Source organism: Hibiscus syriacus, unplaced genomic scaffold (genome assembly GCF_006381635.1).
Source record: "Hibiscus syriacus cultivar Baekdansim isolate YM2019G1 unplaced genomic scaffold, ASM638163v2 tig00113726_pilon, whole genome shotgun sequence".
Taxonomy (NCBI): domain Eukaryota; kingdom Viridiplantae; phylum Streptophyta; class Magnoliopsida; order Malvales; family Malvaceae; genus Hibiscus; species Hibiscus syriacus.
This window is the reverse complement of record NW_024063472.1, coordinates 1,568,642-1,640,730: the sequence shown is the minus strand read 5'-3', so window position 1 is coordinate 1,640,730 and position 72,089 is coordinate 1,568,642. Positions and strand designations below refer to the sequence as shown.

Sequence of the window (72,089 nt, the reverse complement as noted above, 5' to 3'; positions counted from 1 at the left end):
CTATGTAACGGTCAAAATATTTGAATTTTACACTTAGGAACCAATTCCACCTAAGGGGTACCGATTCCCCCCACGCTCCAAACTGTTGTATTAATTGATTTCAAACTAAAACTGCTATATTATCTTCATTAATGATCCCCGACGTTCAGAAGTGATTCAAGGTGTATTTAAGCAAGCTTAGAAGCCATTGATCAACAACAAGAAACATCAAGCAACTAGAATCAAGAGAGAATCAAAGAGAGAGCATCAAACCTCAAGTTTGTGCATTTCAAGCCTATTTTTCATTCAATATTCATTTTTCTTTAAAAACACTTATTGTGCTCAATTGTATTCATTCTTGAGTGTTCTTTTCTTTGTTCTAGAAATGTGCAAACAATCTACCTTGTGAGGATTTCCTAGTAAGTTTGCAAATTTGTATTGTTCTCTTTGGGAAAGAGTGTTCTCAAGAATTTGGGGTATAATTATTGAGGGTTTGTAAGGTTACTCTTTGTCCTCAAAAGAAAGACAAATTAGTGAATTTGTGGAAAATCCTTAGTGTGGATAGCTAAGATAGTGGACGTAGACTTTGGTTGAGAAAGTCGAACCACTCTAAATCGCTGTGCAATTTCTTTCAATTTTCAGCAAAAGCTTCCACCAAAATTTTTATTGCCAATTCACCCCCTCTTGGCCAATTCTGTCAATCGATTAACTCAACAACATTTCTTCAATGTCTTGATCTTATCTCTAGTGGCTTTTAATTCAATATCGATCTCATGCTGATGGATCTGATATGATGCTTCTATGTTGGTCATAGAACAATTCAACATTTGATTTTTGGCTTGAAATTTTCCCAATTCAATGACAATTGTATTGCGCCTTTCTTTTGCAATTCGTAAATCATGAGAAAACTTCTTGGCTTGGCCTTCATGTATGTTGTAGTTCTTTTTCAATTTGGTGACCCCTGTTATCCATTCTTCTGGAGTATTTCCTATTCCAACATTTTGAAAGGCTTGACTGACCTTATAGAAATCTTCATGCATGGTTTCTATTTTGATGCTCAATTTATCGTTTTCAATCTTTAAATGACGTATTTGAGCTTCAAACCTCAGCAAATCTTCTTCCTTTTTGGACGCCTCTACTGATGCTCTTACCTTTGAATACTTTTGGTATTAATCTAGCAGGACCTTCAGTTACCAAACTAGGTCGATCATTTATCATAAACTCTAAGATTCCATGATCCAGAAAACTTTGGACTCGACGTTTGAAGGCAAGACATTTCTCAATGGTATGTCCTTGAGCTCCGACATGATATTCACAATAAACGTTGATGTCATACAAATTTGGATACGGAGGTTGGAACGATTTTATGTAGTACGGAAACACTTCTCGTGCTTCTAGTAGCTTATCATATAACTCTTTTTATGATATAGGGATAACATCAAAATGAAAACTATCTTTTGTCTTGGATTGAACCTGAGTTTTAGACGTCGGGAGCAGACTAGACTTCGACGATTTTAGATTACATGATTTCTTCTCATCTCTGAGAGCTTTTTCATTTGTCACCATTTCTTTGGTATCTCCAGACAATTTGTGAATACGAATGATGACTGTTTGTAATTTCTCAAATTGGTTAAGATATGAAGTTCCTTGTATATCTGAGATTGTAGGGTTATGTTCATTGACCTCTCTCTCTTTTTGTGCAGGAATCTCTTTTCCTTTGGCCAAAACAGATATTCTACCCATCATCTTGGACGTTTGCTCTCTTATTTCTCGTATCTCTTTTTTCTCCTCAACAAGCATACAATCTTTGGGTGCATAGTTCTTCTCTATCTTCAGATTTACCTTAGGATGCCATTCCTTGGCTGCGTCATAGTTTGCTTGATCATAAAACTTTTTGTCCATTTATGAAAACTTTTTCTATTTGATGAACACTCTCTCGAATCAACATGTTCTGGTTATGACATGATCATGCAATGTAAATGCACAAGAAATCCATATAAACAAGTTAAATTAAAATAAAATGTACCTACAAAATAGATAAAAATAAGAAAAACTAAAATAGTTAATACCAATTAATGGAAAGAAAAGATTCTATTTATCATGGTATCTAAATCCTAACCTCATGCTTTCTAGTTCCATGCTTTGATTGAAAAATTAACCTAACTGAATGATTTATAGTTCGTATGCATTTATTTAGGAAAAAGGAGAAAAAATCAAATAAATTAAAAGCTAGAGCTTATTTTTCCTTTTTGTTCGCCTGTAGACAGAGTTTCAGCATTGTCTTTGATCGGGTGAATTTATAGGGTTTATTATATGCAAGGTTTCAGTTCTACGAGTAAAGGTACTCGAATTGTCCTTGTTGATGCCCCCTTGGGCTATCAAACCCTTAACCCTAGTCCATTATAGACATAAGCGGATCGAGTTCAATTCGAGGGGACACATTTCTCTATGCTTGACCGGAGAATAAATTCTCACGAAGATATAGAGCATATGAACCCCAAAAGTTACTTGCAAGGTCTGACACGGAGAATAAATTCTCACGAAGATGTCGCTTTCACTCTCACTTAAAAGGGACAAGCTTGATTATAAAGCTTATCTTATGCAATGCACGTGTTGTGTGTGAGGAGAAAATTTTACACAAAAATTAATATCTAAAATCAATTAAATATAAATATAAACATACAAGCGTATAAAATAAATTGAAAGAAATATAAAAAGGCATAAATTAAATAAAATTGGATTCTCAATTTCTAATTATAGAGACAATATATAATCGACTTAGGTTTGACCAGGGTCCCCAGCGGAGTCGCCAAGTTGTCGTAACCGGTTTTTGCCCGGGCACGAATTTTTACTTGGAGGAAAAGTATGTGACAAGTTGTCGTAACCGGTTTTTGCCCGGGCACGAATTTTTACTTGGAGGAAAAGTATGTGAATAAATAAATGGTTTTTATTGAAATGTTTTGGGAGTCGTCATCGGCCTGGGTAAGGTAGGTCGAATACCTAAAAATCATCTTTTAAAAGTGCTTTTTTTAGAAAAAAATATTTAAAAGATAAACTGGTCTGCGCGTATAACCAAAAATTTGTTCTTTTTAGTAATAAAAAGGAATTCGTGGTCGGTTACGTTTGGGGAAGGATTAGCACACCCACAATGCCCAAAATTGGTCCCTGTCGATAATAAATTGTCTCTAATAATAAAATTTAAGAATTCAAATATAAATTTAATTTATGATCATCTTATTTCAATCACGTAATTTTAAAGAAAAATATATTAAAATAATTTTAATACAACTAAAGTAAAAATATATATTTTTAGGGTTTTTATAAATATAGTATTTATTTATTTAAAAATAACAGAAATGGACATCTAGTTACTTTAAGACAGCCCATTTCTTCGATATGAAAAATAAATAAATATTAATAAAAATAAGATAATATTTTCTAAAAAATAATGTAAATAAAACTAAAGTAATATACATACATATATATATATATATATATATATATATATATATATAAACATGATATATATTTATTTAAAATATCAGAATATGACCTCTATATATTTAAGACAACCCCTTTCTTAATATTAAAAAATAAATAAATATTATTATTTGTGAAATTAATGAATTTTTCATATATATGTATATATATATATAATAAAGATAAAATAAAGGACTATAATTAAAGTATTGAAATATAAAGTGTAATAATAAAAATAAATAAAATTGTAATAGAAGTGACCAAAACAGAAGGAATTAAAAGCTTATAGGATTAAAATATAAAATATTGAAACTTAGTGCTCTAATTCAAAATATCACAAAAATATAAGTATTAACAGTTGCGATTTAACCTATATTAATTAATTCGGGATATAAATACAATTTATTTAAATTAATAGGGGTTAAATATGGTATTTTACACTAAATATATATACATATATAAGCATTGATTAAATTATAATAAAACAAAATTAGAAAACAGAATTAAAAGGCTCATAAATTGATATTAGAGACCATAATGCAAATTTATAAAACTTGAATTACTATGGAAAGGGTTTTACCCTTATCAAATTACACACATACCCCTCACCAAAACGTACCCTTTAAATGGCCTTAAAGGCCAATTTTTTTTTTCATTTTGTAATTTACTCTCTCTCTAGAAGAGAGAGATAAAAAATTCTCTCTCCCTTTCTCTAAAAGCTCCTGCCCGAAGGGAGATGGTCATTGACCGACCACCTTGTTCCGGCCCGGTCACCACCGCCGACCACTACCCACGGTGGTCGGTTTTTACAAAAATACCCCAATTTAAAGCCCTTTAGATCGATATAGATCTAAAATTTTTTACCTTTAAAGTTTCAGTTTTCTGGCGACCTTTGAAGAACTCCGATGACAGAGTAAGTTTCTCTCATCCTTCTCTTTTCCTTCGGTTTATATTTGTCTGGGATCGTTGGTGGTTGTTCTTCCTCTCTTTTCTTTGTAGGATTCGGTGGCTTTTATAGCCACCAACGAGGCTCTCATCGGACCAGATAATGGGGTGGTCTTCAGTGACTCACCAAATTATGGTGGTGAGACGGCGCTTCTAGAGGCTTCGGCGGTGGCAGCAGAGGCGGCGCCGAGTGGTCCTAGGGTTATGACACCCTAGGGTTTGCTGCTGGGACCATCGTTGGCTGTTGGATCTCTCCAGATCCAACAGTGGTGAGTAACTGGCGGCTAGGGCATGAGATACAAACTATAATTGGGTTTTAGGGTTATTATTGGGCTTGGGCTCCAGGATTTGTAAATCGGACCTCCGGGTCTTAGTCTTGTAATTCTTTATTTAATAATAATAACGATAATATTATTATATTAATAATAATAATAATAATAATAATAATAATAATAATAATAAAATTAAAATGAAAAATTAGTGTCTACAATCTTATTTGTAAAATACTGTGTAATATGGATTTCTAATATTGTCTCAGCACCGTGAACCGTAAATGTTTCTAGAACCTTATCTCGAATCATAAAATCATTGCATGTAGCTTCAAAGAGTCTACTATTTGAGTAAGTCTCTGCAAACATATGTAACTTTATGACACCCCACTTATCCTTGAACAATCGTGTAGGGCTATTGCAACCCACCCTCCAAAAATAGCCGGTGCTTGCTTCTGTATTACCTTATGAAGGCCATTCCATGCATACGAGCTGTTATTTCCAATTTTTACATTCAAGATATCATCATGCGCGTAGTACTAGGTGGATAAAACATGAGAAAATAAAGAGTGTGGTTCTTCAATCAACCTCCATACCTGCTTACTCAGCATAGCAATATTGAAAGAACGGAGATCACATCCAAGACCACGTACACGCTTAGGCTTACATATAATTTTCCAATCGAGCAAGGACCATCCATGTATCATCATTTTTCCTATCTACCAACATCGATTCATAATCCCTGTAATCTCATTCAGTAAATGTAACACCCCAATTTAGGGGTTAAATTATAATTTTTTTTAAATTGATAGTTAGTTTTATAAATTGTAGGAAATTCGGGGACCCAACCTGAATTAAACTATTTTTTGGTTAATGAAAATAAATTACACCCATTAGATTCAAACCCAGCTGCCAAATACCCATTTCCATAAATTTTTCTCCCACTGACCCTCTTTGTCACCCGATTTCGCCTCCATCCGGCCACCTTCGTCATTCCGATGCCACCAATAGACTCACTGTCGAACGGTGATCAAAACCGACAAAACCGTGACCGGCACACCTCACAGCCCACACCATTCTGTTCCTTAGGTGATTCCAATCAGAACCCGACCCATCTCGTTGCCCCAGGTTACGTCGTCATCGTCTGTCGCCTTGGGTAAATCGAGATCGTTCGGTGATTTAATGTTATCCAGTTTTGGGTTGGTTCTTGTCGATATTATTAGTCTGAATTGGTCTGAATTGATGCTAGGATGCTTCGGGAGTGAACGGCTGGTCGGAATGACCCTTGTCGCCATCGCCAGGTACGCGTAGGCCTTGTTTTGAGTCCAAGGAAAATTCCAGAACTGAGTCAACCCGCCTGACCGGTCTAGTTACCGAGTCAACTTATCCGAGTCAAGTCAACCTATCTGAATCAACTCGTCTGAGTCAACCCATTGACTTTGACTCGTTGGCTTTGACCGTTGACTTTGACCAAAAAATCAAATTTTCCGAAAGTCCTATTTTATGTTTTTCGACGTCCTGAGTCTGAACTCGAAATTCGTTTTACCAAATTCGCACCCGTTTTTCAAAGATTTACCTTCAGATTCAATATAGTTTTTAAATTAAGTTCAATTTCTGACGTAAATTTGGTTTCTTGGCATCCGAGGGATTATTGGACGTTGAATTCAAGTACGAGAGTGTTCGAATGGAGTTTAAAGGGTCATTCGATATGGCATGAAAATCGAGGTAACACTCTACTACCATTTGTATGCTTTTCAAAACCCATTGATAATTGGTATGTGTATGAATGGAAATGATTAGTCAATTAGATGTAATTAATTATCATTGGACTCAGACGTAAATTGGATTAAGAACATAACACTGTAAAAGCGTCAGACGACCTGAAAAAGAAATAGGTAGACTGATCGAGAATAAACCTTAGTTCAATGATTTAATAGTAAATCAATAAATCTCAAAAACGTAAATTCTGATTAATCTCGTTAAAGGTTAAATGGTGGAAATATTTGGATATGAAATTACCGAAAATAGCGCCATGGATAAATTATGAAAATGCCCTTGTACTGAAAAAGGACCAAGACTTTCCCTAGTGGTGAAATTAGCCTCCAGTGCGAAAATGAGCAAAGTAATCTGAACTTTAATGGAAATGGAATACTTTCAAGCCTAATTTACTCGAAGTAATGCCACATACAGAATTGAATAAAATTACGATAATACCCTTAAAGAGTAAAACGAAATATGGACGACTAGGATAATGGAGACGACCTGAGAACTCATACCTTGATTCACTGGAACCTTGGAATCATCGAATTATATTCCGGATCTATATTGGAATTATAGAATTACCCATAAAGTGTAAAATGACCTAAAGTACCTCTAAACCCCAGAATAACTAATACCCTCAGCTCTGAAATGAACAAATCAACCTCAAATAACAATATGTCTTTATTTTTATGACCAAATTGAATTGAACGGAAGTACCATATGTACCCAAATTTCATAAATGTCCGAATTACTCTGGAAAACTCCGAAGTGACCGGGATAGACTTGATTAATAAATGAAATAAGTAGCCTCAATGACTAAGGATTAAGCAAGTGATTTGGATAAGTCTGGAAACTCTGATGAACTTGCATAATGTACCATCCTTATGGGTTTTGAACCGCAAATCAAGTACGTCGGTATTTCTTGATATCGTTGAAACGTAGAAATGAAATAAAGACCATTGGAATATATGTTTGTCTCCTTAAGATATATTCAGCTATGATTCTGAAAGTGATCAATGGACAACAATTGTTGGTATTAAAGAGTTAATACCCTGGAAGGGAAACAAATTGACAGATCGACATGCATTAGTTCTTGGAGTTGTTCAGCTCGAGTTACTTGATATTCTGATATATCGACACAAATCATAAATTCTATTCTGAATCTTTGTTTCTCTCATATCAGCTCAAATTACTTGAATCCTCCAAGAATCTAATGCCCAAAATGCTTCTGATTTTCCTGAATAATGGAATCACTCTGGTCATACCTAAAACCACAAGTAACTCAGATGCAAAGGATTCTGAATACCTTTCTGATTATTTAGTGCCTCCGAAAAATGTCCCAAAACAATATGAGTTTGATAAATCACATTCCGAATAACTGATGATCCTGTCAGCTAATGAACTCTTTCAATAGTGATTTTAATTTCTGCCATTCTATCAGTATACTAAAGATCCGTGTTTCTCTGTCCGATAAGATTATCCAGTATCTTCAAAATAATATCTGGAACGTCTAGTGTGTTCCCTGATCACATGGATGTTTTCTCTGATTTCTGTTATGATCTATGCTCTGATTTTTTATATCTCTGTTTACTGACTGAAAATGTTTTATTTGGGGTACTCTAGGATCTGGTATGAAGACTCTGGTAGGTTCAGTCACTGCGGGTAATTTCTTGTATAGGTTCTGCACCGAATGGTAATCCCTATCTCTGGCAGGTTCAGTCGCTGTTGGTAATTCCTTTTATAGGTTCAACACCGAGTGATAATTCCTTATTGACCTAAGGCGACCTTTGGGTAACCTCTGAGGCCCCGAGAATCTTTCTTGGGTAGGCTCTCAGGCCCCAAGGTAGTCCCTTAGGTTATGCAGTTTCGGGGAGCTACATATGGCGTTCGGTTGGAGGGACTACTATGGTTTTGAAAACATGTTTTAAATGGTTACTGTTTTAAAAAGATCTGTATATTTTCATTGGTTTTGTGGGAACACAATAGACATCCTATTCTGATCTCCTGAAACCAAACATCCGAAATATTTCCCTCTGAACTGAAAGCTTATTATTTGTTACTACCTGAGATATCACTGGACTTTAGCTCAACATAAAAATATGTATATGTTCGAATCAATAAGGAAACATATGCTTATTTGTTATATGCATGTTTTGTAGCATCAATTGGTAGTACTGTATTACTGAACTTTCCAAAGCTCACTCTGTTACTCACCATTTCAGGTTAAAAGGGTTGAACCAGTGCAACTATCGACATCAGTAAGGGAGTTCCACCGGCGTTGCTTGCAGAGTACGGTGTATGTGTTTAGGGGGCATGCAGGTTGTAATTTGATTTACATATGAGTCTGAAATTGTTTTAGTTATCAATACTGGCAAATTTTACTTTTGTATTTATAAATGATTTTACATGTTTTTATAAAAAAAATTAATTTTTCCAAGATTTTTATGGTGGGTCGCTCCGGTGGCCCTAATACACCAGATTGGATCGGGTCACCTGCATCGATCTGAGGGGTTACAGTAAATGTATCGGTAATAAATATCATGATATAGCATATTGATGAAGAGTTTGTGCCACTATTTTTAGAAATACTTCTTTGCCCCCACATTACAGTAATCTGTTGGTCCAGCCAGTGACTCTATCCACCACTTTATCTCGTAAGTACCCAAATGTTTTAGTGTTGTTCTTATCAGTGTGTAGCGGAAGCCCTAGATAGTCTCCCAATGTGTCTACTGCCTGTATACCAAAAATAACCGTCATGCGATCCCTATGTTCAGGTATTATAGACAGACTCAAATAAATAACAGACTTATTTAGATTAATCCTTTATCCCGAAGAAGCCATATACAACCTCAAAATATCCTTGATATGATTAGCTTCCACAGTCGATGTTTTAAGGAAAATCAAACTATCATTGGAAAACAAAAGATGGGATACCCTTGCAGCATATCGAGAGGCTCTAACTCTTTTGATAGCTCTAGTAGATTGAATTTTGAGAAATAGAGCCGATAAACCTCGTGTTACGAAAAAAAAAGTCAAGCAACTAGAATTAAGAAGGATCAACTAGTAATTAAGAAGAATTTAACGTATTATTAAAATATTTTTAAGCTAACTACTAAGGGTATCAATACTCTGTTTTAAGTATCTCAATTGTATATATCGATACTTATAGTAAAGTACTAATATTAAAATAATGCACTAAAATTTATAAATATACCTAACGTATCGATAACATATAAGTGGGTTTTGATATTTATGAATAATATTGGTACTACAAAAAAAGGATTATATTACCCTTTGAAAAACATAAATTTTAAAGGGTATCTGTAGACACTACTTTTCGCCCAGTAACTTATCCCCGGAGATCACGACACCAACATCACCAAGTCAACAAAAAATAATCGGTGTCCACCATTACAAGCCTACCCACCGATTTCTCCACTATCACCACTTCATCCACAAGCCACAAGTCAACAAAGGCACCCAACAATTTCAAACATGTTGAAAAAAAACTAGAAAAAATGTATAATTCAGGCTATATAAACCCAACAAAAAAGTAAAGAGGGGGACTCTCATTTTTCAAATGGAAATAGCAACAAAATACATAATTTTTCAGCAATCCTAAGGTATTTCAATTTCTTTAATTTATTTGTTCAATTCGAATGCAACTAATAATAAAAATTTAGTTTGTAATTTTGTTCGTAGTTAACGTAAATTCCATGAGTTCAAAAAAATAATTAAAATAGAAATAGGGAGTTAAGTTTCCTTGCTGCGGGTCGTTGGAGTTGAAGTAGGGGTGTCACCGTCGTCGAATCTAGAGTCGAGTGGTCGGTGTGGCTCTCGAGTTCACTGGAGATTTGGTCGCCATGGCTGCTTTGTCGCGTTGGTGAAGGAAAAGAAAGCACAAGGCAAGAAATGAAGAAATTGGGATCTGGTTCACGTGTAAAATGAACAGAGAAGATATTATGTCTCCTTGGAATGTTTGGGCTAATCACATACTAGGTCCCCAGATACTAGGTGCTTTATGTTTTCTTCACATACTTTAATGGTTAAATCACGCATAAGGTCCTCATTTTCAATGTGCTTTGTGTTTTGGTCCTATTATGGTAAAATCACCTTTAAGCTCCCTTATTTTCATGTCTTTTGCACTCTGGTTATATAATTTGTTATGTGTTTTGAATATGCATATTGATTTTAATAATTTTTGAATTTAGTCACTGTTTATTTTATTTAGTTACTGTCTTTTGTTTTATTGCATTTTAATCCATATAATTAGATTTCATTATAACCGACCAACCAAATAAGATTTTATGTTAAACGCAGATCAAGTAAGATGGTATCCGATCAACCAAATTTTTTACGAAAAATAAATGATCGGTGGCGACTCCAATATTTTATTTCAAGTCGAAGCCAAATTCTGGGCCCACCCGAAAGACGGTTATGACAGCTTGGCGACTCCACTGGGGACAGGTAAGTGAGTCAGGCTAAAATTAATTTTCGGTTGTCTTTTTGAGCGAAAATTATAAGTTTAAATTTTAATGTATTTATTCGATTCTAATTATTTGCCTTTGATTATTTTTCAAGTAAATAGTTGTACTAACGTTTTTCTTAATGATTTCAGATTTTCAAAATTTTCATTCTCAAGCTCTAAACCCAAGCTTCGAACCCTTTTTAGTGGGGGCGAAAGTGACGCCTTCGTGAGAATTTATTCTCCGCATAGGCGTAGCAAGTAACCTTCGGGATTCATATATCTTATGTCTTCATGTGAATTTATTCACCACACAAACATAAGGGAATGCGTTCTCTCGAGTTTAACTTAGTCCACACAAGTCTGTGATGGGTTTAGGACTAAGGGTCTAGCAAGCCCAATGGGGCACCGGCAAGGAGAACTCGAGTACCTCTTTTAGAACCTAAACCGAGAGACTATGGAGAATTAGAGCCTATCCCAAAACCTCATTCCAAACCCTAGGCTACTTTATTTCCTGCTTTACTTTATGTTCAAAGCATGCGAACTAGACAAATATGCGGTTAGGATTTGTTTGAAATTAGCATACGGGATAGAGATCATGTCAGGGTATGAATAATAAGCATGTGGGGTAGATATCATGTGGGGTAGGACTTTTATTTTCATGATTGTTTTGATTATTATCTTTACCTCACTAACTCTTTTCATTTTTGTTCTCTTTTATTTTATTTTCATCATTTGCATCATTTAAAAGAGGTGTTGATCCACAAAAACGTGTTTGTTAAACGTAAATAATTTGCATTAATGGACAAAGGAGTTGTAATACAAGAAATGAAAATGCAGAGGACGGTCTACAAGGAGACTATGTGTCACATTCAATCCAGAAGATGTGGTGCCCACAATTGAAGAGTATATCATTCTGCTGCATTATAAAGGACTCAGAATGAACCGGGTCTACATCAAGCACAATGAAAGTCTATCTTTGAAGAACTGACTGATAGAAGTTACAGGGGCAAGATGAAGGTTACTAATCTTGGGAGTCCTTTCAAAGACAACAATGGCAAAATGATAGCTGAAATTAGAGACCATTACTGACGAATTCAAGAAACATACAAATGAACTTCACATAAGTCCTATCAATTGAGGGCTCTAATAACGTATTCGTTGGGAACATGTTCAACAAAAGACAAATGCCAGAGATTTAGTCATTCGAGACTTCTTGGACCAGTACAAAAACAACTCAACATTTGCACGGTTCATCCAGAGAAGCCGGAGCGGTTCAACAAATTATTCAACCGGTGACAGAAGAAGGCAGAAGACTAGTCAACATGTCAAAAGCTGTCAGGATATTTTTGTCTCTTAAAAGATAAAACACTTTTGTCCCCAATAAGGATTATTTATAATAACAAGAATGTTTTCGGATCATTGCCTCGAGCATTTCATGCATTTTTGCATCTACATTTCATTTTTAAGCATTTTCATAAACATGAAATTTCTTCATGGAGGATTCGATGCAGTGTTCTTAATCACGTGACACCACATGGAAGAAATATTTTAACAATTAAAAAAAATTGAAATCAGTACAGTAGGAGCCTAATTAGCTTATTGTAGGGCTAAGCTTGCCAGGATGATTTAAGAAAAGAGTCCCCCCATATTCCGAGGGTTACTATGTTGATATCGTGCACAATTATCACATATGAAGCTCCAGGCACCCCTCTGAGAACGGCAAGGCAATGAAGCGCAAGATCCAAAACCTGATGGATTTAGGGGAATAAAAAATCGAAGAAAGGGACATTGCATCTACCATTTGCACTGAGAGCATTGTTTTGTTTGAACACATTTTTTGATCTTTCATGTTTGCTTAATCTTTTAAACGACTGAATTTATGCTACCTTCTAAGGTGAAATAATTGAGCAAATTTTAATCTTTAGTTCTTCAAGTATTAAATTAATTAAGGATTCTTTTAATTCTTCAAGACTTATAGATTTTTGACATCTGGCAAGATCAGACATTTCTTATCCTGTTCCAAAAACAAAACAAAAAACAATCCCTCAATTATTTACCCAGAGAATAATCCATAGATAGTCAAACAGATACCTTTGAGTCAATAAAGTCACACCATTGTCTTCTTCCACCAAAACCAACATTTTTTACCAATAAAATCTGCAGACGTTGAATGTTCACTTGAACATGAACCTTCATACCAAAATAAACAATGTGGGGCATCTCGAAGCAATCTTCTGAGGACGAGTCTGAGCAATTGAGGCATGCCGAGAGCAAGAAGCAGAAATGAGAATTACTTTGAAATAATTCTATCATGCATTAATTACATTTTTTCATGTGAATAAAATTAATCCTGAAAATCTATCCCCTGGGGATACCTCTTCTACGAAGACTTTTATGTATGAGACGATGAACATCTTTGTTTCATTTAGCCATATATGTATATATATATATATATATATATATATCCTTGTCGTCCCTTTTTGAGCCTATAATATTTTTCTTCTGATTCAACTTTAACCAAAGATCACTCCCCACACTGGGGGGCAAGGTGGAAGAAATCTGCTCACATGAGTGAAGACATCAAATCAAAGGAGAATTCAAAAGGTGAACCAAATGCCAAGTGCGAAGATCCAGTAAAAAAAAGACGAAAAAGAAAAAGCAAAGAAAAAGGGACGAGAATCGACTCAAATGACACATCGAGCATCAAACTATGAGATTGATCAAGCACAATTATTCCAGAATCACTTCACTTAAAAACCATAGAGCATCGAGAGAGACACATACGGGAATATTCAAATTGAGCAAGACGAGATTGAAAGCATCAGAATAAATTGATCCTTGGTTTAATACCTTGAAACACTTGTTTGGGGCCTATTTATCCTTTTCTTTCATAACCATGAACCATGACCTACATTATATGCCATAAAAAGTCCCTTCTAATCATACATGGATTTCTAAACAGAATAGACTATCTTCAGATTTCATTCCGCCCATCAGGATTAATCTTTATTTCCAAAAGGTTTTCTAAAATCTTTAATGCATGATAGGAAAAATAACAAAGGAGGTTCAAGACGTAAATTCTGAATAACATCTTGAAACCAAAGGAGGATTTGAGTTGAAAACCTGAAAAGGCGACTCGAATATAAAAGTCATGAAACTGAGGCGATCGCACAAATTCCTTGATAAGGCACCGCACAATCCGAGCGTGATCATGAAGGTTGGGAGATGGAAAACACTTCCGGTAGAGGAGCATACAAGCTACCCCATCAAACCTTTGAGCATCGATGTCAAACCTTTGACCAAACACAATAAACTGAGACTTTCTTATCCTTTCCTTACTTAACCATTTTCCGAAGATAGCTTTGATCTTGACACTTGTCAAATAGCTATAATTTATTGAAGGATTAACAGTGTAATTAATTCTTTGATGTCCAATGAACTCTAGTTTTATGATTTGTCTCAATTGTGAAACCTAGAAAGGAGCAATATTTTCAAAACTTTTGATTAAACATTTTTCAAAACTCTTCTAATACATTTTCAGAACTTTTGAAAAAAAAAGAAGGAAAACACTTTTCAAACAATACAATCTCTCTAGAGTGGATCTTGGAATTTGACATGTGGCTCTCAGACACAAAGCTCCTGTTTAGAATCAGTGCAGAAGCAAGCAATGAAGAATAATGGGGCATCTTTAAAGATTTAACAACAAATGTTGGGGCATATTTGGAGATTCAACATTGAATATTAGGGCATATTTGGGGATTCAACATACTGATACAAATGATCAGATCTTCTGAAGGCATTTCCTCCACATGTAGGAACAAGCAGACAAAGAACGAGGAGATAAAACTAATTCATGTTGCATGCATCTTAGACATACTTAAGATCATCACATTCATCATTTTTTATATATTTTTTGCAGCTTTTATAGTCAAGTTTCAACTTCAAGAATAAAGATACTCGATTCAAAAGCACATTCAGAAATTGATAGTGGATGCTCAACTTCACAGCGAAGGAGCGTCTGTTAACAAACAACTTTCCAATTTCATTCAGAGTCAATTTTAACTTCACAGTGAAGGATATTGTACTCAACAAACAATTTTCCAGTTTCATTCAGAGTCAATTTCAACTTCACAGCGAAGGATATTGAACTCAAAACGACACAATTTGCTCGAGAGTAGATTTCAACTTCACGATGAAGGATATCTAACTCGAAGCCATACTTCACAACGAAGGGGTCATCCATGATTTCAACTTCACGACGAAGGGAACTGTGTCCACCCACAACATACAATACTTGGATTTCAACTTCACGATGAAGGATATTCAAGTCAAGGCTCAACTTCACGATGAAGGGGTCATCCACGATTTCAACTCCACGACGGAGGATATCGTACCCACGGATCCAATATTTCAACTCCACGACGGAGGATATCGTGCCCACTCAACCACGGTTTCAACTTCACGACGAAGGGAATCGTGTCCACCCACAACTTGGATTTTAACTTCACGATGAAGGATATTTAAGTTAAGGCTCAACTTCACGACAAAGGGTCCATCCACGATTTCAACTCCACGACAGAGGATATCGTACCCACAGATCCACGATTTCAACTTCACGACGGAGGATATCATGTCCACGCATCCACGGTTTCAACTTCACGACAAAGGGAATCGTACAAACAAGCAGCATCCATCTCTGGATTGGATTTCAATTTCACGACGAAGGATATCCAACTCAAAGAATGAGTGTCTGTCAATAAACTTTCAGTATTAGAGTCAATTTCGACTTCACGACGAAGGGAATCGTGCCTACCAACAACATTGGATTTCAACTTCACGACGAAGGATATCCAATTCAAGGATCAACTACACAACGAATGGGCCATCCACGGTTTTAACTTCACGACGAAGTTAATCGTGCTCACTAGCAACATTGGATTTCAACTTCACGACGAAGGACATCCAATTCAAGGATCAACTTCACAACGAATAGGTCATCCACAATTTCAACTTCACGACGAAAGATATCGTGCCCACAAGTAACATCCATCTCTAGATTGGATTTAAACTTCACGATGAAGGATATCCAACTCAAAGAAGGAGTGTATGTAAACAAACTCATTCAGGGTCAATTTCAACTTCACGGCGAAGGATATTGGACTCGAAACAACGCACAAGATTGGATCTCAACTTCACGACGAAGGATATCTAATTCAAAGCTCAAGGCAAGAAGGGCTATTTGCCAAAGACTTTTGAGTTCGATTACACTCAGCTCAAAGGAACATCATTTGCAACATAGCTCAAGGCAAGAAGGGTTATTTGCCAACAAAAGACCTTCGAGTTCGATTACACTCGGCTCAAAGGCACATCATTTACAGTATAACTCAAGGCGAGAAGGGTTGTCTACCAACAAAAAGACCTTCGAGTTCGATTACACTCAGCTCAAAGGCACATCATTTGCAGCATAACTCAAGGCGAGAAGGGTTATATGTCATCAAAGTCCTTCGAGTTCGATTACATTCAGCTCTGAGGCGTATCCAATTTACAGTATAACTCAAGGCGAGAAGGGTTATCTGTCAGCAAATACCTTCAACTCAGAGGTAAATCAAATTTACAACATAGCTCAAGTCGAGGTTTTCAAGTCAAGAAGAAGACCTGGGTTAGCCGTGCATCAGTGACAAGAAACTGTTTTCCGACAGCACAGCTTAAGTCGAGAAAAACTATCTGTTAACGAAGATTTCTGAGTTCAATTCAGATCCAAGGTCTTTAAACCGAGAAGAAGACCGAAATTGACTACAATTTGGCAACGAGAATTCGCATCCTAATTCAAATCCCGAACTACGGCTTCAATTCCATATCATTTCAAGATGGACTCGACTTCGCAACGGATGAGCCATCCTCAACTCAATTCAACAGAGAGTTATTGAAACATCTGAGTCAATTTTCAACTCCACCTAATGAAAAGTGTCTTTTAATCTTTACCCTATCCCCGTTACACGACTATGCTGTAGACACTACTTTTCGCCCAGTAACTTATCCTCGGAGATCACGACACCAACATCACCAAGTCAACAAAAAATAATCAGTGCCCACCATTACAAGCCTACCCACCGATTTCTCCACTATCACCGCTTCATCCACAAGCCACAAGTCAACAAAGGCACCCAACAATTTCAAACATGTTGAAAAAAAACTAGAAAAAATGTATAATTCAGGCTATATAAACCCGAACAAAAAATGTAAAGATGGGGGGACTCTCATTTTTCAAATGGAAATGGCAATAAAATACAGAATTTTTCAGCAATCCTAAGGTATTTCAGTTTATATTTCAGTTTCTTTAATTTATTTGTTCAATTCGAATGCAACTAATAATAAAAAATTTAGTTTGTAATTTTATTCGTAGTTAACGTAAATTCCATGAGTTCAAAAAAATAATTAAAATAGAAATAGGGAGTTTAGTTACCTTGATGCGGTGTTCGTCGAAGTCGGAGTATGGAAGTCGGAGTAGGGGTGTCGCCGTCATCGGATCTAGAGTCGAGTGGTCGGTGTGGCTCTCGAGTTCACTGAAGATTTGGTCGCCATGGCTGCTTTGTCGCACTGGTGAAGGAAAAGAAAGTAGAAGGCAAGAAATGAAGAAATTGGGATCTGGTTCACGTGTAAAATGAACAGAGGAGATATTATGTCTCCTTGAAATGTTTGGGCTAATCATATACTAGGTCCTCAGATACTAGGTGCTTTATGTTTTGTTCACATACTTTAATGGTTAAATCACGCATAAGGTCCTCATTTTCAACGTGTTTTGTGCTTTGGTCCTATTATGGTAAAATCACCTTTAAGCTCCCTTATTTTCATATCTTTTGCACTCTGGTTATATACTTTGTTATGTGTTTCGAATATGCATATTGATTTTAATAATTTTCGAATTTAGTCACTGTTTATTTTATTTAGTTAATGTCTTTTGTTTTATTGCATTTTAATCCATATAATTAGATTTTATTATAATTTAAGCCCATGTATTTATTTTAAATTGTTTGTTTAGGATCTTATTTGTTCATATTTATTAGGTCCTTCTAGTTTCTATTAATACTATTTTAATCCTTTAATTTTTTATTTGTGCATTTTAGTACTTTAATTTGTTTTCTTTTTCTATTTAATCCCTTGTTTTGTTTTTCTCCTGCAGCTCATTCCTATAATTAATTTGATCCAGAAATTTTAATCCTTTCCAATTTAATTTTTTTAATTCGAATTTTCTTTTATTCCTTTTATTTACTCCATTTTATTTCAATTTTAATACTAACTCTTTGTGTTTGTTTGTTTTATTTTTTTACTTTATTTATTATCTTTTTTAGGATAATTTTAATCAATCAAAGGTAAGTAATTTGGATGAATTTTCAAATTTTAATTTAAATTATAATTGTTGCAATTAAGACAACCGATAAATTAAATGGTACCGAAAGGGCAGTTCAAGGGTATTAATCCTTCCTTGACTGTAACCGACGTTCAAATCCGATTTATTTATGTTAAACGCATATCAGGTAAGATGGTATCCGATCAACCAAATTTTTTACGAAAAATAAATGATCGGTGGCGACTCCAATATTTTATTTCAAGTCGAAGCCAAATTTCGGGCTCACTCGAAAGACGGTTACGACAATATTCATATCAATTCTGTTGATTAAATTTGGATACTTAAACCCATAAAAATCATATAACATAGTATTGTTCAAAATTATTAGCATCTTAAAATTTTAAAGCATTTAATAAATAAATAAATTTATTTTTGTAATTGTTTTACAACTTTAGAATTTATTTATTTATTATATTTGTACTGTATTAATATAAATTAATTGTGTAACTTCATATTAAAATTAAAGAATAGTTTATTGGTTGTAAAATATATGTATATGAATATGATAACCCAAATTCCAGATGAATGATAGTTGTTGATGAATATGTTTTCAAACCTTAACTAAGAAATGAATATTGGTGGGTTGTTAATATTAGTTTTGTATATTATCAATAAATACAATAATGATATATCATTAAAAAGAACTTTACATAAATATAACTTTAATTTTTTATATGAATTTATTATTATCTAATTATCTGATAGTATATAGTTTCATACACCATCGCGTCATCAAAAATATGCTCGTAAAAAGAAAGCCAAAAAATAAGAAATAAATATCTGATGCTTTTAGCAATCACGTGCACGAACAGTGAAGAGTAGTCGGCCACATGATTTTATGCACAAAGTGTGGACAGATTTAAGCATTTTCTTTTGCAGAATTAATCCATTCGAATCTTGAAAAGAAAATATATTAAAGGAATAGTGGTTCATTATTGACACAGTAATATATTGGGCAATTTCAACAGTCTAGATTCTATTCGATTTAATGTAGCAACTTGTATAAATAAATATATTTTTTTCCCAGGAAACAATCAACAATGTCAAAGAATTTTCAGAAAACTGAATTGGAAATCTATAAATATATGATATCCGTCTATGAAACTTTCCCAGAATTTGATGTCAGGTTACTGATTCTGGAAAAAAATATAGCAGCATTTTCCAGGAAAATTTTTCAAAATCCTAAAAGAAAATAGTAGACCAATGCCACGGGTAAGGCAATGAGCATACCGAAGATCACCCTGAAACAAACACCAAATCTGACCTCATTATTTTCAATTTTTTTTAAAAAAAAGAACAAGAATTTTTAAGAACTGTTTATTATGATTACCCTGTGCTTAATATATCAGGATGAATATTGTACTCTTTGGCGAAAACAAATGGAACAACTCCTTGAGGGAGAGCAGCCTGCACGATTGCCACTCTAATAATCTGCCTTTAAGTCCGAGGGTGGCAGACGCTGCTGCCATTAGAGCTGGACCGGCCATGAATTTCATCGTCATCGCTACTGCTGCCATTCGAATACCACACGCTATTATGCTTGGCCGTGATGCCATGAACAGACCTATTAAGTGACACCAACAAATAAATATCGATTGCGGATGTAATAGATGTTATAGTAGAGAGTGTAGGAACGACATAACTCATACCTAAGCTGAACATCGCCATGCCAAGTCCTCCACTTGATAATATCGCTATTGATTTTTCGACAATTGCAGGGAATTTAATGTCCCACCTACAACAGATTTCAGCTCCCATTAAAAAAAAAAAACTAAACAAAATTCATCTTCAATGCTTCAAAAAGCCAACCTGAATTGAACGCTTGCCCAAATAAGTCCCAGTACGGTTGCATGTGTATTTGGATTCGTCATTAGCTTCTTCCCCACGGTAATGAAAATCTGCTTTGCTTTTGATTTCTTTGCTCTGGTTTGTGCCTCTTCTCCTATCTCTTTCCCTTGTGCTTCTTCAGGTGTCTCTTCGTCCCCTTCTTTTTTTCATAATATTCAAATATTTAAATCATATGAAACTTGGACCCACTTGATTTATCTTTTGCTACTAAAGTTGACTGAAAGTAGCTTGGAATACAAACAACCACTAATGCTTATGGGAATTAATAAAAACTTTACCTGAAACAGCTGCCACGGTCTCAGAGGCAGCTTTGGTAGCATTTAGCTCAAACAAAAGCAAGAGCAGATTATACCAAATTAAGCTTTGTAGAACAACAATCTGAGCCAAAAGGGTGGCGGATTTATCTCCATACATGGCCCTCAACAGTGGGATCCCAAGGATTAAAGTGTTGGGCATCGTCGATAAGGAGAGGCCGGTTATGATTGTCGGCAGACCGCCACGGGAAGTGAGCTTAGTGACGGCGAACAGAAGGAGGAAAGCGAGTAGCTTCTGCAGGAAATCGGCAAAGATGAGTTTTAGGTTCATCTTGTAAGGGTTGTTTTCGGAGATGACTTGGAAAGAGAGAAGTGGGATGGAGAATTTAGCCACGAACTTGTTGATGCCAGCGCATTGTTCTGGGGTGAACAGCTTCATCCATTTCACGGACACGTAGGCTAAGATCATGGCGAAGTACAATGGGACAGTGGCTGCTACCACATGATATACATCTGCAAGTGAAATCATGGTGGATGAACAACAATGTCTTTTTTCTTTAATAACCACCTTGGAAATCCACTCTTTATGTGTCTCTATTGCTTTTCTTCCTCAGATTTATAAAAACAAAGGAAAGTTCGGTTCTTGAAGAAGAAGCTTCATGAAAAAGTTTCCTTTTAACCTATTCCCCAAAATGGCCTTAGGGGTTTAATTACAATGTTTTCAACTTCAAATTTAAATTAATTGATTTGAAAGTTTTTTTTTTAAGCTTCCTTCTGCTTAATAATATTAAGATTTAATTAAGATATGTGAAGATGAAACTCTAATTAAATTCAAATTCAAATTTTGTTCAATTGATCATGTAATTAGGAATTTTCTTTATTCATTTCCCAAATGGTCTTGAGGTTAATTGAGGATCTGTCAAGTTACAAATTAGGATTAGTATAAACTCCGAACTTAATTGAGTTCACATACTCAATATTTAAACGATTCAAATTTTAAAATTCAACATGTTTTATTAACTTTTAAACTCTAGCGCTTGTTTCTTCATTTTCTTTCCTCGCGGTTTGACGTTCCCCCCCTCATTTTTCATTCGTAGACCAAGATATCCAGAATTGGATGAGAGGGTGTTCGGACAATCGCCCTATTTAAAAAATTTAAAATTATCATATATTTTAAGTTTTTTTATATTTTTTATTAAAGATCTATTTTTTCTCTTTAAAATTTCATGAATATGTTCATTCTTAAATTTTAAAGTTCGCCCCCACTCTAACACGAAATTATGCATCCGTCCCTTGCGACCGCTAATCTTAGTGCTAATTACCATTGCTAGTATTTTTTTCCACATATTTATTTTTTCTTTGTTTCTAATGATTTTACCTTTATGATATAATTTTCACTTCTTTTATAGAATGGTTTCTTTGTCTTTTGGAACGTTTTTATTTTTTGCTTGCTAGTCATTTATTTTTTATGATTGGATTTGACGTTGCTGCAATTTTTTTTTATTAATCTAGGTGATTACAAGTGACAGTATTTGTTGTAAATGCTCTCAACCATTTGACAATGAACGCTTAAAATATCATTCAATTGCTAGTGCTCAAACTTAAGACCTCTAAGAATAACAATCATCTTTTTAATCACTAATATCGCTTGTAAATATCATGTTTCCTTGTATTTTTTGTTTATATGTATTTATATATTAATTTCCTCTTGTAATGTTTGAAGTATAATATATATGTGATAATACAAGTATAAAGAGCTATATTATGAAGAGAAAGTCAGGGTAGTTTTGTCATCATGGATTGAAAAGGTAGATTCCAGTTTCCTTGTGAGTATGTTTTGCTGGTTCCACGCTTCTTTGTGGAAAGGAAGGGAGGACTTAGACATATAGGCCAAACCCTAAGAAGAAACAAAATCGTAGCACTAGTCTTTGATTTTTAATGAATTCAATCTAAAAGAGCAAAGGAAGATTCATTTTTTTGTTTTTTTCTTTAAAAGAATAACATATTTTGAATTATTAAAGGTGTAAAAAGTGGAAAACTTTACTGATAAATAAAAGCATCTTGAGAAAATCAAAGAAATTTTCTAAGCTAAATCTAAATAAATAATTCTTAGAACATAAAAATCGCACAAAGTGTTATCTTTTGAACCCATGCAAACCATTTCTTTTCTTAAACAAATTGTAACACCTATCTCCCGTATACCTTTATGTATACAGACTATAGATGTCACATCATTTTTAAAACAGTTTCCCATTTGAAAATCCGAACAATTTTGTTTCATTTTACCAACCATTATAATTTACTTATAATTAAAACATGCATTAAACTTAAATAAACAAATAAAAGAGATGTTTCACATTTCACCATTTTATAGTAGTTTAATTCAAAAGCTTTTCAGAGTGTTTTTACTAAACCTATTACATGTCAACTGAAACATATCAAAAGTAGACAAGTATGCATAATGTTACTGATGAGGCGACTTTGAATTGATGTCCGATGATCTCCTTACTCAGTTTGTATTCAACCTACGCGTGAAAGAAACACACGCTAAGTATTACTTAGTAAGGCATACTTAATCATAAGTATAGGGTAATAGTTCTAATATCAAGCGACTCTTTACACTTGATTATAAACCTTATAAATTTGCACCATTAGTGCTAAGATGTTCATTTACCAACTCTCTATTCATGTTCATTTATTAGAATGCACAAGTAGTGCCTATATGGTAATTTATCAACTCATGATGAATTTTGTGGATTTACACACATAGTGTCTGTACTATTCATCAACTCATGATGAATTTCCGTGGATTTGCACACATAGTGCCTGTACGACTATTCATCAACTCATGATGAATTCCGTGGATTTGCATACATAATGCATGTACGGCTATTCATCAACTCATGATGAATTTTCGTGGATTTGCACACATAGTGCTTGTATGACTATTCATCAACTCATGATGAATTCCATGGATTTGCACACATAGTGCCTGTTTGACTATTCATCAACTCATGATGAATTCCGTGGATTTGCACACATAATGCATGTAGTACACTTAGTACTGATATACCATTGCAACATATGTTTTAACAAAATTTATTTATAATTCCTAAGGAACATGATTAATGCACTCACCTGCCTTCCCCGCTATGTATCCAAAACGTAAGGTTGATTACTCCAGTACTTTGCCTTTGCCCTTAGTTCTGCTTGTCTCGAGAGCTTGGTTTCGATCTATAAAAAATATTTACCATACCCAATGTTAGTATAGTTTCTGGAGGATTGCTAATTTTGAGATTTCTTTTCGTGTTAAAGAATTCTCCAATTATTTAATTCGAAGCAAATTATTCGTTGTTCGATAATAGATCATATTTTAAACTTTATATTCGATTTGTAATTTTCACCATTTACGACAATGTGTAAGCGACACAGTACCAATTTTGGGCGTTGTAGGGGTGTTTATCCTTCTCCACACGTAACCGACTCCCGAACCTGTTTTAAATGAATCTTTGGTAACGTAGATCAAATTTTTGTCTTATAAAACTATTTTTCTTAAAATTGTTTTTAAAAGACGTTTTTAGGTATTCGACCTACCTAACCCAAAGGCCGATGGCGACTCATTTTCAATTTAATTTTAATTAATCCATAATCACCAAATTTTTTTTAATTAAAGTCATAATCGTTTTTAAAATAATATTTAATTGTTTCACCTAAAAATGGTTATGGCATCCATGAAACTCTTCTTTAACTATCCATACTAACTTTCCTTCATTTTGATTCTTAAAACATCTAACATCTTCTAAGAACATTAAATTCTAAGAATCACACCACTTTTCCTAATGTGTTGTTAATCTAAACTAATGCTTCTAATCTCTCATTTGCCTCTATGACAAGTCAAAATCTACCATAAAACATCCATAAACCCTCCTATTTCAACATATCACTCAAAAACCCATTTTTTTCAATCTCTATTATCTCATCCATAACTTAGTTTTAATCTCATTTAATCATTCCTTAAGCTTCTATCATGCTCAAAGCTTCAATAACCAACCAAAAACGAAAGAATAAACTAGCCATTTGAAATCTCACCTTTGAGCTATGGGAAGAGCTTTTTCATGGCAAGAAGAAGCCCCCTTTTTCCTTATTTAAATACCTTATTAAAATAGTTATTAAATTTATTTCCTCTTTAAAGGACTCAAATGCCCTCTCTATTTATCTATGGTTGCAATCTAGTGTAAAACACTATTCCAATCCTTTACCCATCTTTTATCATTTAATCACTTAAATCCTCCATTTTTAAATCTTTTCAATAAAGTCTTTAATTCGACATTTGGGGCATTACACAAATTCACCTTCCACGCTTATGTTATTTACTTCAATAATAGGTTATTTTAAATAGGGTAAACTGTGTATTCAGTCACCGTGGTTTTATTTTGATCATCAAACAATTCTTTTTCTAAAATCACATCGAAATTTACATTTTTTTCAATTTTTAGCATTATCGTTAATTTTTTAACGACATGTGAACAAAACAAAATAAAAACGTAAAACTAAGTGTGATTTTTTTAAATAATTTGATAATCAAAATGGAACCAAGAAAATAATTGAATGACTAAATACATAGTTTAGCCTTTTAAATGATATTTTGATTAATTTTAACCCAATGAAGTAAAAGTCAGAAACAACCTTGAGGGATTTGTATTCAAAGCTAGGATTTAGATTGCTTCATGTCATTTTTTTTGGAAGAAGGAAAAAAGAAGTTAATTGCAGGGGAAGTAATTGGAAGTACAGATGACAGTGGCATTCTTTTTCTAATTCTAGTTAAAATTTTGGGAATAAGTGTTGTGGTGAATTCACTTTTTCAAATATGAAACTCTTTCTTCATGTTGTTGTCAATCAATTTTGGAAAATGAAAAAGAGTTCCTTTAAAATTAGGGTAATATCTTTGCCTCATGGTCTTTCCATTTATATCTATAGTTTTTTTCCTTTGTTGGTACGATGGAATCTTCAAAGTTTGGAAGAAATTACTAATATCGAAATTTAAACATAGAATTATTACATATTTAATTTTAAAATGATTCAAATATGAATTTATTGAGTGACTTTAATGGTTAAAGGAAATATTATTCGTCCTTGAAAACGTGAGTTCAACCAGCTGTGTCTATTAGGTGTGTACATGTTATCAATGATTAAAAGAATTATAAACAAATATTATCTTATAATCATCTCAAATTATTCAAAAAAATGATTATCTAAATTTACTGTATATTAATGATTGTAAAATAATACTATTCTTCGAAATGCAACCTGTATTTTTACTGCATTTTAGTTCATGGCTTGCGATCAGAAAATTTGCATGTTTCCTAATATATGAAAAATGAAATAAAACAAATAAGTTTCATGGATAAATAGGTTAAAGTCTAGTATACGTTTTTGTATTATATTAAAAAGTTATTTTACTCTTTTTATTATATAAAAAACATTTGTAAAAAGTCACTTCAAAATGAATTGACTTAAATATTTTAAATTAAATACCTTTTAGATTTTTATCAGTTTTGAAATTGATAAAATTAATACCTAGCAAAGTAGTTTAATCCATATATTTTTTAACATAGAGTAAATAAGAACGAACTATAACAATATTTTTGTAAAAAAAATATGACAATATTCAACTTTTATATTAGTAAATGATACATATTCAAGTGTGATTGAATCATTTTATAAGAATTAAAAAATGTCTATTATCTTTTAATATTTTCCTATAATTTTTTTTTATAAATCCCTTGATCTCGTTCCAAATTAAAAAATGTTAATTAAATTCTTACTTGTTTTCTATTGATGATTTGTTATTTTATTTTTTACGAATTTTTTACATTAGATTTCTTAAGAACTTATGGAATTTAAATATAAAATTAAACAGCATAATATTATTTTCTTTCTGTATGTCTTTGACCATGACTTGAAGTCTTTGTTGTAGCATTATAAATATATTTGGTGCTTAGCTTTCACATTTTTTACATGTTACACGGTATGAATTGTGTATTGTGTAATAAATTTTTATTAAAATAAATTAACTTTAAAAAATATTATTCTAACTAAAAATTCAATTGTTTTGCTTTCAATAGCAATAAAAACTAAAATCTAAAACAAAATATGGAATTTTTGGTGTTATTTCAAAGTAAAAAATTGTCACTAGATTATGATGAAATAATGTTTTGGTCACTAAAATTTTAGAAGTCATTAAAATTTTCAAGCGGTACAAAATGATCATTAATATTACAAAATTTTCATTAAAATTATCTAAATTTATCATTACTTTATAAAGTGCATTGAGCATTTTGTAATAATTGATAAGTTTAGTGACCCTTTTATAAATTTTAAAACTTTAGTGACCAAAAGATTATTTTACTATAGTTTAGTGACCATTTGTGTAATGTATTCAATCTATAATAATATTTTTGATGTTTTGACATGCAATTATAATATATTATAAGGAGAGACAATGAAGTTTTTGAAGTTATAATAGGAATTAATTTTGTATATAAATTTTATAAGTGATAAAAAAATTTTCTGTAAAAATCACCGGAAAAAAGTTTTAAGAGGAAGTAACTTCCTTTTGTTTGGAATTAAAAAAATATTTAAAAGGTGTTCAAATTAAAATATATAAATCAATTAACAATAATTTTAATATTTTGTAACACACTAAACTAATATGAATGGTCTGATTCGATCCAAAGTGTCATATTAGAGTCACACTAAAATCCAGGGACAATAAAATTTTGTCAAACCTTTTAAAACCATAAAAGCATTTATAAAAATATAAATATAAGGTAAGTTCATAATTCTTTTAAATGTCGAAACAGAGTTCGTTAGTACACTATAAAAATAAATTTCAAACTCATACATAAAAATAAAATATAACCTACATACCCCTAATTACACATGTACCATACTCCGAAAGCAATGTCGAATGAACTCCCATTACTGATGTTGACATGATCAATTTCTTTAAATCTAAAATGATAAAGGTGAAGCAAATATATGATAAAGCACAAAAAATTTTCTTAGTGACACGACATCTACAAGTTCTACTAAATAGCTGAAATTTTACTAAGTGATTTTTCAGGTAACAATCAGAAAACTTACAGTTCAAAGGAAACATAAAGAAACATATTTAGTAGATTGAGTAGAGGAATGTAGTGTGTTCCAACAAATCCACAGAGAAGTGTACAAATAGTTTAAAACAATAATAGTTTATTTCAATAAAAAATTTTAAAATCACAGTAATACCCTCAAACCGAACATCGATATGCAGTTCTTCAGAACTGCATCTGGAAGGATTCACCCTATACCTATTGGTATAAGAGGCAACATAAAGGAGTACCTTGGATCCATAACGACTTACCTTAGCCAAAGTGTAGGAGCTTACTTGATAGGATGCCTTAGGTCCGTAAGGACTTATCCTATGCCTACTGGACATATGAGCCATCCTAAAGAGTGCCTTAGGATCGTAAGGTCTCACCCTAGGCCTATTGGGTCTAAGAGCATACCCAAATGTCGATTTAAGTACATAAAGAATTACCAACTTGATTAGAGCTGAACTTGCATAGACTTCATATCACGTCCCAGAGAGTACCCCGAAGAATAATATTCTTAGGTAGCAAATAGCAGTATCAGGATAACATAAATCAAATATATTTATTTTTCATTAAAACAGTAACCAGAGATTATGAATTAAGTTAACATAATTTTTAATCACTAAATCATGAATCAACTTTTAATAAAATCATTCATAAGTCAAATCGGATAAAACAATCATTTAAAAAAAGAAAGAATAGATATGCGCACATAATAATTCAAACAAGTATTTAAAACATTTATATTGTACATACAAAACACACTAGAGGATCTACTTATTTTCCAGAGGTATTGATAATTATCAGAAAGGGAAACAAAAACTTTTGCAATTGATTAGATTTTAGAAATGAGATCCTATTAAAAGGGTTTGATAGCTAAGTGATTTAATCAGAAATTCAGAAATTCTTACTTTATGAACATTTAGGTTCAAATACGTTAGAATGTTATTCTAAAACTATTACATAAAAATTATTTACGATTCAAATTTATCATAAGTAATCTCATCAATTAGGTTTATAAGGACATATTAGTCATTTGATTCTAAGAGAGATTTCGGTAAATCATTATTATAAGGGTAAACCAATTATTTTCAGTATTCAGGACTTTTAACAACTTATTAGATTTTCAATCCAATCAAAGTAAAAAAAATCTTAGCAATGCAATATTTACCAAGTATTCGGACAAAGATGCTTCTTGAATGTCGATTCCTTAGTATCAACTACATAATATAACCTAACAGATCACCAGCATAAATCATAATTGAGCGGATCTCAAAAAGAAGAATACATATTCGTGCAACATTCATTTTATTCTAGTATTGCAACAATTTAGAGATGATCAACATATCCGAGTGGTGATTTATAACCTTTAGGAACGATACCACATTTAGGTTTATCGATATTTTTAGAATCTACCTAACATTCATTTATTCCAAGTCATTAAGGTATTTAGATCATTCTGAAGCTTGAGTGTATTTCGATCGTTCCAATCAATTCATACATATAAATAGAATATCTGAGTATTTTGCGATCTCGAAGGTTAAGAATCAATTATTAGGATTTTCTAAACAATTGAGGAACTTAATCAGTGAATATGTAGTTATAACAAGTCAAGTATAAATTCTCATATCATTTACTATGAAGGCAATCCATTGTTCTTTTTACATATCAAGGGTATTTTTGACCTTTTCAACCAATTATTTTTAATCATTAAATTTTTTAAATATGAATAATTAGATTTGAAGATTTTGAGGTTACACTACAAGAAAATATACCTTTAATGAAACACGCTATTTTATGACTTGCAAAAAATGTGTCATAAAAAATGTCATGTTTCTTAAAATCTGAACGATTTATGACTTAAAATAATGTGTCATATTTAATAGTCATAATCCAAAAAAATTAGCAAACACACGGAGTACACTTTTCATTGTGTGTTATCTCTAAAAGTCGTCTTTTAATTTATTTGAGTTTCTTCAACCCTTTTTGTATTGTCGAGCCCACTCAAAGGTTGAAACCCTCTCAAACCGACACCATGGGTTCAATAGACACGCCGACAATAACGGAGAATGGTTCAACACAATCCCATGCCGCTGTAGAGCCGGTCGGTGATGACCAGAAGCCTATGACCTCTTCTAACGAAGCGCCGGCGCCTGAGGCAATGAAAAAGAGGAGGTCGAGTATACTCCCTCTGGAGATGGGTACTCGCGTGATGTACCGCTGGAGGGACGACAAGTATCATCCTGTCAAAGTCATCGAACACCGCAAGATGCATTTTTATGAGCCTAATGATTATGAATATTACGTTCATTACACCGAGTGTAAGATTTATGTTCTCCTTAGGGTTTCTAATTAAATTTAATTACTTTAGGTCTTTATTATTGAATTGAAAATTTTAGAATTATTTATGTTGGGAACTTTGGAAATTGTTATGGTTTTTTTGTTATGGTGATGATAGTTAATAGGAGGCTAGATGAATGGGTGAAGCTTGAACTGCTTGATTTGATTCTGTGGAAATAGTTGTTGATGTTAAGGTTGAAGACAAGGTAAAGTTTCTTTTACAATGTCAGGCATTACATTTCAGTTTCTTCTCTATTTGTGTTCTGAGGGTGTATTTATGAGAAGATTTTGCTCATGGGTTCTCAAGTTACAAGCTTAATAATGACCCCCACCAAAAACGTAAGATTGATGAGACACACGTCGAGGTTGTAAGTAAATGCACACCTTTTTCTAGGTGATGTGTAAAGATTAGAGGCTAATTTGAAATTTCTACTTGTTGCTTTTGTGAAATTCTGTTATATGTAACTGTATGTTGCTTTATTTTCTGCAGGGTCATGAAGAACTAGATGCTGCTAGCTTGCGTGAGCATGAGAAATTCTCAAAGGTGAAAAATATTTCGACCATAGAACTTGGAAGATATGAAATTGAGACATGGTACTTTTCCCCCTTTCCACCAGAATATAATGATTCATTGAAGTTGTACTTTTGTGAGTTTTACCTCAACTTCATGAAACACAAAGAGCAACTTCAAAGGAATATGGTGAGCTTTTCTTCAATGTAGTAATAAAAAAATTCCCCTTATAATAGTTAGGGTTGCATTAGTTTATAGTAACTTAATTGTTGACTATATTCTAGTTTCTTTATGGTAACCTTGAATATTTAATTTGATTTTATTTTTTTTAATCATGAATATAAGTTTTGTTCGCCACATATTTTTGTTTTGTACGTTTTGGTTGAAAGTAACTGAGTGTCAAATGATTTGATAAGTGATGCTTGACATTTCTCCTCTCATGTATATGTGGATTGAAGGCAATGATCTTGTATTGGCAAGTGATACTTCTCATCTTGTTGCTGCTTTGCTTAATTTGTGCATAAGAAAAGAATTATCCTTCATCGATCCTCTAATACTATACAAATTATGTAGGTGTAGATCTGTGAGCCGAGGTTTTCCTCATTTTGTCTTGGCAAGTGATACTTCTCATTTTGTCCTAATTGGTTAAGATAGAAACAATTATGGGATGTGTAGTTTGCTTGCTAAATTGCAAGTACATGGTTTTTATGTATGTTTGATTATCAATATATTTTTTCTTTAAGTACCTGGAAATCACAAAAACTTAGTTAATGGTGCGGTGTTATTCTTCATTTGTTTCCCAAATGGTTAAGAATGGAGCTTGTGTTTTAAGATTAGTATATGGCAAGAATAATCTTTATTCTCCGTCTTCAATTAATATCTTAAATTGCATTCCCTGCAGTGTAATAGTCTATCTTATGACTTGATAGGATGTAATGTTGTAAAGATGTAGGATATTGCTTCCTTGAAAAAAAGTTTTTGGAAATTCTTGGTGATATATATGTGTGTATGTGTGTGTGTGTGTATTGTCTTTGATTTTACCCCCTTTCTAATTACTGCAAGTTACAAATGGGGCAGGCAGAATCAATATTAACTCTCTATTTAATTTTTATTCCGTAGAGGAAGTGTGATTTGAAGCATCCCCCTGGGGACGAAATATATCGAAGTGGTACACTGTCAATGTTTGAGGTATATTCTTTAAAAGCTTTTACTACTGCTACTTTCTGTTACAAATCTCAAAAATGAAAAAGAAAAGTCTTTCCTCAGTCTAGATAAGTAAAATCTATATGATTATGGTTTTCTTTGAACCCACATTATTGCTTTTTCTTTTTGTAAGTTCAATTTTCACTGCTTTTTGTTTTTACATAAAATCAAATAATCATATGATTTTCTTGAAACATATTAAAAAAAAAGGTGGTGTATGCTTTTTTCAACTTCTAATACAAGCATATAAATGTTTTACCATTTTTCTTTTTCGTATCCCTTTGTTGTGTTTTCCTGCTTAAACATGTCTTGTTATAGAATGCAGCAGGTCTTTGCTGACATTGGTATTCCTTTGTTCAAATATTTTGAGACAGGTTGATGGCAAAAAGAATAAGGTTTATGGGCAGAATATTTGTTATTTAGCAAAGTTGTTTCTTGACCACAAGACCCTTTATTACGACTTTACATATTTTTATTCTATGTTTTGTGAATGTGATGATCGAGGTTTCCATATGGTTGGATATTTCTCCAAGGTAGCTTCTATGTTTTTGTTGTATATGATTTGATGCGGTTTGGAGTTAAAATAAACCTTATAAGTCTGTAGTTGTTTTAATATTTTTTGTTGTGATCTACTAACTATAATAGCATCATATAGATGATTTGATTTATAGAACTTATTGTATATCCGTGAATTATAGCATCATTACCAATAGTGTGTTGGTTAAAAATTATGTAATTCTAATGTCCGACTTTGCTTAAATGTTGAGAATCTTTCTTATTTCTTATATATATATATTTGTTTATTTATTTATTTCATTGTTCACAGTATTTAGACTGCGTTACCCTAACACAAACAAATATATTAGCATTTTGCATCTAATCATGCAAGAAAAACATTAAGAGGAATCCTATAATTTGGCATGTATCCTCACCCTTCCTTATATCAAAGGAAAGGCTAAGGAAATTTTTGATTGCATTTTGTAAGCTCTATGCTTGCTATTTTCTTTTATGATTTTTCCCTTGTGATATGTCCTTTGGAATTTCATCCTATCGGTTATAACTAGAGCTTTATTGCTTATTTGTCTTCATTTTGGACCATAGCACATGAACTCTCAAAGAAAAAAGGTAAAGTTGGCACACCTGAAAGACCACTTTCCAACCTAGGTTTGTTGAGCTACAGAGGGTACTGGACAAGAGTTCTTTTAGACATCTTGTAGAAACATAAAGGAAATATTTCTATCAAGGTATCACTACTGAAGCCATATATCAAGTCTAGTGGGCTGTGATTTATGCATTTTTTCTACTTTATCCACTGTGAAAAATTTAATTCCATAATGAAGTTACAAATATTGTCATACGTCTCCTTTTTTTCTTTTTTCTAATTTTTAAAAATTTATTTTAATATATCCTAGAAGGGTATGCCTAGTAAACCTACTAGTAGATTTCAAAAATTTGGTTAGCAGTGGATGTGTTGCTGATATGAGTGGTTGAGTAGACTAAAAACTACACAGTAAATATTCTTGAGTTCAACTCAACTGGACCCAACTATCAGAAAATTAGGTTGCAAGTTTGATTAGGAAGACCTCATCTCCTATTCAATAATATATGAAAAGATAAATTTTAAGATATTGGATTTGAAAATTAGAACATGCTAAGACTACTCAAACCACTTCAATTTGTCATGCGGACATTAAATTGAATCTGGTTATGTTTTCAATTAAGCTTGTAGATTGTAAAGTGTGCGTGGTTGCTTTAACTTCAAAATAATTGGTGATCAGAGAATATGGGCCTATCTAGAAAATATAGACAATCATCCTTCAATAATATGACAACACTAGTTATTTTAGATCATCTTCCCATATCGAAAATATAAAAAAAAAGTATGAACATGATGCTAAAAACATGCATGAATTGATTGTTTGATGATGCTTCTGTTCTGTGTGATAAATTATTATTCTTGTTTAGCTGAGTGTTTATATATACTATAAATTCTTGGTAAATTTTGGTTCAATATTGGTCACTGAATTGTCGACTATTTCCTGCATGAACCTATTCGCTGCAGAAACTTAGTGATATGACATCCATAAAGGCCGAGGATATATTAACTACTCTTCAAAGTCTAGAACTGATACAATACAGAAAGGGGCAACATGTTATATGTGTCGATCCTAAGGTGTTGGATCATCATCTAAAAGTTGCAGGCTGTGATCGTCATCTATGTTAGCAACCGTGTTTTGAAAGTGTTTGCATGTATGGTTGATATACAACTTAAAAATGTGGAGTCCGTGAAAGTGGAATGTGAGGACGATATGTTTGGGTACGAGAATTTCACGTACATAACTTGGGAAGATTTTGAAGTGGTTTTTACTGTGGATGAGATGATCGGTTCAGTGATTACTTGTTATATGATGTAAGAACTTAATTTTAATTCTAGTGAAACACAATATATTTAATCATTTCAGTTTTTGTATGTTAATATATAGGTACTTGTTTGAGGAAATAAAAAATGGGCCAAAAAGAGATCATGGAATTTGCTTTGTGAGCCCGTCTGCAAACTCGCCATCAGGACGTAAGGCAAAATTCAAAAATAGCGATGAGGCAAGTCGAAGCGTTGTAGATCGATTGTCTCTAAGAAAGGACAATGACATTTTCCTAGTGCCATATAATCCCGGTTTGTTTTTTCATTTGATTATCAATATATTTTAGTAATTGTTTGTAGTGTCCCCGTCAATCGGGAGGTATCGAGTGGATATTATGTTTGTAAGTTCATGAAAGAGACAGTCGAGAACGGACTAGAACTGCTGGTCAATAAGAATGTAAGCAAACTTTTCTGATACACATCTGTCATATCATACATACACATTAGTCATACAACTATCATATAGACTTGAAGTAGGATGATATTCTAAACAAATTAATGCAAGTACTTGTTAGCAAGACTGAAAACTGTGAATTTGTTCCATGATAATGTATATAATTTATATGGGAAGTTTTACTAATTAAATGTGTAAAATTTATTTTTACATATGCTTCAAAGAATGCATATGTAAAATTGGTCATTTTAGTACTCTTTGATAGTTATATACTTCACTTTAAAAAGTATAAATTATATACTTATTTCATATTTTTTTACTTAGGTTGGCCATGGAAGGAAGAATACACGGATGATGACATTGATGATATTCGCAAAGAATGAGTATCTTATGTGGCAATCTTTATTATGCCGTGATATTTTGTATCGACATATGATTACAATATTTTTGATAACTTAATATTAATATATTTTATGCAAATGGATTGCTTATATATAATATGATATATATATTTAGTATTATGAGGCATTAAATGTGATTTAGTTTGATTATTTGTCAATCTACAATATATATATATAATTTATGACATACAATCACGACACACGAATGTGTGTCATCTTTTTTAATGACGTGTGCTTCAATGACACGCAATGTAAGTCATAAATGCGCGTCATAAATGCACGTCATAGATTTATGACACACAATTGCGTTTCATCTGAGATTTATGATGGTGGCTTCAATGACGCGCAATGCGCGTCATTAAAGGGTTTTTTCTAGTAGTGTTAACTATTTCATTAGCTAATCACTGAGGTTGGAATTTCCTATAGGTCATCTAATTTTATACCATTCATCCGAGTCTTAATTAGTTTACTAACAATTTATCACAATTAGATTGGATTTGAATAATTAACAATAATCATAAGTCCAAACATATTTATTCATGCATTATCCAATTACCAATAAGTCCATAAAACATTCAAAATGTAGTAAAATATTATCTCGATTCCCATACTATATCAATCATCCATTTAAACTCTATTCGATTACTCTTGCACTTGAATTTGACATCACAAAATATATAGATACATTATAAAATGAATTATATAAAAAACAAAACTTAATTACAAATATTAGATTGAATCAAAAGATAAAATGCTAAAAAAAGCTTATTGAGTTTGAATTTAGAAAAATGGACCTACAAACAGACACAAGATGTCGATAAACGTTAAGATAAATGTTCTAAAAAAAGTCAATAATGGTCAAAGATGATTAACGGTCGACTAACGGCCAATGATGGCTTACCGTGACTCAACTCGATTCATATATCAGCTCAACTCATGCCTTAACTCAATTTAGGCAGTCTGATTGGTCCAAACCAATTCTAGAAAACTCCTCTAGTTGTTGAGTAGCTCCTCACGTAGGGGCGATGCGTGGGGGCACATGCGGTCGGTGGCTAGAACTTCACCATATGCTACAGAATCTTAGATTAATGGCTCGAGAGTCTCTTGCATGTGTTGTATAACGATGATGAAAGAATGAGAGGTGGTTTCACAAATAACTATAACTCCTCGTCGCTTACCCCTTACGATGGCGTCAATGGCAACATCATCTGCGATATTGGAAGAAGTGAAACTTCGATTTGGTTCACTTGGTGGATGCATTGAGACTCGCTAGTTGCTGGTCGATGATGAATTAGTGAAAATTGAAAGAGAGGGTATTTGATTTTGATGAACTTTCGAGGCAATCACCACGATGATCAAAGTGATTTCACGAAGCATGGAGGATCATATTTTGGTCAGATCAGAGAGATGGATTTGATGGTGACGGCTACAGATCGATGATGGATGGGATTGATGATGGGATACGATTTGAAGCTTGAGGAAGATGAGAGATTTTTTTTATTATTTAGAAACACATTAATGTGGTTGAGATATAACATACTTACTATTATTATCATAAATCCTTAATTATACTATATCACAATTGGTATGAAGGTTTCTTAAAAACTTGAGGGTTGTGAATTCAATACTTCACACTCTATTCTTTTTTCTCTTTTTACTTACTTCATGCATTCCAATTAAGAATGGGTAAATTACAGCCAAAATCACCATTATTTCTAGAGCCTATCACTTTGGACTAAAACCCTTTTTCCCCTAAATTTAAACAAATCTTTATTTTCCACTATTTACTTACAATTCAACTTTTTAACTTCAACTATAACGCCTTAAATCTTGGGTTAGTAGTTTCAAGCTAACCCTAGAGGGTTTTAGATAAACGCATTAGCCTTTTAGGAAGTCTTGGTCCAAGTTGAGTTAAATTGGGTTAGGTTAGAGGCCAACTTGAGATAAAAATGGCATTTTTGAGTGGAGACAAAAGCTTGAAGGACCAAGCGAGTAATTATACCATTTAAAGTTTGAAAGGATGAATTCCTTTTAATGTTGGTGAGGTCACGACAGAAATCTTCTTTTTCTTCCCATTTTCTTTTGTCATCTTCTTCATTCAAGCTCTATATTTTCTTCTTGCAAGGTTGAGCAAAAGGTAGAAACTTTGTTGGCCTACAATCCTAGTCTAGTTTTGCTAAGGTAAGAAATATAATCAACAACCTTAGAGCTTCCATTTAATGTCTTAATATCAAGTTGACTATATCCATAGGTGGGGGGTTTTAGGGGGTTTAGAAACCCATGTTTAATTAGCTCATTTTTGGGTAATTTAAGCCCTAGAAAACTTTCTTAACATCTTCCTAAGTTCCAAACAAGTTAGTAATTCATGCATCTAATTTTTTTCTAGTGAAAAGTTGGAGAAAGCTCCAAGTGCAAAGGAAATCAGAAGCTAGTACTTGGTTGAGCCTTGAGTGTTTTTAGCAACTTAGGATTCAAGGTAACACATTTCTAACTCATCCATACTGGTTTTAGGTCACAAGATGTGTTTGGTTGGTTTGCATGAGTTCATAGCATTCATGGTGGATTTCAGTTTATGATGTTATACAACATGTAAAATAACCCAATATGACCCCTATCAACTTATATAAGACATAAATAACATTTAAGAACCTTAGAGGTACTTATAGGTGAAGTTGGGTGTCATTTTTGTGCTCAAACAGAGCATTTATGGGTTTTGTTATCGATACTATATGAAAAGTATCGATATTGTTCTTTAGATAGAAAAAAATAAAAGATTTTTTTACTAGTGGTATTGATACCCTATTCATAGGGTATTGATATTATTTGTTGGGTATCGATACCCAAGGGTAGGGTATAGGTACCATCTTTAGAATACAAATTCCATAAACTAGTTTTAGTATCGGTACTCAAGGAGTATCGATATTATGAAAAAAGGGTATTGATACCCTAAGTAAGGGTATCAATACATAATTTAAATTCCCAAACATCGAGCCTGTTTTTGGTATCGATACTCGAGATGGTATCGATACCTTATTATACAAGAGTATTAAAACTCCAAATAGGAGTATCGATACTGTCAGTTTTCCTCATACTCCAATAGCCAAATTTGGTATCGATACCAAGGGTTAGTATCGATACTAAAGGGGTTAGTCTTGGTACAATCGTCCTGAATTGGGTAAGAAACCTAATTTGATCAAAGGATTTGAGAAGGGGTTTAACAATGCCAACACTTCTTAAATTAACTTGAATGTGATAACAATTAATAAACAAAACAAGAACTAAGAATAACATGAGATACGAATGTCATAAAACTAGCCATTGTTTGATGCTCGAGAAACAACAAGAACACCCAAGTTAATCTAATAGTATGATGATCATTTTGTATGATTAGAATATTTAGATATATATCAGCTACTGCCAAGGCACTTCAGTTGCTAATTGGGCGCAGATGGCCCAAGACTCTAAACAGTAAGCTGGCCAGGTGTATATTTCTGGTGTAATTCTAAATCTCACCCCAGATACCTAAGGATATCATAGGTAGACTAGAGGGGTGTACGCCCTGAGATGTAGAATACTTTGATCACATTATAATACTTACCTCAGTTTTCATGTTAGTATTCTAGTATTCTTATGACTTTTCCTACTAGTATTCTCATGTAGTGAATTACGTAGAATGTTATAGTTATTAATGTAGTATTGAGCTTGTGAGCTCAGCATTCATAATTCGTTTCCATGCGCAGGTTCTAAGGATATTCTTCGAGGAGCTTATTGTCGGTCTATGATATCTAGATTTGTCGAGGCACTAGTCTATGTCTTGAGTCTTTTTAGAGGGATGTACTATTAATAAACTTTCATGTATTCGAGTTGTAACTCTATTTTTACAATACTATTTATAAAATTTTGGGTTAGCCATTTCAGTGGTCCTGTGTAATACTCAAGTCCAGCGATCTCTAGTCGATTTGAATTAGGGTGTTACATTAATACTTATTAATTTAATCATTAAATTTGTGGTGTTACAACTGTTCATCCTTAAAAAATATTGTCCTTGAAATTTACTTGAATTAAAGGAATGTGAAAACGATAATTTCATGAACTGATCTTTAGTCTCTTATGTAGCTTTTATAGTACCACAATTCTTTCACTGAATCTTGTCCATCAAAAGTCACTTATTTCACAAAACCCTTTTATCATAATCCAAAATCTGAACATGATTCTCTTTGCATAACCAATCAGATCTCAATTCAATATCCTTAATCAGAACAATATAAATGACGGGTCAACACGATGTCATCTCAACTCAGACACATAAAAGACATCTAGAATACATCCAGGTTTTAGATTCAACTTAAGTTGCTAACCAACTGATCTTATTATCTTAAGTATCCATGTAGTTCAAATAATTCACGACTTAGTTTGCTCTTTACACCCCCATCGTAATACCTTCTTTCATGTAATACTTTGATACTATCTAATCTTCAACATTGGACATCGATGTCGTAATCTTTCAAAATATGATAAGGTTTTTGTTCATCAAAAGCCTCACTTATACTTCACAAATAAAACTTATCCCCTATAAAAAAGGAATTACTTACTCTTCTGCACATAATTACCTTTACAAAACATTTTATCGACCGGTTTTCGTCCGGGCACAAAATTTTACTTGGCAGGAAAAATAATTTGGATAAAAAAATGATTTTAATTTAAAAATGTTTTGGGAGTCGCCATCAACCTTTTAGGATCAGGTAGGTCGAATACCTAAAAATTATCTTTTAAAAGAGTTTTTAAGAAAACATCAGTTAAAAGATAAACTGGTATGCGTTTAACCAAAAATTTGTTCTTTTAATAATAAAAAGGGATTCGTGGTCGATTACGTTTGGGGAAGGATTAGCACCCTCACAACGCCCAAAATAGGTACTCATTAATTATAAATTGTCTCTATTATTGGAAATTTAAAAATTCAAAAATATATTTAATTCACAATCCTGTTATTTCAAATTTATTAATATAATTTAAAGAAAATATATTAATAAGATATTTATTTACTTATAAATATCAGAAAAGGACTTATAAGTGCTTTAAGACAATCCATTTCTTAATAATAAAACATTTCTATAAAAATAATTAAAATTAGTATATATAATTTATAAAAATAGGATATTTATTTATTTAAGAATATCAAAAAAGGACTTCTGTGTACTTTAAGACAACCCATTTCTTAATATTAAAAAATATATAAATATTATAATATGATTATTTTTCTAAGAAAATAATTTAAATAAAACAATATGTATTTTATGGTTTTTATAAGTAAGATATTTATTTATTTAAAATACCAGAATAGGACATCTAGTTGCTTTAAGACTGCCCTTTTCTTTGATATTAAAAATAAATAAATATTATTATTTAATATATATATATATATAAGACTAAGATAAAAAATAATAAAATAATAATTAAAGAAATAATTAAAATATAAAAGTAATAACAAAATAATATTATAAATAATAAAATTAGTTGACCCTTTTTTCCCATATGTAATGGGGTAAGGGGGAGGTATGATAGTAGGCTACCCCTAACGCTAGGTTGAGAGCAGCTTTCGTGGAACCTCCGAATTATGAAATGCCCTCCGTGGGACTCGATCCCACAACCACAAGTATTAAAAAATAGTGATTAAATTATAACATATTAAAATTAAATACCTAATTCATAATTAATTATTTAAAATTATAGGGGCTAAACATGCTATTTTACCTTATTATTACTTTAGTGACTAAAATAAACATAATTAAAACAATATACTTTAAATGTAAAAATTAAAATTCACTGACCTAATTCGAATTTAGCCTTAATTATTTTGGGATTAAAATAAATGTTAACAAAATTTTAGGGACTAAACGTGATATTTATCCTAAATATGTATAAAATACAGGTAATGACTAAATTATAAATAAATAAAATTAAGAAAATCAAAATGCATAAAATTCAATTCCAGTGACTAAAACAAAAGGATTACAAACTATAAAGGGCTGCGGAAAGGGTTTCTCAATGTTAGAAATTATACATACGCCCCTCCCCCAAAACGACGTCGTTTGGGGGAGGATATTTAAACCCTTTAACCGACCCAAAATCCCTTCATCTATCTCATTTCCTCATTTTTTCTCTCTCTCTAAACGAGAGAACCAGAGTTCTCTGCCTTCTCTCTAGCTTCCATCGCCAGAGGGAATTTCGGCAACCAACGGCCACCGTACGCCGGACTCTGATCACCGTCATCGGCCACCGTAAATGGTGGCCGGAATTTAGAAGATTAACCCAAATCGAAGATCCTTTTCCCCTAAAACTGAATCCTACCTTTTTCTCCCTAAAAACCACTAGACCGGCTTAGATCTAAAAAATAACGAAGATTTTACCTTCGGTTTAATAGAGATTTGTTGTGACGTTTGGGCTCCGACGACGCTTGGTAAGTTCCTCTCTCTTCTATCGGTTGGTTATTGGTTGCTATTGTTGTTGTTTGCTTGCTGTTGTCATCTCTTCCTCCGTTCTCTGTCTCTCTGTCTTTGCTCGCAGGTTCCTCTTTTCGCAGGTATTGTGGCCTTATTTATAAGCCATCACAAGGCTGTCGTCGGACCGGTTAAAGGAATGGAGTTCGGTGAGTCACCATAGCTATGGTGGTGACTCACCATAGAGCTCGACGTGGATCACTGTTATCGTGGTAGCAGACCTTCTAAAGGGTTCGGTTGACAGCATCGTGGCACTGGTGTGTCGGCAATGAGCGGTGGTGGCGCCGCGTGGTCCCTAGGGTTATGATACCCTAGGGTTTCAAGCTGGACCCATTTGGGCCGTTGGATCAAGACTAGATCCAACGGCAGCAAGCTGAGGAGGCTGGCTGGGATCTCTTGGAAGTAGCGGCGGCTGGGAGCTAGGGTTTGAAAACCCTAGCTAAAACTCTAAATGGATTTGGTCTTTTCGAGCATGGTTTGTAAATGGGTCGGGTTTATTGGGCTTGTAATTATTTGGGGTCTGTTTTGTAATAATTTATAAAATAATAATAATAATAATAATAATAAAATGAAAAAATTAGTGTTTACAACTGCCTCTCTTTGCTTATTTTTATGTCAACAAGAATAGAGCAAAGACGAAGAAAACAATAATTTTTTCATTTGGCTTCTTTTGAGTAAGATGGAAATGTTGAAAACATCATGCACTGAAGGACTTACAGATGACCCGAAGGTTTTGAAAATATCAAAAAGCTTCCGAAGGCTTCTTGAAAACATCATGCACTGCAGGTCTTATGGATGACCCGAAGGTTTTGAAAACATCAGGCATTGAAGGGCTTATAGATGACCCGAAGGTTTTGAAAATATCAAAAAGCTGCCGAAGGCTTTTTGAAAACATCTTGCACTGCAGGTCTTATGGATGACCCAAAGGTTTTGAAAACATCAGGCACTGAAGGTCTTACAGATGACCCAAGGCTTTAAAACATCAAAAAGCTCCCGAAGGTTTTTTGAAAACATCCTGCACTACAGGTCTTATGGATGACTCAAAGGTTTTGAAAACATCATGCACTGAAGGTCTTACAGATGACCCGAATGTTTTGAAAACATCATGCACTGAAGGTCTTACAGATGACCCGAAGGTTTTGAAAACATCATGCACTGAAGGGCTTACAGATGACCGAAGGTTTTGAAAACATCATGCACTGAAGGGCTTATAGATGACCCGAAGGTTTTTGAAAACATCATGCACTGAAGGGCTTACGATGTGGGAAATAGTTTACTAGGTCAAAAACCTATGGAAATCATTTTTTTACTTTTCAAAATTTTTAGAAAAGATTAAATTAGAAACTTTGGAAAGTGTTTTCTCATTATTTTTCAAAATAACATGTGGATTGGGTAGCACGCCCTAATCTCAAGATAATGCTCATTCTTGTGGATTGTGTCCATCTCTTCTTCAGATGTTTGCGTGATTCATGCATTTAAGGTTTTTAATTCTACATTCTTCTTGAAAGGTATCATGAATTTTCCTGTTCATACGAAAATCTGTAAAACTTCATGTTTGAATGCACTCAGATGTATCAATGTAATGCATTGTCTATTGTGTAAATGATGTTCTTATGAATGCATGAATGTTGATGCAATCTTCATTTGACTTCAAAGTGGCGAACTAGGTCTTCCTTCATTTGATCATTTATTTCCAGGGTTACCTTTGTATATCAGTAGCAACCAATGCCATAAAGCTGAAGAACCATCTGATCAATCTTGTATCTTTGTATCTTCTTTGCTTGCATTAAAATCTCAGAAGAAATGTTTCATTTATGGAACTCTTGCCGTAATCAGAATTATGACCTTGATGCCCCATTTTTGTCTTTGATAACATCGTCTTTCTTTGCTTGGACTTGTGTAGAAATCCAATAAAGCTTTCATCTTTGAAAAGAGAATCTATCATCTTTAAGAAAATCTATCATCTTTGAAGAATGTAGATGTAGATATGCCTGACTCAGCAGGGATTAATTAGGAGATCAGCTTCTGTTTTGATTTGACTCTTACAACACATTATAAGGAAGATGTATCCTAATTCCTTTTATGTCTCCACATCTAATCAGATCTCGAACAACAACCTGTCATTCAACTTTAGTTGGCTCCACTAGTTTCTTGTTGTTAAAAATTTCAGCTTCCCTTCTGTGGAAAGAAATCTTCATCATATCTCACTTCTAGCCTTGAGGTTGAAGAAGGCAAACTTCATCTTGGATCAAAAATGGAAACCATCAATTGATCTTGATATTATCTCGGGCAAGGGTAAGTGTGATATTGATCATGTTTTCTTTCATAACAAGTGTTGTAGGAATTAGAAACACATCAACTATAGGAACCATGTACAGAAAAATGTACATGGGATTCTTGTTGTTGTAGATGAAACGCACATGATGAACAAATAGATGAAAACTCAGTTCATCCTGACTAGAAATGATAACCCCAGTAACAACGGGAGAAGGCAATATACGTAAGCTTAGCCTCTCTCTTCAATATCATCAAGTAAACAAAAACTGATGTGAAAAATGACTTCGTAGCCCCAACAGTATAATTGAAACTAACTGCCAGAAACCTCAATGAAATATGTCCAATCATTACTGACACACAAAAGACCAACAGTAATGTAGCTTACAAAGAACACGTTGTCATGTGACACATGGTTAAGAATATTGGGTATTTGAAACCGTACTTGCTGAGTAAATATTTGTTCAACAATAGGACCCCAATGCAACTGCCTGATGAACGAAGCAATTATGTATAGTCAGTTTCACTGTCACTGTTTCACTATTTTCATTCTTCATTCCTTTCTGTTTATTGGAAATATTTGCTCAAAGCAATGATCTTTCTGCAAAATGATATAGGCCTTCAGCAAGCCCCAACATTTATCGATACAAGCATTCAAAATGCGTCAACATTCCTCATTCTATTGAAATGGGCTTTCAGTATGCCCCAGCATTTGCTGATACAAACATTCAAAATATATCAATATTCCTAATTATGATTGAAATGGGCTTTCAGCATGCCTCAACATTTGCTTATTGTTGATGTGAGCTTTCAAAATGCCCAAATATTCATACTGACGTGGGCCTTCAAAATGCCCCACATAGATCATTTTTGTCTGAAATGGGCTTTCAAGATGCCCCAATATTCTATTTCAGGTTCACTTTCAACGTCCGTTTGATTTCAATATCATGATCCCCACGAGGTCCAATTTTGACAATGCACTGTCGTGGGTACTTGCGGCTTTATCCGTGCCTCAAATCTATTTATATTGAATACTCTCATTCTGATGTCAGTAAATAGCAGTTATCTTTGTACCCATACAATATGTTGATTTTGATAACTACTCATCTGATTATGAAGCGATCTTTCAAGATGATTTAACAGATATTGATAGTTCTTCTAATACCGAGGAAATCCTGAAATCTGATTCTGATGAGGAGAATAAATTGTTATACTTGAAAAAAATAGGGTACTCAGAGGCTGGAGCTTCAATAGCCATGGAGAGATGCATTCCGGATTCATCAATTGCAGAGTTGACAGATTTTATATGTGTTGCTCAAATGGCTAAGGCTGCTGACGCACTTCTTTTGGTAGAAGATAGGAAGCCATTATGCAATGACCCCAATTACAGAAAAAGGCAAAACTCAGGCTATGATTTTTTTTTTTTGCAAAAGGAATGAGCAGAGGAAGCTTGAAAAGAAGCTTTTTAATGAAGACAATCATGCAGTTCATCTTCCAAATCCAATTATTGGTTTTTGGGTTTCTACCAAACCAGATCAGATAACTCAAAGAAAACTTCCAGAAGATGCTATTGAGCCTCCTCATTTCTACTACGAGAACGTGGCACTTGCTCCAGTTGGTGTTTGGACTGAAATGTCAATGTACTTATACGATGTAGAGCCAAAATTTGTAGATTCGAAGTATTTTTGCACTGCTGCATGGAAAATGGGCTATATTCATAATCTGCCAATTGAGAACAGATTTCCTCTTATTCCGCTTCCTCCACGCGCCATACATGATGCTTTTCCATTAACAAAAAAAATTGTGACCTTCCTGGGATCCAAGAACAAAGTTGAACTATTTACAAACATGTACATGAAGTGCCAAATTGACAGAAATGATATGTAAGGCCTTGAAGCTTATGACGATGAGCCACATTCGAGTGTCCAGAAGTACGTTCTTGATGAGTACCGAAAATGCAATCTGGTATGGGTTGGAAGGAATACGTTGTTCCACTTGAACCTGATGAGGTGGAAATGCTTCTAGGTTTCCCTAAAAACCATACACGAGGAGGAGGATCTGCTAGAGACATGTTCCCCGGTGGTTTCAATGTTCTGTCTCTTTTTTCTGGAATCAGTGATGCAGAGGTTGCCTTTTACTGTCTTGGCATATCCTTGAAATGTGCAAGAACTGAATGGTGATCGGTTGGAGCAATTGATGAGTAGATTTGACAAACTCGGCCTTGTTGTTGGTGGCATCCCGTGTAACAACCTTACCAGAAGAAATAGACATCATCGGGATGAACTAGAAGATTTTTTTGGTGCATTTTCTTGCAATAACTGCTACAGTGACTGTCTCTTCTGATGCTCCAAAATACTCACTGCTATATCTCATTCACTCTTCCTGAACCATGTAAAGGTTTGGTTGATAGTAAAACTGGTTATCTCTACTTTTGGAATCCGGTAACCACTGTTACTCTATATGAAAAGCTACAAATGTAGAATCTATTCCAATGTCTTATTCTGTGTCTATTAGTTCTCAGTTTTAGGTTCAACAATCTTCTGAAGGAAAAAATTAATATAATCCTGACAAAGAAAATGATCGGCATTGAAGAAGTAGCAATGATGTATCAAGACTTGAGCCAGTATCATGGTATAACCAGAGTGTAAGTAGTGGACTTGTTCGTTCCCATAATACACCTTAATGGGACTTATAGCTCTGTGATTGGAGGATCTTCTAGAGACATGGATTAGTGGCTGGGGAAAATAATTTGTCTGGTGATGCTTATCACCCTCAGCATGAGATACGTGATAATCTTTCTTGAAGAATTGCTAATAATGTCACATGATAGAGTCATAAGTTCAATTCTCCAAACTTTCAGGCTTCTTGGACCACTTACTTTCAAGAAAATGAAGTACTTCATCATTCTGGCATCGCTCATTCTTTTTCTACAAAAGAGGTAGAATAAACAATAACTTGCTTCAAGGATTCCTCGTTTGAGATTGCCCTATTTGAAAATGTTTTTCCTCCTTTCTTTATCGAAAAATGAAAGAATTTTGTAAAATGTTGCCTATTACAGGTTCACAATAGAATCAAATCATAAGACATGAAATTAATGAATAGTAAATAAATAAACTACTCTTTTAAATCATTCAAAAATCATAGTCCTATGGAAAGTGTCAAAATTATTGACTGATTTAAGGTGTAGGTTGATTCTGGTAAAGTAGGGTTTCTCATGTTAGTCCAGCATATATGTCTCTTTGGGCTTTCATTAACTTGAAGAAATGATTGTTTTGCTTATCTGGTAGAGATACTTCTCGTTGTTATGCTCATCTCGTAGAGATACTCTTGTTTCCAAACTCTCAAGAACGTCTTTGGGATGTGTGGTGCTTCATTAAGAGCTTAAGATCGTCTCTTATATCGTTGCATTATTTAATATTCGAGCCGCTTTTTCAGGTTTTCAACTCGAATCCTCCTTTGGTTTTAAGATGTTATTCAAAATTTACATCTTGAACCCCCCCTTTTATCATTTTTCATATCATGCATTAAAGATTTTAAAAACCAATTTTTGGAAATAAAAATCAATCTTGAGAGGCTGAATGAATTCTGAAGATATTCTCTTTCACATAGAAATCCATGTATGATTAGAATGGACTTTTCAGGTATGTAGGCTATGACTCATGGTTATGAAAGAAAGCGATAAAAAGGCCCAAACAAGTGTTTAAGGGTAATTGAATCAAGGATCAATTCATTCTGATGCCTTCAATCTTGCCTTGCTTGACTTGGATTTGCTTTGCTGCTTGTCATTCTTCTTTGATCTTTCTAGACTGTCAATTTTATGGGTTCATTTCCATTTTTTCACATTTTCATCATTTTTTGCTCTTCTTGTTGAATATGAATTTTTAAACTGATTGCACTTGATCAACCTTGTAGTTTGAGGCTCAATAAGTCATCCATCTTGATTCAATTTTTTTTTTTTTTCCCTTTTTTTTATGGATGAGTATAGGACTTCAATTGCTTTGAGCACCTTCTTTTCCTCTTGCATTTTGGAAATTCTTTTGTTATTCTTTAATGGATTGATCTTAAGCATTTTGTATTTGATCTACCTTGTAGTTCAAAACTCTCTTCATTTCATGAAGATTTACCTTCGTAATCGACAATCTTTATTCTTGTGAGAAGATATCCTTCTTCTTACCCCCCAATGAAACAATGGCGTTCGTCATCTCATACACAAAAGCAGATTAATCTTTATTTATATGAAAACAATGTAATTAATGCATGATATATTTATTTAAATCAATCTTTTTTTCTTCTTCTTGCTTTGAGTATACCCCAATCACTCGAAATTATCTTTGATAAGTTGATCAATGATGCCTCATTTCGTCTCTTATTGCAGAAAATTCACGGATAATTTGAAATTTTGGTTCTTTTGAGGTCTTTTGATTTCACTATACAAAAATGATGGTTTTGTATATGGAATGACAAAGGTGTGACTTTGGAAGTCGTGTATATAATGGAAGGTAATGTCATAAACCAGTAAACATATGGAGTTGGTATATAAAAAATAGGTAGAGACATTTCTTCAGAGTCTTAGATAATTGTAGTGTCAAGATTTGGTTTTGGTAAGGGTTAAGTAATTGGCGTTGGATGGGATATGGAAGATATAATTTTACCACTTGCCAAAGATCTATAACTCTTGAAAAATTAAAAGAATATTTAATCTACTTGATACTCAATAATTTTAAGATTAAAACTTAATTCCTTGCTCATAACCTTAAAAGCAACACAAATTTATTTATTGCACAAAAGGCGGAGAAAGGAACAAAAAAACAAGTTCAAACAAGATGCTGAAAATGAAAGGTACTACAGTGGTAGATATCAACTTCCACTTGTTTATCTATCATGCCTCATTATAATGTTGGGTGTGTAATAGGACTAAGGTTTTTGTCCTCATTTGCCCCCCATTTCTTGATCATCTTTTGTGTCAATTTATTTGTATAAACCCTCAAATGCACAAATCTTTGCTTCTTCCTGATCAATCTCTATCATCATTTTTTCTTCCCCGAGTGGAAATTGGGCTCAATTTTATATTCAGAACAACTTTCTTTGGTGATGGCAATTTTGTTCTGGTTTTGAATACATCTTCCAGCTGTGATTGGAGTAGTATTCACCAGACTCTTTATATTTCCCACTGCTTCACTTGTCCTCATAAAATCTGATACAAATGTTTGAAGTTTCTTCAGAGTTACATTTTTCCCATTCATTCTTAAACTGTGGGCCATTCTCGAATTTCATCTCTTTTCATTTCTTTCTCATTTTTTAGCATCAGAGAAGTATCAGGAATTGAATCTATCATACATACTTCATATTCCTCAATTTTTCCTTTTTTTCTTTTGAATATCTTCTGTTGTATGATCTTCATTTACCTTGACCCTGTTAACTTCATTTTGGGGTTTGAATCCTAATTGTTTGATCAAAATGGATTGACTATTAACATCCACTCTTATGATTTTATAAACCAAAAGGTCTTGAACTTGTCATTTGAAGTTACCACAATTCTCGATGGAGTGCCCTCGGATTCCAACATGATATTCAAAAAAGACTTTCTCATTATACCATCTCGGGTAAGGAGGCAACAAAGGCTTAGCCTGACATGGGCCAATAAGATGGGCTTTGAGTAACTCCGGATATAACTTGCTGCATGAAACTGAAGGAAACTTGGGTAGAATTTCCCCTGACATCACTGTCACATTACAATTGTTTACTTTTCTTTCTTGAAGACCTTCTGACTGATGATCTAGATGTTTGCTTTGTTTAGCTTTCTTCAATGGCATTGAAATTTCTTCCATGCTTTCTTCAACTTGATCTTTGTCACATTTTATGGGGTCATACCCGATGTTTGGTGGCTTATTGGATTTCCACATTCCCTGACAAAGTTCTGATCATTTGTTTCCATTGTATCAGCTACATCATTCATAATCCCATTCAAATATTTCACAATAGGGTCTTCTAAAGGTTTGTCTCCATGGATTACAATATTCACTAGGTCCATCAATTTGGTTAGTTTTTCCTTTGAATCATCCTGGAACTTTTTTACTTGATAAGTCATCTCTTGTTGTGTCTCGATAAATTACTCTTGCAGTTTCTCAATTCTACCAACCCTTGCTAAAATATCATTCATAGCTATTATCTTTCTTTTAGGAAGACCAAGTTTAGCTCCGCTTTGATTTCAGAAATTCTATCATGGAATCCTCCCCGAATTATTCCCATGTTTTCATGATTAAATGCATGTAAAATAGTTTGAAATAAAATGTAATTATTCAAATATGCAAATGCAAAAATGATAATATAAATACAAACGTAAAAATGAAAAATGCAAATGCAAATGTAAATATGTGAATGTAACAATAAAAATGTAAATTGTGCAATATAAAAGAAAACATAAAAGTATAAATGAAAATGAAAAGATGCAAAATGAAAATGCATGTATGAAAAGGTGTTACTCAAGAGTGATCATCTTAGAACAGATTTCATTGAACACAAAATTTTTCGTGCATCAAACAAAACTTTACATATAGGGGACAGCTTTCAGTCCTAACTTTAACAAAACTTTACATATAGGGGATAACTTTCCCTTCTAACTTCTCTAAAGCCATGTTAGTCTATCAGCTTATGGGCCATATTGCTTGTCTGGATTGCAGCTTCTTCCATGACATTCTCTTTTTCCTTTATTTTCTATGTAAATTCTCGGAGTTGCTCATTTTTCCTTGTAAGAGAACCTTTGTGTTCAAGAAGTTCTTGGACAAGATATTCATGTTGCAGTTCTTTTTCAGTTTGGTGACCCCTGTTATCCACTCTTCTAGGGTATTTTCTATGCTAACACTTTGAAAGGCTTGACTCATCTTTTGGAAATCTTCATGCATGGTTTCCACTTCTGTGCTAAATTTCTTCTTTTGGTCCTCAAATAACATGCGTGAGCTTCATAAAAACCTCCTTTATTCTGAATACCCCAACTGATGCTCTTACCGTAGACTACTTTTGATATCAATCTGGCAGGATCGTTGTGGAGTACTTTTGGTATTAATATAACAGGATCTTTGTATGCATTGCTCGCTTCTATCCTCGAAGTTTCCTCAGGATGTCTTTCCTTGGCTGCATCATATTTTGTTTGATCATAAAACTTTTTGTTCATTTACGATTTCTTTCCAATTTGATAACAGTCTTTCAAGTCAACACCTTTTGATTATGCTATGATCATGCAATGCAAACAAAGAAATCAATATAAACAGGTTACAGTAAAATAATAAAAATTGAAATAAGGAATGAAAGAATGATTAGTAATTAATGGAAAGAAATTCTATCTAGCATGGTATAAACCCTTACTTCATGCTTTCTAGTTACATGCTTTGTTTGGAAAAATTAACCTAACTGCATGATTTCTAGTTCGCATACATTTATTCAGAAAAAAAATAAAATTAAAAACTAGAACTTATTTATTCTTTGTATATACCTACAGACAGGGTTTTGGTATTATCTTAGATAAGGAGAATTTCTAGGGTTTTTTATATGCAGGGTTTCAGTTCTAGGAGTAAAGGTACTCGAACTGTCCTTGTTAGTGCCCCTTGGGCTGCTAAATCCTCAATCCTAGTCCATTATATACTTAAGCGGATCGAGTTCAATTCGAGGGGACACATTTCTCTATGCCTGACACGGAGAATAAATTCTCACGAAGACATAGAGCATATGAACCCCAAAACTACTTGCTAGGTCTGACACAGAGAATAAATTCTCACGAAGACGTCGCTTTCACTCCCACTTAAAAGAGACAAGCTTGATTATAAAGCTTATGTTATGCAATGCAAGTGATGTATGTCAGGAGAAATTTTCAAACCTCTGACAAACAAATAAATAATAAAATTTAATACTTGAAAATAAAATAAAAACATTAATAAAAAATAATATATAATAATAAGTATATATAAAATTTTGAAAAGAAAGAATTATAAATTAAATATATAAATTTTTAATTTCTAATTAATAGAGACAATTTATAATTCATTTAAAAGCTTGATCGGTCCCCAGTGGAGTCACCAAGTTGTCGTAACCGGTTTTCGTCCTGGCACGAAATTTTACTTGGCAGGAAAAATAATTTGGATAAAAAAATGATTTTAATTTAAAAAATATTTTGGGAGTCGCCATCGACCTTTTTGGATCAGGTAGGTCAAATACCTAAAAATTATCTTTTAAAAAAGTTTTTAAGAAAACATCAGTTAAAAGATAAACTGTTATGTGTTTTAACCAAAAATTTGTTCTTTTTAATAATAAAAAGGGATTTGTGGTCGATTACGTTTGGGGAAGGATTAGCACCCCCACAACGCCCAAAATTGGTACTCATTAATTATAAATTGTCTCTATTATTGGAAATTTAAAAATTCAAAAATATATGTAATTCATAATCCTGTTATTTCAAATTTATTAATATAATTTTAAGAAAATATATTAATAAGATATTTATTTACTTAGAAATATCAAAAAAGGACTTCTAAGTGCTTTAAGACAACTCATTTCTTAATATTAAAAAATGAATAAATATTAATAAAACATTTCTATAAAAATAATTAAAATAAGTATATATAATTTATAAAAATAGATATTTATTTATTTAAGAATATCAGAAAAGGACTTCTATATGCTTTATGAGAACCCATTTCTTAATATTAAAAATATATAAATATTAAAATATGATTATTTTTCTAGGAAAATAATTTAAATAAAACAATATGTATTTTCTGGTTTTTATAAGTAATATATTTATTTATTTAAAATACCATAATATGACATCTAGTTTCTTTAAGACTGTCCTTTTATTTGATATTAAAAAAATAAATATTATTATTTAAAATATATATATATATATATATTATAAGACTAAGATAAAAAAATAATAATAAATAATAATTAAAGCAATAATTAAAATATAAAAATAATAACAAAATAATATTGCAAATAAATAATGATTAAAATAAAAGAAATTAGAAGCAATAATTTTAAATTGCAAAATATTGAAGAAGAAAAATGAAAAGAAACAAAATTTTGGTGACTAAAATAATTAAAATTAAAACAATAGGATTAAAATATAAAAAGTAATAAAACTTGTAGTTAAAAATGAAAGTATTAAAAAATAGTGACTAAATTATAACATATTAAAATTAAATACCTAATTCATAATTAATTATTTAAAATTATAGATGCTAAACATGCTATTTTACCTTATTATTACTTTAGTGACTAAAATAAACATAATTAAAACAATATAATTTAAATGTAAAATATTAAAATTCACAGACCTAATTCGATATAGCCTTAATTAATTATTTCGGGATTAAAATAAATGTTATCAAAATTTTAGGGACTAAACGTGATATTTATCCTAAATATGTATAAAATACAGGTAATGACTAAATTATAAATAAATAAAATTCGAAACAAAATCAAAATGCATAAAATTCAATTCCAGTGACTAAAACAAAAGGATTACAAACTATAAAGGGCTACGGAAAGGGTTTCTCAATGTTAGAAATTACACATATGCCCCTCCCCAAAACGACATCATTTAGGGGACCCTTTAACCGACCCAAAATCCCTTCATCTATCTCATTTCCTCATTTATTCTCTCTCTCTAAACGAGAGAACCAAGTTCTTTACCTTCTCTCTAGCTTCCCTCGCCGAAGGGAATTTCGACAGCCAACGACCACCGTACGCCGGCTCCGATCACCGTCACCTAAAATCGAATCCTACCTTATTTCTCCCTAAAAACCACTAGATCGGCTTAGATCTAAAAAATAACCGAAGATTTTACCTTCGGTTTAATAGAGATTTTTGGTGACGTTTGGGCTCCGACGACGCTTGGTAAGTTCCTCTCTCTTCTATCGGTTGTTTATTGGTTGCTATTGTTGTTGTTTGCTTGTTGTTGTCGTCTCTTCCTCGTTCTTGCTCTCTGTCTCTCTGTCTTTGCTCGCTGGTTCCTCTTTTCACAAGTATGGTGGCCTTATTTATAGGCCACCACAAGGCTGTCGTTGGAACGGTTAAAGGAATGGAGTTCGGTGAATCACCATAGCTATGGTGGTGACTCACCATAGAGCTCGACGTGGGCGACTGTTAACATGGTAGCAGACCTTCCGGAGGCTTCGATTGGCAGCATCGTGGCACTGGTGTCGACAATGAACGGCGGTGGCACCGCGTGGTCCCTAGGGTTATGATACCCTAGGGTTTCAAGCTGGAACCATCTGGGCCGTTGGATCAAGACTAGATCCAACGACAGCAAGTGAGGCGGCTGGTTGGGATCTCTTGGAAGCAGCGGCGGCTGGAAGCTAGGGTTTTAAAACCCTAGCTGAAACTCCAAATGGCTTTGGGCCTTTCGGGCCTGGTTTGTAAATGGGTCGGGTTTATTGGGCTTGTAATTATTTGGGGGTTGTTTTGTAATAATTTATAAAATAATAATAATTATTATAATAATAATAACAATAATAATAATAATAATAAAATGAAAAAAAATAGTGTTTACACATGTTATACATATCATTTTACTAAACATATTTGTCCATCATGAGTGTCAAATCAATTTGCGTGATTTGCATACTGAAATATCTCATTATACCCATAAATTATACATCCAACATAACCAAAATATTGGACAGATAACACTTGCTCACCTTCAGTGCAACATACAAGCATAATTGTTTCTTTCAAACATATTAGAAACACCTAAAGATTTACAATTTTAGTACGTACATGAACAATTTCCATTAATGTCATATTGATCACTGAGGTATGAGGCTCAACACTTATCAGGTTCCAAAATTCTCCAACTCCCTTAATCGATGCACTTTGCTCAACTATCCACTTCGATAGAGTTCTTACTCTTTTAATTATCCACTTCGATAATGTTCTTACTCTTTTAATTATTCCTTAAGACTTCCAAGACTAAATTAGATTCAACTTGAAATCTTGCTAGAATCCATCACACTATAATATTCGACACAATAAAAAAATTAATCACTATCTAAAATAAATCTTCAACTTCATATGTATCAACCATTATCAATACCTTTATTAGAATTCGAATCCGTCACATCAGTTCAAAACTCTTCAGCATTTCGCAACCCTTATGATTCTATTCCAATTGGAAATTATAACGAGAATGCGTCTCTTAGAAATATTCATTTATTATGCTCCAACGCTACTTGAATCATTTCAAGATTGACTCAAATATTTTTCAACCACTACAATATGCCCTATAAAGCAACATCAAAGTTACACTTACTTAGCTTGGCTATGAGCTTATAGTCATAGAGCGTTTGGGGTAACATAACTCAAATTCATGTCGAGAATCGGGTCAGAATTCTCAAACAAGTAACTCAGAAGGGACTTGACATAATGTTAACGATGTTCCTTTCTTGCACAGATTGAGTCATAATAGACATAATACTTAGGTATGTTTATTACAGAGAAGGAACTTGACATTAGAGTTCCGACTTAGAAGAGTACGATTATAATCTAGGGGGCATGTACTAACCAAATATCCTAGGACAAACGATTGGCCGAGCTACCCCAAAGACTTAAACCTAAGCTATGATATCACTAAATATAACACCCCCAAATCGATACAGATGACCCAATCCGACCTGTAGTGTCGCATTAGGGCCACTGGAGCGACCCACACTAAAACCAAGGGAAACTAAAATTTTATCAAACCTTTTAAAACAATTTATAAAAATATAAATATAATGTAAGTTCAAGATTCTTTTAAACTTTAAAATAGAGTATGCTAGTACACAATATAAAAAAAAATTTCAAAGTCTGGCATAAAAATAAAATGTGAACTACATACCTCCTAATTATACTTATACCGTACTCCGTAAGTAACGTCGAAGGAACTCTCATTAATGATGTCGATAATTTCACTGATCAATTTCTTTAAATCTGAAATAATAAATAATAGAGTAAGCTTTTGGAATGGTCGTAATACAGAACTACCGAATGATGCTAAATGTTAAGCATATATGGTAAAAACATAAAATATTCGTAGTGGCCCAGGCATATACAAGTTCTACTGATAACTAGAAATTTCCTAAGTGATTCTTCAAGTAATAATCAGGAAAATTACAGTCCATAGGAAACATATAGAGAGAGATAAATTTAAAAGACTGAGTTGGGGAGTTTAGTTTCAACAAATCTAGAGAGAAGTGTACAAATAGTTTAAAACAATAGTAGTTTATTTTAATAAAATAGAATTTAAAATTACATTAATACCCTTCCATTGAACACCAATATGTAGTTCCCGAAACCTATATCCATAAGGACTTACCCTATATTCATTGGGTATAGGATCCAACATAAGGGAGTAATTTGGATCCATAAGGACTTATCTTATGACGATTGGACATATAAGTCTAACCAAGGATCGCCTTATGTCCATAAGGAATTATCAGCTTTATCGGAGCTAAATCTGGGGAGAAATTATATCACATCCTAAAGAGTACTCCAAAGAAAAACAATTTTGGATAGTAAAAAATAGTACAAGATACCATAAATTATACATATTTTTTCATTAAAAAAATAACCAGAGATCATGAATCAAGTAAACATAATTTTTAATCAATAAATCAAGAATCAAGCTTTCAATCAAATAAAATAATTCATAAGTGAAATAAGATAAAACAACCATATTTTAAAATAAATAAAACATTCATTTGTACATGATAATTCAAATAAGTATTTAAAACATTTATAAAGCACACAACGAACAAACTAGAAGATCTAGTTCTTTTCTGGATGTACTTCGTAATTATCAGGAAGAAAACATGAAACTTTTGTAAATTGATTTGATTTTAGAAATGAGATCCCTATTTAAAGGGTTCAATAGCCACTACAGTAAAACTGGCTTTTTGTGGCGTTTGTCTTAAAAACGCCACAATAGGTGTTTATATTTAGCGGCATTTTTTCACAAACACCGCAATAAGTGTTGACATTTCGAGGCATTTTTATGCAAACTCCGCAATAAGTATGGTATTTAGCGGCGTTTTCAGGATATAAAGGCCGATATTGAACTAGTATATAGCAGCGTATTTAGGATAAATGTCACTATAGGTCTGGTATATAGCAGCGTTTTTAGGATACAAATGTCGCAATAGGTATGGTATATAGCGATGTTTTTAGGATACAAACGCCGCTAAAAGTGTAAATATTTAGCGGCATTTTTTAGATACAAAAGCCGCTAAATATATGACATCTTGCGACTTTTTTTGTTACAAATGCCGCTAAATAACACATAATTTAACCAATTAAAAAATTATTGTCAATTACCCCAAATCTATTTTTTTCAACATGTTTCATTATCAAAGAAACATGAAAACAATAACATCAAGCTCTATATCAATAACAAGCAACATCAAATCCAATATAATAAATAAAAGTTTTCATTTACGTAATATAAGTTCAACACGGTTCAGTAACATTAACATAATGCTGATAACATAAATGAGACTATGATGGTGGATTTTGAGGTTGAGTTTCTATAGCATCTGCACCATATCATTCAATCATTTTTCAAAGTCTTCACATCTCTACTGATATGTTGCTTCTCTCTATGCTGTCGTTGCTTCCCTTGCTTCATTTTCCGCTTTCATGTTAGCCATTTGTTGATCCATATCAGCCAACTTTTGTTTTAAACGACTAACTTCTAATTGGGAAGATTGAGACTGTGATGACGTGTACTGTGATGAACTGGATCCAAAATATTTGGTGGGAGTAACAAATGATCCTTGACAGCGCACCCGGCCATATCTTTCAGAACCCAAAATGTCATTAATAGCTCGATTTTCAATATCATCATCATTAACAAGACCTTGACTCGAACTAGTAGCGTGATACTCCGCCCTTTTCTCCCTCAATTTTCCTAATAATAAGGTGAATAAATAATTAAAATGGAAAAAATGTCATGGAACAAATATAAATAAAGTCAGGTAAATTTAAAACATCTACCTAATAAACGTACCATAATTTCTCCAGCTTCAGCAGTCATAGGAGTGTCATCCTTCTTCGTATGTGTCATGTCGAATAGTTGGATTCGGCCAACTTTAGAACCGGATGTATTTTCCTACAATGCACCATAATATAATACTATGAGTTAGTATGTACATGGAATACAAAAAACAATGTCAATAATCTATAATACCTCTTCATTAGCTATACAAGCAAAGCTCTTCGATCCAGCCGTGTGCGTAAATTTTTTTTGTTGCCTGCTAGAAACACCAACATGCTCTCGGTCCTACAATGTCAAACAAACACTTTTAATGATGATTTATAATTCGTTACAATTATTAATGAAAAATACATCATACCTGTCCTTTTTGTGAACTCCAAAATCTAACTGCAGCTTTTCTTCTAGGCTGAGATCATTCTTGAAGTATTTCTTCTTTAAGGAGCTCTTGAGGTCCCTCTATCTCTTCCCTAACGCTTGCTTCACATAATTGTTAGAGACCTCTAAAGAAAATTTCTCCTATACAGCAAATAAGAGTGCATCGTAAGTATACATTAGTATTGAATTTGTATAGAGTATATAATAATAATGACATTATTACCTTAACAAAATCCAACACCTGATTTTTGTTACTATTAGGCATTTCGCGCCACGACTCATAATTGATCGGTAACAGATTCGCATTACGTCCAACTAAGCCTAAGTAACCTACTAGAAGACGTGCTTATGGGCTAATAGGTTGACCGTAATCATTTCTTGAAACTTTGACATGATGCCCAGGAGGAAGTTGATATAATTCCTCCAAAGTTGTACGTCCTCGAGTCTTGCGCGTTCCAGCATTTTCAACTATATAAGAAAATATTAAATGTCAGTTTTGAAAATGAACAAAGTATAAATAAAGTTTCAAAGATTTCTTTGAATTTCTACTTCTTCTTCAACGGTTTCAGGAACTTCGGAGGACTCAGGTGCATTCGATTCCTCGTTATTTCTTTCTTCTGGTCTTCAGAAGCTCGAAAAACCCGTAAATCAATAATTTTTCTCCTCGGCATGATATCTGTAATAAACAAACATGTGTAATAAAAAAACTCATTAATTAATGAATATATTTAAGGACAACATGTTAAAGGTTATAACATTATAAATAAATAAATGAAGATATAAAATCGTACGATATTCTTATGTAATGTCAGTCCTCATAAATATATTCATCAACGTCCTCCCAAACCCATTGAAATTGTGTTGTATTTATGATAGTTTCATCTAAGTTTTGTGGTAGTAGAGGTAAACATTCTGATATTGTTTCAATTTTATCTCTACTTCCATCCTCGATGTCTAACAAGTCTCTAGGTGTATTTCGGAGCACAACATACCAACCGTCATCCATTGGATCATGACAATAAAATACTTGTTTCACTTGCGAAGAAAATACATATGATTCATCCATAAAACGTTGACCCGTGTGAATTAATCGAGAGAAATTCACCATTGTAAACCCGAATTTATCTCTTTTTATGAATCTATTTACATCAACCCAGTCACACCAAACAACACGACCTTTCATTTTCCATAATAATCTAACTCAATAATGTCCGTAAGATTTCCATAATAATCGACCTCTCCCTCCTGCGGATTATTGTCCCTGACAGGAGCATAACTTGTAGTCGACGAAGTAACTACGACTCCTCAATTTTGTGTCCTCCTTAATCTTTCACGAGATTTCGTGTGGAACCTAAACCCATTAATAAGGAAGGCATTATATCTTTTAACTATTCTATTCGGACCTTGAGAAAGCCATTTAACATCTTCACTAACTTCTCTCCCACTCCAAACCTATTACACATGAATGGTGAATTAATTTGCATTGATGTCAATATAAAAAGCAAGACATATATTATTTATAAGTATTCTGTAAGATTTAGTTGCTTACTGTCTAGCCTAACCATTCATGAAAAGTTTATGTGAATAACTTATACAGCTCTCGCTGATTTAATCTTCGGGAGCGTGCACGAGATCTCAATACTTCTTTAAACTCACTATAAAGTATATTATGTCGTTACAAATTGATAGCTTGGGTCTGAAAGACTTACGTGCGAAAGAGATCTATTGAATCATGATGGAAAAGAACATATCGGTGTGCTTGTACCTAAGACGTGTCATCTAAGTGTGCAAATTTCAACTTTCCCTAATGGTTGACCATAACTTCCAAACAAATAATGTTCAGGTAAGTCATTAGTACTTAACACATCATTTAGATTTGGTCTATTCCATCTTGTTTCAACATCTTCCAAATATCTAGAGCAAAATGTCATACATTCCTCTTCCAAATACCCTTCAGTAATTGATCCTTCCGGATAACGCTTATTACGACAATAAGACTTCAACTTGCCCAAGAACCTATACACAAAACAACATACTACGTAAATACATTTTATTAAAAGGTATAATCAGTAGTAATTTGAAACATGTAATTCAATTAACACCTCTCTATAGGGTACATCCATCGATAGAAAACTGGTCCACCAACTCTTACTTCGCGAGGAAGATGAATTAGCAGATGCACCATAATTGTGAAGAATGAAGGCGGAAATATCTTCTCCAAGTTGCATAAAGTCAAGGCGACTCGATCTTGTAGTTTATCAAGTTATTCAATCATTAGAACTTTCCCACATATGGCTTTCATTATATTAGAAAGTTCAATGAGACAAGACGTCACCTTACTCGACATGCAACCGCAGACAGCTATTGGCAGTAAATCTTGCATTAATATGTGATAATCATGTGACTTTAAACCATAAAGTCTTTTGATCTTTAACACTAACACATTGAGAAATGTTTGATGCATACCCATCTGGGACCTTTATATCCTTCAACACCGTGCAAAACACTTCTTTTTCTTTCTTCGACAGAGAAAACATAAAAGGCGGCAAGAAATATGTTCCATTCGGATGTAATTACGGATAAAGATCATGCCGAATTCCCATCCACTAAATCAAGTCGACTCTTAAGATTATCTTTAGATTTTCTGCCATCATTCAGAATGGTCCCGATAATATTATCACAAACATTCTTCTCATATGCATTACATCAAGATTATGTCTCAAAATCTGCTTTTCCAATAAGGCAACTCAATGAATATACTCCTCTTTTTCCACAAGTCTACCTCATTTGGATCATCCTCTTCATTAGACTCATCATCAGTTTGTTCATCAACTTTAACCTCTTCATTGACATGCTTTGCCTTTTTCTTTGAGCGTGAACTACTTGGTTGATTCATCTTTCCATAAGTAAAATTGATATTTTTCAACATTCTAAATATTTCAGAGCCGGTTGTTTGGTCAGGAGCATTTCGAAACTCTTCATCACCATCAAACATATTCTTTTGACATCTAAATCTATGATTATCAGGTAACCACCGACGATGTCCTATATAAGAGAACTTCTTTCCATTAACCAACCACTTCGAACATGTTTGTGCAGCACAACAAGGACAAGCATAACGACCTTTGGTACTCCAACCAGATAAATTTGCATACGCAGGAAAATCATTAATTGTGTATAATAAAGTCACGCGTAAATTAAAGTTCTCCTTCTTCAACACATCGTACGTTTCAACCCCTTCCCATAACTATTTCGGCATATCATACGTTTCGACACATCCTTCCCGGGCCTTTCTCGCCGGGATTATCATGGATAAGATGAAAGATGATTGTTTCATGCAAATCCAGGGAGGCAAATTGTATGGAACAAGGACAACAGACCAAGTACTATACGATGTACTCATGATTTTGAATGGATTAAACCTATCAGTTGCAAGACCGAGCCTGACATTTCGAGGATCTCTCGCAAAAGTTGGATACTTGTTGTCAAATGACTTCCAAGCTAAAGAATCCGCAAGATGCCGTAATAATCCATCATCGGTTCTGCCATCATGATGCCACCTCATAGACACAGCAGTCTTGGAGCACATAAACAATCTTTGTAGCCTACGTATTAGAGGAAAATATCGCAGAATCTTGACCGGTTTCTTTCTTGATCGTGCTTGCGCTTCATCCTCAGTAACATTTTCTGACTCCTAATCATCCATTGCGATTTTCCGCATACATGACAAGAGTCCTGATTTTTTCGATCACCCCAATACAACATACAATCATTTGGACAACTATGAATTTTGTCATATCCAAGACCCAAATCTTTTATCATTTTCTTCATATCTTTGCATGATTGAGGGATTTTTGCAAAAGAAACACTTATCCTAGTAACTCCAACAATTGCGTAAAGGAGTTACCAGTCCACCCTCCCAAGCATTTTAAGTGGAAAAGATGAATGCAGAAAGAAAGCTTTGAAAACTTTGATCCCTCATAAAGTTGTTCATTCATTTCATTCAGAAACTTGTAAAACTTTGCCGCTTCTCCATTTGGCTCTTCATCACTTCCAATTCTTCCCATCTCAATGAAATCATTAACATCATTCTGGCAATAATTTTCTGTAACATACGGTGATGAGTGTGCATATTAAATACATCTCGTAACATCTCTTCCATGTCATCTTCTCTAAAAGTTGGATGGTGGGAAGGAGCAGGATAAGTCGAATAACTCGTGTATGCAGATCTATCTGATACAAACTCTCCATGAAAGATCCATTTTCTATACCCCCGAACAAATCCAAAAACAACTAGATGCTCGTACACGACTTCACGAATGTGCCAATTAATTTTCACACAATTCTTACAAGGGCAAAGAATCATATTCACTTGGCTTGCATTCAGAAAAGCTAAATTTAGAAAGTTTTGACTCCATTTCGATATTCAACGCTTACCCTTGAGAAATCCATCCAACTCTTATCCATTTCGTATTTATGGAGTTTCAATTTCAAATGTTAATTGCTAATATTATAGATAACTTTAGAACCTAAACAGAAGCATTAAACTATCAGATATAGTCCATAATACTTAAACATAGTATATAACTAATCACTCCTAAATTATAGAACTAATCTACTGCTTCACATGCCATTATTATACACTATATTCCAATTCCCTAGTAACTTTTATATATATTGAACTTATGCAGAAATGGTACACAAAATTCTCAAGATTGAAAATTAAAGAACTGATTTTAACCTTGATAACATGATGAAAAATGAATAAATAACTAAAGATCTGGTTAAATGAGAAATGAATAAATAAATAACATAGTGTTTCTAAATTAAAAGATCATATTTATCATATTAATAATGTTGAGATTTTGAAAGTGAAAGAGAAATGTTTACAATTAAAACTAAATTTAATTATATATAATTAATCATTTAATTGTATGTATGTTTGAAATTAATTTCACAACCAAATGTGTTTTCAAAATTAATATATTACTGAGGAATTCCAAGAATTCAAATATTTATGTTAAGATTAAATTAACTATAAACTTCTTAAGTTTTATCATTTTTCTACTATTGAATTTGTGAAGTCTTTACAGAATAAAAAAGATTAAGGCCCATCAATTTTAAAGAGTTACACAGAGCAAGTATTGATACGAAAAGAGCAGGTTGATGAATGGTTTTTTTATAAGATTTATAGTATGTGTTGGTGGTTAAGCTCTAATATTGTAAAATTCCCTTTAGAAAAAGAATTTGAAAAAGAATTTACTCCTTTCTACTTTGAAAAAGTAAGAGGAAGGTATGCGTAAATGTTTGTGATGTATGTTCTCTGGTACATAAATAGCTCAATATGTGAACCCAAGACTAAGATTATTACATAGGCTTAGGTTGAGTTTATCATGCTACTTTTTTATTCCAACGAAAACTACATTTATGGTTAGGATTACAAAATATGTTAGTATGTGCCATTAATAGGCTCGTTAATATTGGTGAGATTTTGTTAATTATCAAGATTTTAAACTTTCTTAGAGCGACATTCAAGGCTTAGGCTGTTACCCTCTCCCCTTTTTTTCACTTTGTTTTAATATTTATTGAATCATAGGCTTAATTTAAAGTCTGTTTCTAGATGCTGAACATATGTATATTGATTTTCAATTTATAGTTCTTTTCTGCTTTTGTACAGACCGGGGAAAGGGAACAACAGCATTAAAATAATTCTTGTATGCATTTGAGGTTTTCAATTCATGCACTAGATTAGAGTTTCATATCTTCTTTCAGTTGGCTCATTATAACAAAGTTTACATTATCCTTTAGTTTAGAATTGAAGCTGACATGACATAATATATTTAACTGTATTTAGTCTACAGCGTCAACACCAACTAGCATGAATGACACACACTTGGATCAAAACTGGATTCCAATAAATCAATCAAAATACAACAACCAAAACGAAACAAAAAACCTATCAGACATGTTAATAATGACATTCGAATAAACAAAAAATAGAGCTAGTCACTAACCTTAATACACTTACGGTTTTAGGATTGGGGTGAAGGATCTTTTGTATCAATGATTTTACCCCAGGAGAAAACCAAGATGGACGAGAAAATTGGGCAGCACTAATCTGCACATTGAGAAAAGGAAGTTAGAAGTTTCACAGTTATATTAGCACTGCTACCAAATTCTCAAGGGGTAACATTAAGTTGAATTAAGTTGAATAAGCATTAAGTAAGAAATGGGTACATAGATAACAAGGCAAGTATTCATTACAATTTACAACTCAAAAGAATGGAGGCAAGTACTCATTAGTAATATTTACTCTAAATATTACTGTTAGTTTGTTCAGTGTGAGAAGTGATTCGTTTCGGGATGTTGGCTTACTCATTATTGTTACTGAAAACTGACAGACAGTATTGAAGCAATGATTGAAGAAATTTATTATGTGAATTCTCTAATTTTATTGAAGCAATGATAGGTTAGGAGATTGATAATTTAATTGATAATCCTAATATGCACAAAATAATTCCACGACTCAGGCATAATGACCTCAGGTACTGATTTATCCTTGTTAAACTTAACAGATAATTGAAAACCATAAATGAAATACAAGAGCAGATATTGAATAAAAGTTCAGATAATTGAAAACTCAAGATTAAATTTATCTTTGTTAAACTTAACAGAGAGCAGCTTTCCCCTACATACCTAAAAGCTGATGGTCAGAAAATTGGAGCATATATAAACTTGTTTTTCCATAGTCCTAATCAAATATGTATCAACTACAATCCTCTGATTGGCACAAATTTTGAATGGATCGCAAAACACCACAAGAAGATTGTTCAAAGACACAAATTCATATAAGCTAATACAACAATAAGTTATTATCTACAAAATATCAATTATAGAGTTGACATTTTTATTGGTTCTGCAAATGAATTACACAAAATAAGTTAAACCCTACAATTCAAATTTAAAATTATTCTGAATTTTAAATAAAGAATCTAAAATCCTAGGAAACACTAATGTTGTTGTTGCACATACCATAACTCCATAAGGAGTGTTTTCCACAAAAAACACAACAGGGCCAATTCGATGAACAGATTAAGATATTCCATCAGTTGATGTGTTTAAACGCATATTTCTCTTCAAGGTGTTAAAGTTTAATGTAATATCTAGAAAAACAGAAGGCTTTATGTTTTCATGGGAACTAAGACTGTAATTGTTCAGGAAAGAAGTGACCAGGAGGCAGGCTTAGTTAAGTTAATGAAACAGTAGATATTAGAGCTCCCTGAAACATGTACAAAAATTCACAATCACACAGGCAGGACTTAATTGAATTTACTTGCTTTATACACTTCAAATATGATGCACATAATGATTTGGAACCAATGTTGGTTCTTCAAATACGTGAAGTGGGAGATCTACTTCCTGTTACAGTTATGCTTCTTCAGTTTAGTTCTGAAGAGGGTGTGAAATCAATTCACCGTCTTGATGTTTAAAGTTGTGGCTTATACTTTGCTTATAATGCTATAGCATATACCACGATATTAGGCAAGTCTTCCTACCTACTACCGCATGTAACATATATATCATAACATATTCTTATATCTGGCATATGAATCTTAGTTCGTGGCATAATTGACCGTCTATATCTGTAGCCAGAGATACTCATGTACAACAAGCCCACGACACACATCGATCTAAGTTTTTCTCTTTTCTCAAGATTTTCATTTTCGTATATATAGGATTCTTCAGATGAATTTAGAAACGAAACTTAACATGCTGCAGATGCAATCCTAGTTATACAACATTGGTTGTTTGTTGAATCTCACCTAAATATTACTTTGAGGTTGCTCCTATTTGCATCTACTGCCTAGGAAGGAGTTTCTTCTTGAGGAGTTTCTTCTTGATTCTTTGTGTTGAGGTCTGCAAAAATACTCGGATTCGGTTGAGGAAATGTAAAATTCTGGACATATACCACAATTCAAATGTGCAGTTGATGCAGAGGGATCCGAGACAGATGATGCTGAGCTTTCAGATTGCACCTTGATGGCGCTGAGATACCATGAGTTGGCAGATCAGCGCAAAAGCGGAATTGATTATGATATGTTCCTCATTGGGGCCGTTTTAAGTGTGCTTCAGTCTTTTGGCCATAACTTTGGCTACGGGTGTCAGAATCGCGCATTTGACCCCAATCCGGAAAGCTCTTTTCGACGCTCACGCTGTCCACATGAGCTATGCTCTATGTGGCCTTTTTCGACCACAAATTATACCGTTTTCCCCTCCGAATCACTAGATTTAGATATTTTTTACTATTTATGGTAATATTTCGATTGTCAATTAGGAAGTCATTTTAAATCCGATTTCGGCCAGATTTTTTGCAGATTGCTTATTTTATTTTGAATTTCAATTTAGAGTGATTTTCGGGATTTTGCTATTTTTGGTAAAATTCCGATAAACAAGATTTTTGGCTATAACAGTCTGGCTTGTGGACTGATTTTGGACGGTTTTTTGATTTTATAATATTTTATTAAACTCTAGAGACTTTTTTCTCTGGTTTTTGGGTAAATTTTCTCTTTGAATCATCTGTTGGAACTAGCCTACAGATAATCGTTATTCTGTCTGGCATCAGCAGTGCAATTAATTATGGAGCACATAAACATCAGAATTCAAGAGATTTATTATAAATATCCAACATTGTGCACCTAAGAATCTGAATGGGAAATGAAAGAAGCAAACTATGTCTTTAATCTACTACAAAAATCTTGCTAAACTTTCCTTGCTTGGGAACTTTCAGCATTTTCCCAGACAAAAACACATGATAGCTAGCAATTTATCATCAACAGTACTTAAGCCGCACCGACATAAAACCAATGCGAAAACGTAAAGAGTGAACACAGACATTAGAGAAATTGTTAAAATTGATAAAAAGGCACCTGGAGAATTTACCGTAAGTCAGACCACTAATGATGGCAGATAGTCGAGCGTTGATGGCGTGATGTTGGAGGCCTTGACGACTTCAAGCGGCGACGAGCAGCGACGAGCAACAGTAACTTTTTCGGTATTTGGGTATGTCTAGCAGAGATGGGAAATAAGAAAAGGGGATCGTGTTGAAGTAAATGAATCGACGGGTGAAAAGAACGATGGAGCAATTGATGACGGCGACTGAAAATTTAGGGGAAGAAAATGTTAAATGAAGAGAGATAGACGGGCGACAGAAAAATTATGGGAAGAAAATGTAAATTTACGATTGCACATTTACAGCGTTTATAATAAAAACGCCTCGAAAGGACATAAATATGGCGGTGTTTATTATGAAAACACCACTAAATTACATGATTATCACGGTGTTTGTTTGAAAACACTGCTAAATTACTTTCTTTTGCGGCATTTGTAAGATAAAACGTCACTATATAATAAACATATTTCGTTGTTTGTATAAAAACGCCGCTAAATTACTTTCTTCTGCAGCGCTTGTTTGATAAAACGCCATAAAGTAATAATTCTATTGCGTCGTTTGTTAAGAAATGCTGCAAAATTACTTTCTCTTGCGGCGTTTGTTTGAAAAAATACCACTATATACTAACCCTATTACGGCGTTTGTAAAAAACTCCGCAAAATTACTTTTGTTGTGGCGTTTGTATGATCAAACACCACTATATATTAATACTATTGCGGTGTTTATGTATAAACGCCATAAAAGGTCAGGTCTATAGCGGCGTTTTTGGATACAAACGCTACTAAATACCTTTGTTTATATAAGATTAACAGATTTTAAATATTTAATTTATGCTCTGTATAAACTAACTTTACTATCATGTAGTTTTATCTAATTAACAACAACCAGACATTTTAATTAAAACATAAGTTATGCATAAAAGTACTTAACAACAAAATACATTAAAATTTACAAATATTAAAGTTATGCAAAAACAGTCTTCACCATATTGTTCACTAGAATTTAGTTGTGCTCCTTCGTGGGGAAAGGACGTAGGAAAGTTATTTTCCTTGTTTGGCGATGTATCGTTAAGTTTTTCCTCTGTGTAAACTCTTTATGGAGATACTCTTCATCCATTTCACCAAATAAATCTCCAACCTCCGGTTCACCAAGAAGACTCCTTGCGCGCTTCAGTGCTTCACTTGAAACAGATAAAGCCTTCCACCTACAGTATCAAACTTGATTGGAAATGGCTTGCGAACATAATCAAACTTTAAAAAAAAAAATAGATGATAGAAACGTTTACTTGGAGTAACAGTTGAGGCAACATCGTCTTCATTGAGGATAGATACTGCTATGAAATTTTAGAGTACAAAATTAAAATATAGAGGCAGAAACTTTCACCGATTATTACCTTTAATTAGGATATCGGTCATGGAAGGATTTGAAGCAATATGAGTTCCTTTTCAGTCATCATCGAGTTTCGACAGCAAGCTCGGACCCATAGGCTCCCAACGATAATTTGATCAATCGTCAGAGCAAATACGCCAGGTGAACATTCCAACGATAATTTCCCTTATTCAAGGCAATACCTGCTATTTGTACCAGAACAAATTTTTCAAGTTTTCAAAAGGTATTATTTTCCTATTCGAAAACTATTACTTTTCTATTCGAAAGCAGAAAAACATTGCTCCCAAGCAGTAAAATAGTATGTATATATATTGTTTTCCTATTCGAACGCTATTATTGTTCTAAATTACGTTAGCTTTCTAGGTTTTACCCATTTTCATAATACAAACAAAAAGTAAATGAAAAAGTTAAGTAGTGAGAGAATGGATCAAACCGTGCAATCGTCAGATAACTGTTCGGCGGTGAGAGGGCCGATTTGGTCACGGGATATACAGAATACGACTTCGCTTGGAATCGTGTGAGCGTCGTTGTTGTACCACATAAATCCCTTTTGAAGATAGCAACGTTGAAATGATTTTAGGGATTGGGAAGGAGAAAAGGGTGGAGCATATATTTATCCTTTAGCGGCATTTTACATAAAAACGCATTATAGTACATGTTTTACGGCGTTTTTAAAATAAACGCCACTATTGATTAGGTTTGTTGTAGTGTTTTCCCAAAACAACACTATAAACAACCAAATTACGACATTTTTACTACAAACGCCACTATATTAATACTCTATAGCAACGTTTAATGAAAAAACGCCACTATAAATAATCCTTCTGCGGCGTTTGTTTGATAAACGTCGGTAATTTATCACTCTATAGCGTCCTTTGTATCATAAATGCCACTATATACAATATTATTGCGACGTTTTTTTATAAACGCCGCTAAAGTACTACTATTTTACGGCGTTTGTTGAGAAAACGCCACTATAAATAACTATATTGTGGCGTTTATGCTACAAACGCCGGCAAATTACCACTCAACTGCGGCATTTTTTGGAAAAACGCCGCTAAAGTATCAATTTGTGGCGTTTTAATTGTAAACGCCGCTATATCCCCGAAATTTGTGGCATTTGTTCTCCAAACGCCGCTACAGAACACTTTTGTTGTAGTGAGCTAAGTGATTTAATTAGACATTTAGAAATTACTACTTTAAGAACATTTACCGATTCAATACATTATAAGGGTATTTTGAAACTATTACATCAAAACTATTTACTATTCGGATTTATCAGAAGTAATCCAATCAATTAAGCCTAGAGTGGCATTTTAGTCATTTGATTCCAGGAGAGATTTCGGTAAATCAATCTTATAAGGGTAAATTAGTGATTTGTAATATTCAAGACTTCTAACGACTTATCAGACTTTCAATCCAATCAAACTAAATAGATCTCAGTAGTGGAATATTTACCAAGTATTCAGACAGATGCTTCTTGAGTGTTTATTCCTTAGTATCAACTGCATAATATAGCTTAAGAGATCTACATCACAAATCATCACTAAACGAATCTCGAAAAGATGAACATATATTCATGCGATATTTATTTTATTCCAGTATTGTAATAGTGTCAAAGATGACCTACATCGATTTACTAACATTTACCTCAATCATCTAATTTTTCTTATATGAATCATCCAAGTCTTAATCAGTTTACTAACATTTTACCTCAATCAGATTGGAGTTAAATAATCAACAATAATCAAAAGTCCAAACATACTTATTCATGCATTGACCAATTACAAACAAGTCAAAGCATTTAAAATGTAGTAAAGTATTACCATGATTCTCATGCTACATCGGTCGTCCATTTAAACTCCATTCAATTGCTCTTGAACTTGAATTTGACATACCATAATATATAGGATACATTACAAAACGAATTGCATAAAAAAGAACTTAATTACAAAAATCGGATCAAATCAAAAGATAAAATGATTAAAAAAAACAACTCATCGGGTTGAATTAGGCAAAACAGATCCAAAAAATTGACTCACTGTTGCGGAAGACGGCTATCGGATAGAGCAAAATCGCAACTGATAATTTGAGAAAATAAAAATGAAGATAAAGAAGACACAAAATTTACGTGGAAAACCCCTAAATAATATAGGGTAAAACCCACGGGCAACGGTAGAAAAATTTCACTATGAGAAAATAGGAATTACAACTTCTCTCGATCGACCAAGGAGAAAACAATGATAATTCTATCTTGATAAAAAGGAGAAAACAACTCTCAAGAAACTCTCTAAATTCTCTCTAGTATTGGAAGAAAGCTAGAATGCTTCTGGGATGATTTTGAAGCTAAATGAGCTAGGGTATTTATAGTTGAAGCTTAAGGACTAATTTGTAAATACCCTAAAATATAATGACTTAATTGCACTTATACCATAAAATATTTTCAACAATGGCTGCTAATTTCCAACCATTTTGGTGCCTAACTTTGACCAATTTTAGCCGCCCAAAGCAACCCCACATGCTGCCATTATAGAACATGTTGCCCATGCTTTGACATTTCAACAATCTCCCACTTGAAGATTTGATTGGAACAATCATATCTTCATACCATTCTTTCTACCTTGTACCTTCATGTTGCTTACGTTTCTGACAGGCCACAAGAGGATCGACACCAAGTAAATTTATCAACATTGATCGCCTTTGTCATGAAATCTGCTATGTTGTCTTTGGTATGGATCTTCTGCATATTTACCGTCCCTTCTTCCACCTTTTCACGAATGAAATGGTACTGAGCTCGTATGTGCTTTGTCCTTGAATGAAATGCTAGATTCCTTGCTAGATGCAAGGCGCTTTGACTATCACAAAACAGAGAGACATACTCTTGATTGTGCCCAAGCTCCTCCAATAGCATCTTCAACCAAATTGCTTCTTTACTGGCTTGTGTAGCTGCTACATATTTTTCCTCTGTTGTGGACGTAGCCAGAACTGACTGCAATTTTGAAACCCAGCTTACAGCTCCACCAACAACTTTGAACACATATCCTGTAGTAGATTGCTTTTATCCAAATCCCCTGCATAGTCAGAATCTACATACCCATTGATTAGTAAGTTTGATCCTCCGTAATATAATGCAACATTTGAGGTCCCTTTAATGTATCTCAGGATCCTCTTTATTGTATTCCAATGCTCTTTGCCTGGATTTCTCATGTACCGACTAACCACTCCCACTGCTTGTGCAATGTCTGGTCTTGTGCATATCATATCGAACATTAAACTTCCCACTGCCGATGCATACGGTACTCGAGACATCTCCATCCTCTCTTCTTCACTACTAGGACTCATACTGGAGGATAATTTGAAGTTAATAGGAAGAGGGGTAGAAATTGGCTTACAATCTTGCATGCTGAATCGCGATAAGATCTTCTTTAAGTAATTCTTTTGTGAAAGCCAAATCTTCCTACTACTTCTGTCTCGGTGAATTTACATCCCTAGAATCTTGTTTGCTGATCCCAAGTCCTTCATTTCAAATTCCCTAGCTAGTTGTGCCTTCAATTCTTCAATATGATCTTTGTTGGGTCATGCAACCAACATGTCATCCACATACAACAGTAATATAACAAAATCGTTATCACCAGACCTCTTGAAATAAGCACAAGGGTCTGCATTAAGTCTGTTATATCCAAGGCACATAGTGAAGGAATCAAATCTCTTATACCAACACCTCGGTGCCTGCTTTAGACCGTACAGAGATTTGTTCAATGTGCA

General features: G+C 33.4%; 2 pseudogenes; one reads left to right on the top strand and one right to left on the bottom strand.

Moving 5' to 3' along the window:
- Nucleotides 1–19,296: 19,296 nt before the first annotated feature.
- Nucleotides 19,297–20,982, bottom strand: LOC120187861 (annotated as a pseudogene).
- An 8,550-nt stretch (nucleotides 20,983–29,532) lies between these two features.
- On the top strand, nucleotides 29,533–33,826 carry LOC120187816 (annotated as a pseudogene).
- The last annotated feature ends 38,263 nt before the right edge of the window (nucleotides 33,827–72,089 follow it).